The following is a 62,500-nucleotide window of genomic DNA, read 5'->3' on the forward strand; positions in this document are numbered from 1 at the left end:
GTCCGCGCGCGATCCAGCGGTTCAGCCGTCAACTGTTGAGCGGTTGTAAAGGAAAAATAGGCACTTCAGAAATTGGCTCGAAATGTGTAACTAGTTCTGAGCACACTGAAGTACACATATAATTTCTATAATTCTATAAAAATATATTTGGAGTAATATGTTCATTAATAACGTTATTTGTTTAAAAAAAAAATTAAGAAAAAAAGGAAAAAGCAGGATTGAATATAGGATCCTCAACATTCTGATCTCGCACTTAACCCGAGACCACGCTGAGTTTTTGCAGACCGCCTCTATGAATGTGGTACATAAAATACACGGAAAATCGTAAACTATATCTCGTTAACTATCACGTTTCGAAATCATTTTTGCTATTATATATTAATGAGAAAGGTATATGATTAACTCTTTCACTAATATCGTGTGAGACTCGTGGTAAAGAAATCGGGCCAAACATAAGTATGATTGATGAGAGCCGTGATATGTCTATCGGGCCAAACATAAACAATATGTTCCAGGTTGTTAATTATGGCACGCGCCATCGTAACTTAAATCGTAGGACAAAGGATTAATATAATTTAATAAAAATTATGTATTGTCTAGAATGTCTCTTTCCTCCTTATGATACACGCCAAGCGACCGAGATCGTCGAGAAAATATTTTCGGTCGCTAGAAACAAGCGACCACAGAGAGAAAGACAGAGACAGACTCATTGTTTTGCTAGCGAACCCAGTTCGGCGTGTCCGCGTGGAGACTCACCGATTACAATCGGACTTCTATCCGTTTGTTTTTTCTCTGTCTCGCTCTATCGAAATAACAGAAATTGAATGAATTTTAAATCACGAACACGGTTGCCAGTTCTCCGTTTTTTTTTTTTGACAGACTTCGGTTTCTTGGACTAATATTCAATACTCCAGCAGATGTGAAAATCTCCAATTTTTGTCGTCTGCTGGAGTATTAAATATTAATCTAAGCAACCGAAATCTGGCAAAAAAAAACGGAGAGCTGGCAACCGTATTTGTGAATTAAAATTCTTTCATTTTCTTTTTATTAAATTATATTAATCATATATCTTTCTCATTAACGTAGCAAAAATGCAAATGCAAAAATGATTTCAAAACGTAAACATTGATGAGATATACAATAGTTTACGACTTTCCGTGCACTGTATGTATCGCGTTCGTCGAGGTGATCTGCAAGAACTCAGCGTGGTCTCGGGCGTTGGGTGCAAGATCAGAATATTGGAGATCTAATGTTCGATTCTGCTTTTTCCTTTTTTCATAATTTATATTTAATAAACAACGTTATGAATAAACATATTACTCCAAATATACTTTTCATAAAATTTCAGAAATTATATACGTGTACTTCAATGTGCTCGAAATTAGTTGTGCATTTCGAGCCGATTTCTGAAATGCTGCCTACTTTCCCTTCACAACCGCTCGACGCTTGACGGTCGAACCGCTCACGCGTGGACGTATATCTCAAGAGTGTCATAGTATAAGAAACATGCTGCGACCATACCTTCCAGCAAATTGTCATGAAAATATTTTCCTTCCTACATAATATTGTATTTTCTTAATAATGGTGATTGAACATCATATTAATAACTTAATGCATTTTACTAAATGTAATGTGTACTTTTAAAATATTACTTTATTATTTTTATGATACATTCAGTTTCAAAGAGTTACTGATCACGTTTTTGTGTCACAGAATGTAATATAAAATTTTATTTTACCGCATCATACATCTGGCCATCTATTTGTATTTTTTTTTTTGTGGAATAAACCTGGAGAATACACTTAAATGACATATCAATAATAAAGGGTGTCTCAAAATGACCTGACATTTTAATGTATTAATAAAACATATTTGTTCGAGATCGGTAATTCAAAAAAAAGGTAAGAATTCCTTCGGTCGACCGACAGTAATTGTTATTGAACGCACGCACAAGGCGAGCTCGTGATTTCATCTCGAGCCTGACTTTAAGCCTCATCAAAGTCAGAGATTCATTGTTCTTTAGCCTTTTCAAAACAATTCGGTACACGCAAACAGGCACCGGCAACGGAACATCGAAAGTTCTAGAACAATTCGATTCGCGCACGCGAGCGCCGCGCTCCGACGAATACGTCACGCGCTGTCACCAATCCCGCGTATGGATTTTCTGTCGCGCATGACTGTTACGTTGAACGTCGCTAGAAAAGAATCGAAAGCGCCAATCAATTTTGTACAACCAATGCCACGTGATAATTACGATTGTGGCTAAATTTAATTGGATTTCTCCCAAGAAGAAAGCCCGGACCGGAAGTAATAAATGCTTCGATCTCGCCGGTCCTCAGGGCAGATTGCGCAGATTGCTAAAATAGTCTACACCGCTTATACCGTCTACACCGCTTAGAATTCTTAGACTTCTCAGAGTTCTTATTTCTAAAAGTTCTTCGAGTTCTTAGAATCATAGTCTCGCTACTATATCGCTTCGTTAAATCGCCGCGCTAACCGCTTAGTGAAATCGCGATAAAACGACTCTTTCCGAGAAAATCGCCGAGATTTTCTATCACCGCGATTCCAAATACAATTTTGGAAAAGGTGACCGCATTTGATATTTTGTTAATCTAATTTTAAGTAATTATATTCTTTGACTCTGTAACTGATTATATTAAAGAAAATTCTTTTGTTAAATTAAAAGAAACGGAGTTCTCTTCACTGTCGTGCATCACATCACCTTGTGCCGTTCTCTCACTCAAATCTTTCCGCGCGGTGCGCTCTCGCACAATATTATTTATTTGAAAAGTACACATGTTTTTAGTTTAATATGCACAACAGTACAAACATGGAGGTTATATGTGGAACACAATATCCGATATATAATGGCCGCCTCGACTCTGTTTGCAAACGTTCATTCTTTTGACAAAATTTTCAATGACATTTTGGCATAATTGCGGACTAATTTCATTAATGGTACGTCTAATTTCTTCCTTCAACTCCGGAATGGTCTGTGGATCATTGGCATACACTTTTCCTTTCAGAAAACCCAAAGAAAGAAGTCCAGTGGCGTCAAATCGCACGATCTTGGTGGCCAATTCACATCGCCGCGGCGCGAAATAATACGACCATGAAACTTCGTCTGAAGAAATTTCACAATTTCTATGCGTTGTTCGATCGTGTAATTCTCCATGACTAAACCTCAATACTTCCTGATGCCAGTTGTTAAAGGGTAGTACTTTACGTTCGCTGCAAAAAAAATGGCGCGCAATTTAAAATGTCAGATCATTTTGAGACACCCTTTAGAACTTCAAAGATAATAGAGAGTTTTTTTACAATAACGTGGATTTAGATACGGTGAACGCCTTTTCTTAATTAGTCGCTAAGGAAAAGATAATGTGATCATGATATCGATTATATATCTTTTTTCTTAGAGTGATAAATAAAATTTTTTTGTATGTATGTGTGTATATATATATATATATATATATATATATATATACATACATATATCATTTTGCGTGACGCTGTATGTGTAGAAAACAACGGCGTTATACGAGTCAATCAGCTGTAACCAGTATGATCCGCTTTCACAGTATCATTGCCGCACAACAGTACTGTCAATGTAGTATAGTAGTGTTCTACACACAACCATATATGTGTGTGTGTGTGTGTGTGTGTGTGTGTATATGTGTGTATATGTGTGTGTGTATGTATATATATATATATATATATATATATATATATATATATATGGTATATACTACATGGGCTGAAAAGTCCCGGGATTTTTAATGAAAACAAGCGCTTTTTGTGCAAAGTTATATTTATTCCTCAACATAATTGCCCTTCGAGGGCGATACACTTGGTATAGCGATTTTCCAACATTTCGATGCCCTTTCTGTAGTACGATACGTCCAAGCCTTCGAAATACGCCTCGGTTTCCGCGATGACTTCCTCATTTGATGTGAATCTCTTTCCCTGGAGTCACCGCTTGAGGTTTGAGAACAGATAATGGTCACTGGGGGTCAAGTCTGGAGAATACGGTGGGTGAGCAATTTGAATCGTAATTGGTCCAATTTGACCATCGCTTTCAAGGACGTGTGTAACGGTGCGTTATCGTGATGGTACAGAACTTTTTTCTTCGCCATATGGAGCCGTTTTTTCTTTATTTCGTCGTTCAGTTTGTCCAATAACGCTGCATAATACTCTCCCGTAATTGTTCTTCCCTTCTGCAAGTAATCGATGAAGATTATGCCATGCGCATAAAATGGAGGCCATAACCTTCCCAGCCGAGCGTTGGTCTTTTGGTCGCTTTGGTCGGCTTTCGTGGCTTTTCAGCCACTTTGCAAACTGCCTATTGGGCTCAGGCATATGGTAATGGACCTACGTTTCATCCATCGTCACAAAACGTCGAAAAAAGTCCACTCGATTACGCTGCAACAACGCCAAACCGACCGTTGAATCATCAACGCGCTGCTGTTTTTGATCGATGGTCAGCAAACGCGGCACCCATCGTGCCGATAGCTTTTTCATCTCCAAAACATCGTGCAAAATGTATCCCGCCCGTTTTTTTGAGATGCCCACGGTCTCAGTTAACTCGCGCAACTTCACTTGACGATCACTCAAAACGATTCGATGCACTTGCTTTGTGATTTCCGCATTCGTAGCCTCTTTTGGCCTTCCAGAGCGAGGTGCGTCTTCGGTGCTTGTACGACCCATTTTAAATTCAGTAAACCACCGATAAACTGTTGTTCTCGAAGGAGCAGATGTGGGATAACATTTCTGCAACCATTTCAATGATTGTTCAGAAGTTTTTCCCATCAAAAAACAATGTTTGATCAAGATGTGATATTCCTGTTTTTCAATTTTTTTTACGAAGGCGAAAGTAACGCTACTTAAACGACTGTAGCTTGTAAACGAATGAACGAAATGTCATGAAACTTCATACATAAACTAGTGACAGATGAATCTCTCGAAATAAATAGTGTTCATTTTCTAGTGGCACCACCTATTGAAAAATCCCGGGACTTTTCAGCCCATGTAGTATATATATATATATATATATATATATTTATATATACATGTATTTATATAGTGTTTTTTGTCCACAAAATAGAAAAAATGTAGTAGCAAAATATTGTCTGCCTTTGATAAGAGAAAGTTATGGGTGCTTTATAACAAGCGACTCAGTACAATACAGTACAATATCTCATCCTTATATTATCGAACAAGATTGTAATGATGCACCGTGTCGCACTGTGTCTCTTGTTGGAAGGCACTCTAGAAGGCCAAAATTGGTTATTGTGATGTGTGTTTCTTGTTGGCACCCTATAAAGTCAGAATGAGAAAGGTTAGCATCTTTATATTATTCGTGAAAATATCACTTTTATTTATCATACAAGTGATATAATTAAATTTATTGTTATAACAATAAATTGCGCTTTGCCTAATTATGATCCAATGTCAGAGGCGTTCATCGGTTGACTATATTTAATTCACTGCCAGAGGCGTTAATTGTGAGCTGGCTAGCTATAATATATAACAAAATGCCACAGCCGTAAATCGTGCTTTGGCTAGTTACAGATAAATGTCAGAGGCGTTTATCGTGGACTGACTATTTTTAATTTATTGGCAGAAGCATTTCGATTATTAAATTTGGTGAAATACAATTACGGAACCAATTTATAGAATTTTGCGTCTGCAATTAAAGAAATGCAAATAGATGCATTGTCATGATGGAATCAAAAGCTAATTGCTTGACATAACCGAAACAAAGAAACTAATGAAGAAAAAAAACTGAATATCAGTAAATAGCTTCTTTGAAATCTTACAACTTTTGTCTGAAGCGTTTTTTCTATTATAAAAACGTTATAATAGCCTTAGCACAAGGATGGTCGTAATTGAATCGTAAAACGTGAATCATAGGGCAACGCATTATATTTTGGCGTACTATGCATGCCGATACAAGTTCACATTCCTTTACGATTAGTTATAGTCACCTTTATATTCAGCTCCTAAATCCAGAGTCTTTTTGGACACCCTATATAATATATATGTTATACATATATGTATATATATATGTATATATATATGTGTGTATATATATATATATATATATATATATACAACATACATTACACAGTCAATACTCACATGCATAATTTTTGTATGATGCTGTACGTTTATGAAATGTATGTAAGTATATCATATTCAAAGTGTTTTAGCAAATATATACACTTACAGGTCAATGTACGTTGACTAACAGCAAGTTACAATAAGTATATTTTTACTAAATGAACATTGTGACTGTGACTTAGATATATTTTCGGATGCAACCATGTATTTGAAATACATGTATACACGTGTAATGTAATAGCACTTTTTCCTTTATTCCCAATGTCATTTTAACTTAGAATGTAACATGTATTGTCAGTACGTAAATACATTGCACATATATATGTAGCTATTCCATCTCTTTTTATTATGTTTAATGGGCCTTTTACAATTATAAGCCATAAATCAGCCATAAATAAGAAGTCAAAAATCGCTAAAAATTGGCTGTGATTGATCAATTTTTAGCTTCTGACTTCTGATTTGTAACTAATGTGTTATTATAGAAGGCCCATAATAAAAAGAGATAGAAGTTACTCATACTTAGCTTTTCATGCAGATATAATATAGACACATTAGTAAATATTAGAATTATATTTTATGTGCATTATGATGTGTACATTATAAAATATATTTCTAATTCATATCCACATACGTGTGTAGCTACTTCATCTCTTTTTGTTATGTGTAACAAAAAGATGTACTGATTTAATAAAAAGAGATATGTTTTTTTATGATATATAGTACGCATTATATCTATATATATATTTTTTATATTTGTATATAATTTTAATATTGCACATTTAAACACAGGGAATGCATAAACAGCTTAACATTGATAACTTCTATCTGCAACGTATGTACATTTGTTTGAGATCGTTAATTCGGGAAAAGCCAGAATTCTTTCAGTCGACCGATAGTAATTGTCATTGAACGCACGCATAAAGTGAGCTCGTGATTTCATCTCGAGCATGATCTTAATCTTCGTTAAAATCATCGATTTGGCATTCTTTGTTCTTTTAAACCAATTCGGTACACGCAAACAAGCTCCGGCAACGGACAATCGAAAGTTCTAGAACAATTCAATTCGCGCACGCGAGCACCGCGCTCCGACGAATACGTCACACGCTGTCACCAATCCCACGTACGGATTTTCTGTCGCGCATGACTGTTACGTTGAACGTCGTTAGAAAAGAATCCAAAGCACCAATCAATTTTGTACAACTAATGCCACGTAATAATTACGATTGTGGCAAAATTTTATTGGATTTTTCCCAAGAAGAAAGCCCAAGCCGAAAGCAATAAATGCTTCGATCTCGCCGTCCTCTTTCTTAGAGTTTTAGACTTCTTAGAGTTCTTAGAGTCATAGTCTCGCTACTATATCGCTTCGTAAAACCGCCGTGCTAACCGCTTAGTGAAAACCACTATAAAACGAATCTTTTCGAGAAGTGCCGAGAAAATTGCCGAGATTTTCCATCACCGCGATTCCAACTACAATTTAGAAAAGGTGACCGCATTTAATATTCTGTTAATCTAATATTTAATTAATTATATTTTCTGAATTGTGCAAACCAAAAAATGTGCGAGAGCGAACCAGAGCGAGAGCGCTGACGTGAAATTTTTAAAGTGATGCGGCGTTTGTCTAACAATATTTCTCGCTAGTTCAAATCCGGCTCGAAGGACCAGAAAATGTGCGAGAGCGCACCGCGCGGAAAGATTCGAGTGAGAAAACGGCACAAGGTTGGATCTTATCGGGAGGTTGCGACCAAGTAACCAACTCAGCACAGCGCCACTCGCTTCAGTGCACCGCAGATCATGAGCCAGCCGACCTTGTGCACCGCTCAACCGCCGATCACGCCGATGGTCAACTCGCCGATGACGACGGACCGCGTTTCCCTCGAGGCGCAGATCCGTTACGACACGACTGCTACGTCGACGATATCGTAACCGGAGCGCATGAAAGGGACGACGCTATCGCTCTCCAAGTAGAGCTCCGCAACCTCTGCATGGCGGGCGGGTTCTCTCTCCGAGAGTGGGCCGCCAACTGCCAGGAGCGTCTTCGCGAGAGATGTTACGGCGTTTGTTTGCTTGTGAACAGCTGCTTGAAAGGCAAAGACGGAAGGGATTTCTGCATCGCATTGTGACTGGGGATGAAAAATGGGTTCATTACGATAACCCCAAGCGCAGAAAATGAGGAGTTCCCGGCCATGCTTCCACGTCGACGGCCAAACCGAATATTCACAGCTCCAAAGTCATGCTCTGTATTTGGTGGGACCAGCTCAGTGTAGTGTATTATGAGCTGTTAAAACCGACTGAAACAATCACAGGCGATTAATATCGAACGCAATTGATGCGTTTGAACCGAGCATTAAAAGACAAACGGCCGAAATACAACGAGAGACACGATAAAGTGATTTTGCAGCATGACAATGCTCGACCCCATGTTGCGAAAGTGGTCAAGACATACTTGGACACGTTGAAATGGGAAGTCCTACCCTACCCGCCGTATTCTCCCTCGACGTTGCTCCCTCTGACTATCACTTGTTTCGATCAATGGCACACGGCCTGGCTGACCAGCACTTCCGGTCTCATGAAGAAGTAAAATTGGATCGATTCATGGATCATCTCAAAAGATGACCAATTTTTTCGACGCGGAATTCGTATGCTGCCCGAAAGATGGGAAAAAGTAGTGGCCAGCGATGGACAATACTTTGAATCATAAATGTATAACCAGTTTTTTACAATAAAGCCTCGAATTTCGGAAAAAAACCGCATGAGCAAAGTCATACGCCTTATATATAAAATGTAATTGTAATTCGTATTCATGAATGTCTTTTTATATACAACTAGAATTACATTTTATATATCATTATACACATTATAATATAAAATTTTAATATTGCATAAAAATGGACATAGAGAATATCTGCATGAATATCCATATGTATATATATTATGATATTATAATATATTATCGTAACCTAAAATGGCATTGGATGTAAGAAAAAAGTGCTATTACGGCTTCGTATCGATATATCTATTAATTAAAAATCTTTATTTTATATTACAGACTTTTAGTACTGGTGATATATATTAGAACACGATCTATTGCATGTGTATATAATACAACTAAATATGTACAGGGTTGGCCATATTCGACGGAAAAATCTGGCAACACTGTAACTTTTGACGGAGATGTTAGATCGAGTAACGACGTTTCCCATGATTGACAAAAAAACATCTTTCCGTCGAATATGGCCAACCCTGTATATAATGCAACTAAATTTCTGAGATCCGATTCTACAAATATAAGATTAACTTCAATTATGTTTATTTTTTTTTCAATTCTAAAATTGGAAAATTTTCCAAAATAAATCTTACATTGTGGAATCGGCCCTAATACACGTCCCTGTTAAGATGGTAATGTAGGAAACGGAATAAAAATATCGATAATTAATCGATCGAATTTCCTTCATGATCATATTAACTCAGAGGGCATAAGCAGCTTATACATTGGAAATGAAAACCTGTAATATCGACCTTGATCAACTTCGGCCTTCGCTCCAGCATCCCCTTAAACTAACTGTTTCAGCGACAAAAAGGATCACGTGATCAAATTGAACACTTGGTATTCGTCAATTTTTTTCACGTAATCATTTTTATCGTTGAAACAGTTGATTTGAACAGCCCATGAAAATTTACTTTAAGATTCTGCGCACAATAGAAGGAATAAAGAATTAGGAATAAAGAATAAACGATTTTAACCTATCAAAAATCGGATATATCGAAATACATGGTCGCGATAGATTGAAATCGTTAATTTTTTATTCCTAATTCCTTATTCTTTTTATTGTGCGCAGAGCTTAAGGCCTCGTCTACAATCAAGTCAGCTGATACTTGTCGGATGACGTTAGTTGTAAAAGATGGGACCTGACCAATCTAAATGCCCGGCAGCCGACATTGACAGCCGACACAAAAAATCAAGGTTATGCGCATGCGCACGATATATATTATAACATCGTCTCCCGACTGATTATAGATTAGGCCTAATATTTAAAAATCTATTGTAGATCTGGGCTAACAGGTATAAATCGAACATTATGGATGCATTCAGTACCGCTCACTGAGCGCTCAGTGAATTCTTGTATTAAAGTCACTAGATCTATAAAGTAGCGCAATTGTTTTCAGAAATGTTGCGTCAAAATAGCCGAAGTGCACATAGTACACGATTTCAAGCATAGTGGTTGGTGGTTCATATTTTAAACTGTACTTACATGTTCCTTCATGTACTTTTATGCATTAAACTTCTACAGCAAACAAAGTATTAAACTAAAGAAACATAAATTAAGCATTCGTACATATTCTTTTGATCATAAGTAAACTAATTACAATTCAAAAATATTGATTTACATACTGGTTTTATTTTCACAAATGTATTGGTATATACCAGTGCTCGAAATTAGTTGCCCATTTCGGGCAGATTTCTGAGGCGACCCCCACTACCACTCGAGACTCGGCGGCCGAGCCCATGTGATGCTGTATCTCAGGAGCGTCGCGATACAAAAAGTATGTTGGGAGCATATCTTCCGACAAATATCATTAAAATATTTTCTTTCCTACATGATTAATAATTACTTACTATATTATTGCTTACTATATTATTGCTTATTATATTATTGTAGAATATACACATAATATTAGATCATCTAAAAAGTATCCGCGGTTTTTTGTCACTAGATGTATGTTGATGGTCATATATCTAGTGACAAAGTACCGCGGATACTTTTTAGATGACCCAATATGTTAATAATAAAAAATTTAAATATTAAAATTTAAATAATTATGTAGAATCATGAAAGAAAATATTGGGTCATCTAAAAAGTATCCGCGGTTTTTAGATGACCCAATATTTTAATGATATTTGCCGGAAGATATGCTCCCAATATACTTTTTATATCGCGACGCTCCTGGGGTACAGCGTCACGGGGGCTCGGCCGCCGAGTCTCGAGTGGTAGTGGGGTCGCCTTAGGAATCTGCCCGAAATGGACAACTAATTCCGAGCATGGTATATACAAATGCAAAAATTTGAAATGGCCGCGTTTTGCGTCAAAATGGTTGCGAGTTTGCGATACTTTATAGATCTAGTGACTTTATCTTGTATCTGTTTGGTCTGTATTTTTAGTTCTAATGGAATATGCTAATCAGATGCAAAAGCTCACTGAGCGCTCAGTGAATAGTTGTACTGGATGCATAACCGTTATATATAGCATCTTTTGATCTGTTATCAGCACTGATCGGCGTTGTTAAAGGATAATAAAATTTGAATCATTTGAATTTGGAAGAGTACTGAGGAGTATATAGCGCATATTCATATCGCTCGATGTTTTTCACCTGTGCTTGCTTTTTCATGTGACAGTTATGTCCACATTTTCTTTCACGATGGTAAAGAAATAAAAAATAATAAGATAAAATTTTGTCCTCACCATCAGTTTTGATTTTAAAAAAACTAAGGCGTATTCGATGGGATATTGCATGCGATGTACGAATATGACAAAAAAGAGCATCATTTTGCCCAAATTTAAAGCACATTATCCAGACATGATATTTTCCGTATATACTAAATTTATACGGAATTTTTTATAGATATACGCAACATTTTGAAAATATACTGATATCGCAAATTGTATGTAATGGGTTGGCAATATTTTGTACATTCTGAGTATATCGCGTACAGGATATTATATATTAGACTTCTTCATATATACGAAATTTGTCCTGATCATCTCATGTATATACTCAATATTATAAGATTATTTTGAACATATCGCTAACAGAATATTATTTTTAATAGATATTTTTTACACACTTAAGGAAAATTTTCGAAATTCATCTCGCCTATATGTATATGTAATATTCTGAGAATTTTTCTACGGTTATATATCATTTTTCTTCTTGAATATGTATATATATATATATATTTATATATAATATATATATATATATATAATATATATATATATATAATATATTCTAAAGATATTCTGAGAATATCACATATGAAATCATGTAAAAGACAAACGACCAATCACAGTCATCTTGTATATGGAACAACTGTTGAAATATTTCTGCATAAAGAAAATTTTATTAGAAAATGTATTGTTACTGTTCTACCAGAAATTCGACTATCCAGTAAAATGCATTTTTAATCACTAGATGAGTATTGCATTCATAGACATATTTAAAAGTATTAAAAATGGTGTCGTTTGTAAAATGAATTATAAAATCTACTAAGCATGTATTAAGCAGCTATTTGTAATACAAAGAAATCAGTCCATAATTGGCTGCTGCTGATCACAATGTAATTGCAATGATGGTTGATGTCATATCGATGCGGTAGCGAAATAAATTCAATCAATTACAAAGTACTTTTATATTTTCTGCACGATATCTGTTTCTATTAGTACATAAACCGCTCAATGTGACATCAGCCTTAGAATGAGATCATCGGTAAAGCTATACGCACATTGGATATCACATATCGCGCGCGACAAACATCGTCTGCAGCCGGCATAAGGATGCATTTTCCATTGAGCGTGTCATGCGTCGTTATGAATTAACCAATCAAAACGCATGTGTACATAAGCATAATCTCTCTCTCTCTCTCTCTCTCTCTCTCTCTCTCTCTCTCTCTCTCTCTCTCTCTGTCTGTCTATCTGTCTGTCTGTCTGTCTGTCTGTCTGTCTCTTTCGCGACGCAACTTAAGCCCAATATTTTACGTATCGTATAAGGCTTTTCAAGCCTGTTGATTGGCTGTAGGACAGAGAGATTCTCGGAGTTAACAGGTTTAAAAAGCTTTTTTTTGTTGTACGACACACGAAATATTAGGTGCATCCAGAAGCACGATTGCTCACTGAGCACTCAGTGAGCTCTTAGGTTTATTCGCGTCGCAAGCTTGAACATGCTCAAATATGCTTTTACTCACTCTAGCTACCAAGTGCGTTGGAGTAAGAGCTATGATAGGAGCATATATTGGAACACGTTGCATGCGACGCGAACAAATCTTCTAGCATGCTACCACGGCACGCGCAGACGCACAAATAGGTTTGTTCGCATTGCATGAAATCCACAAATATTGGGTCATCTAAAAAGTATCCACGGTACTTTGTCACTACATATATGACACACATCTAGTGACAAAAAACCGCTGATACTTTTTAGATGACCCAATATTTTTGCACTTAAAATGAAATATTGTATATTTGACCATGAAAAAAGAGAAAGCGGAAGTGCAGAGTGCCAAAAGTGCAAGCAAAGCGAACAGACCTATCGTAACATTTGTTGCTATTGGTGTATTCTTTTAGATACAAAATTTTGATTGGAGTTAAAAGAATACACTAATAAGTGAGTGCTCACTCAATTGTTGAGTCCGCTGAATGCGCCCAATGTTGGCGGCTTGGCGCGTCGCGCGACGAGTTTGTCTATTGTTTTCCCGTCTCTCGGTGCTTTATTGCTTAATCCTATGGCACATATGGGTCATTTTTCTCTGGATTTTCGTGGAATACTCAAAAAATTTTGGCGAGAGTTTATATCGTGGTCAATATAATTTATCTGCGAAGCGGAATAATATATTTTATTAGAAATAATGTCACACAGAGTAAGTATGATAAGTCCTCTATTTGCATAATCTTTAGTATTATAGCAATGTGTATATGTATGTGAATGAAATTATTTATTAATTCGACTAATGGGAAGAAGTAAACAATAAAGTCGAATTTTGTCAATCTTAAGAAGATCGATAATGTTTAGTCGTGCAACTTGACACACTGTTGGCGTGATGGAAGAAACCAACATTTCTTTCATCACGATTGTTGGCTAACTTCACCGATTCATCGTTAAGACTATACATCGACTTATTGAAATTAGTTTAATTTATCGCTGAATTAGTGAAGCTGGCCAACAGCCAACTTATATGACACTAAAGACTACCATTTATAATATAAATGTATAATATAAAATAAAAGAAACGAGTAAAAGCACAAACATGTACTTGTAGCAATCGAAGCTATAATCGCTATTTTATCGTCTTCATCAGAAACAATTTCTATTTCATTCTTATTTGTTTTTTTTTTATAATTATTTTAAAGTAGTTACATTTTATATGTTTAATATTATGTACAATGTTAGCATTACCTAAATTACTAATTTACTTATAATTTTTATTTTAATAAAATATTTTTATTTAAAAATTATTTAATTTTGTTAAGTAATTATATTTACATTTATGATATTAATGATACAATATTTTTAATAAATTCAGTATTTATAATTAAGTTTCCAATATTTATTTTTCACATTTCAAAGAATATAAATGATTTATAAAAAAATAAATAAGTATTTGAGTTGCGTCCTGAATTAAATTTAAATTAGGGAGATTATTTATTCAGAATTATTTATTTAAAATTAATATTAATATTAATATTAAAGTTAATATTAATATTTATTTTTAGAGAGTTAATTATAATTATTTTGTTATTATAATTATTATGTTATGAGAAATTTTTTAAATAAAAATAGTGTATATATTCAATTTAAAATGATTTTAAAAGAATTAGTTGCATATTCAGTTCATGTATCAATAATATGAATAAGATTAGTATCATTACATGGAGATGTAAAGGAAAAAATTTAATATCGGGTCATGGATTAATCAACAATATTTAATATAACATTACTTTAAATACGAAGCGCCACTATGGTCTGAGTGTTGAGATGAACTAATATATATATTCATATAAATGAATTAATTTCAGAAATGATAATTACATGTCGATATGGTTGTCGGACTTTCAACGCAATCAATCTAAATAAATATTAATAATCCCCCCAAATTTCCCAAATTAATCTTAAAGAAATATTTAATATATTTTACTTGTAAATGAATTAGAAAAATTCAAAATTTTTATTTAATGATAAAGAAATACATAATGTATTAGGTGTTGGAATTAATTCGTAGCGTTTTTTTAATGAAAGAATGTTATTTATTTCACATGAGCATTAAAAAATACATTAATGAAAGTACTTCCCATCACTTCCCATCTCTTGTAAAACGCTACGAATTAATTCCAACACCTAATAATATGGCTCCAATTAAAAATTAAATAAGAAAATGTTGAGAAGGGTTCCGAGCCAAATAAATAACTTTAATAAATAATTTACATTAATAAACAAACGTTTCGACTCTTATCGAGTCATTATCAATGTTACAAATGCTGAATCTCTTACAAATAGTCGTTCAATTTTTTAATGTTAATTAATTTTATCACTGAATTTTATATACAATCTGTTAATTTGTCATTGTATTGAACCGCAATTTTTGATATTTATATATTATATGATATGATTTTTGATATTTATAACATTGATAATGACTCGATAAGAGTCGAAACGTTTATTAATGTAAGTTATTTATGAAAGTTCTTTATTTGGCTCGTAGCCCTTCTCAACGTTTTCTTATTTAATAAAGAGATATTAATATTTATACGAAGGATAAAAATATCATGAATTAATATATCTACACCATCTAATTTTCTAAAATAAATGATAATTTGTTTAATAAAATAAAGAAATGCAATGTCATATTGACTTTAATTTTTATTATTCTTGCAAGTGCACTTTATATAGCCAATTATTATATAAAAAAATTGACAAGATAGAAAGGCCTATGTGATCCAATTTATGCGTGGTGCTTAAATTATTTAACTTTGCATAAATTATTAAGTACACTTATTATGATCAATAATTAGAATAAAATGAATTCTTCCACATCTAAAATGTTGATTGGATAATCTAAAAGAATATACCAATAACAATGAACGTTCACTCAAAGGAGTCCGCTGAACGCAGCCATTTAATAAATTTATTAAATTCACCCTTTCTTTCTGTTAATTTGAAAGTTTTTTAAAATTTTTTATATATTTATATAAAAAAACTCAACATGGAAGTTTTTTTAATTATAAAAATTAGTCAAATTGTATTAATGAATGTTATTTAATAATTTGACATTGAATTAATTTCCATTAATTTCAGAATCAAATACTTCAATTTAATTTAATTAGTTAAATTTGAAGGAAATGTAATGTGTAATATCAAAAACATATTAATTTTAATTTTAAATTATATTATATTTTTATAAAATTATTTTTATTGTATAGAATTACTTTACTTTTTACAGTACAATATTTATATTATTTAATATAAATTTATGTTTTGAATGGAAAATTGTTTTCATTAAATTAAATTACAATAATATATTAATATATTAATTTTGATTACATAGGGCATCATGACTTTTCGTATGCGATGTTTATCTCAATATTTAAAAACCATGTTCTGTATGTATTTGTTCAATTTCTACACATACTTCATAACAGAAGATTTCACCGATAATCAGTTAGGTATCATCAACCGATAATTGTGGATCTTATTTGATAATTATACAGGTTATAAGGTCGTGCTAAAAATATCATATTACTCTAATTAAGAACACATTAAGATAAATATCGCATACGACATGTAGAAGCTAAAGTCATTCATGATGCTAACATAAATAAAAACGTTTATATCTCAGAAACGTTCTTCAGTTTTCGATCTATTTTCACTAAGGTCTTTTTATTCATTATCAGTATGGTGTGTATTATCTACTATAAAAGCTGAATGGTTCTTTTGAAATACTTTGTATAATATTTATATTCGTAAGAATTGCATTTGTTATTTCAGTCAATAATTATACGTTGTAGAAGAGAATATATCTTTATAGAAAAACAGGAATCACTTCCAAAGAAAACAAAAAGATCAAAATAATGTCAATTTGACATCATATTGACGAATTTGTGTCATTTTTGGATCATGATAAAAATCTCGATCTCAGATTTAAGAATGACTTTATACTTCAAATGCGAGAGTTTCGGATCACCCTGTATACATATGAAGACATTTATATATAAAGTCATTCTTAGATCATCGAGATTTTCACTATTACCAAAAAAATGATATAAATTATTAATATAACGTCAAATTGATATTATTTTAATTTTCTTGTTGGGTTGTTCTTATAATGATGAGATATATAATTGTCATTTTTATCATTGTTATTCTAAGTAATAACTACACAGTCATTATGGTTTTATAGTCTAGCGTATTTAATGGAATTCCGATTTAATTATTGGGAGTATAAATAAGTTTCCACCGTTTGACAAAAGACAGCGCCACTAGAAAGCTATGGTTAAAATTGTCTAATATAAAACGTTATATCGTAAGGTTGGACATCTGTCAACAACATAACTTTGAAATACTAGCGATTTTGTATCAGCATGATATATTTTTTTTGTGCGAAAATGCCGAGTTTTGAGCCGAATAAGCGTCATTTGCGGGAACTTTTGATTTACTTCTTTAATTTGAAGAAATCTGCAGCTGAGGCTCATCGATTGCTTGTAGAAGCACATGGTGAGGCTGCCTTAAGTGAGAGAAGTTGTCGAGTAGTTTCAAAAGTTTAAGAACGGTGAATTTGACGTCGAAGACAAAGAACGTAGCGGAAGGCCGAAAGTGTACGAACACGCGGAATTGGAAGCATTATTGGATGAAGATTCGTGCCAAACGCAAAAAGAACTTGCACTTATTAGGAGCGACTCAACAAGCAATTTCACATCATTCGAAATCATTGGGAATGATTCAAAAGCAAGGGAATTGGGTTCCATATAAACTGAAGTCGAGAAACGTTGAACGCCGATTTTCCATATGTAAAATGCTGCTTGTCAGGCATAAACGAAAGGGTTTTTTGCATCGTATAGTCACTGGTGATGAAAAATGGATCCACTACGTAACCCAAAGAAGAAGAAATCATGAGGATCACCTGGCCATGCTTCAACATCGACAGCCGAGCCGAATATTCATGAAAAAAAACTCATGTTGTGTATTTGGTGGGATCAGCTTGGTGTCGTATATTATGAATTGCTCAAACCGAACGAAATCGTTACTGAGGCTCTCTACCGAACACAATTGATGAGATTGAGCCGAGCACTCAAGGAAAAACGCGCCCACTACTACTCCAGACAAAATTATTCTCCTGCATGATAATGCTCGATCACATGTTGCGGCGCCGGTCAAAACCTACATGGAAACATTTAATTGGGAAGTTCTACCCTACCCGCCATATTCACCAGACATTTGGAATCGAATCTATTATAAAGCGTATGTCGACTTTTCCGATAGGCGTCAAAATATCAATCAATTGACGGTCTGCCATTATCCAAATCATCGCTAAAATAGTTGTGGCCCATATTGGGATCAATAAAGCCATACAAAAACGTATTTGTAATTGGTATTGCGGAGAGAAAAAACCTACAAATATCAATTTTTTACAAGACTTCATGATCGAAGCGAAACAATGCTCGGAAGAAATACTTGTGAATATTCGTATATAATGTCATCGATTCCTTAATTTGTGCCTGCCAAATCATTGGTGCTATGCACGAAAAGACTTTCGGGGTATTCCAGCTGTCCTATTTGCACTGTCGAAGGCGATTTAATTAATAGAAGAGTTTGTTTTCCACAAGTCTATGCCCCTGCAAGAACTGACGACAAATAAAATTGATGAAGAATATCATGATCGAGAAATTACTAGTTGTTTAATAGAAATTTCTGATTTTGGTCCCATCACGAACGTTTCAACTGACCCCATGCATTTACTAGAGTATCATGCGTAGAATGCTAAATCTGTTGTTTACGGTGATTTAAAATATTGGCTTCCGCATATTGAAGTAGAGCGGATATCACGATTGATAGATGAGGTCAAACCGTATATTCCAATTGATTTTGTAAAAAAAACCAAGATCGTTGAAATTTATTAAGCTGTGGAAGGCCACTGAATGTAGACAAATTCTTCTATATACAGGGCCAGTGGTATTACGATCATTGTGCAGAAATAATCTATAATCATTTTTTGACTTTGCATGTGGCAATAAAAATAATGAGCGACATAGAATGCCACGAATTATTGGATTATGCACAAGAACTCTTGGACATTTTATTTCATCATTTGCATTACTGTACGGAGCTCATAATGTATCAGCAAATGTTCACCAAGCTATGCACTTCATTTTCTTTGTAAAGAAATATGGTCCTATTCAGCATTTTAGTACATTATGAAAACTATATGCAAACGTTCAAAAAAATGCTAAGAAAGCCAAATCGCTGCAGCAAATCATACGTAGATGTACTGAAATGGAAAAGAATACACCAGTATTGAGACAACTGGTATCGATAGTTACCGAATTTTGTACATCAAATCTGCACACCGATGGTCCGCTTATAATTGGTTATACTAATCCACAATACAAAGTAATAACATCAGCGACTATGGAATTACATGCTGGTTCCTGTGCTCATTGTTATGGTTTAAGCAATGGAGATATTGTCTTGTTGCAAAATATTGCTTACTGTCAAAAATGACAAATTTCGGTAATTATTGGTAACAAGTTTTTGAAAAAGGAAAATCTTTTTTCTGTACCATGTGATTCTTCAAATATCAGTGTCTTCTTAGTTCATGAATTGTCGGATCTGGAAGCATGGCCATTGACAAGTGTTGTAAAAAAATATGTGAAATTGCCTGTTTTAAACAAATTTGCAGTATTGCCATTATTGCATACAAATTACATTATGAAAAATATTTTGTAACAGGAGATAATGATCACTTTACAAGTATACGTCATTGTCGAGTTTGACGACGGCATACAAATAGTTCCTAAATTGTGGATCAATGATGACGTAACAAAAGTTCATTGGCCATCGTGCCCTTCACAAAAATGATTCGATAAAGTAGTCAGAAATGGAAAAGTGGCAAGAATCATGGTTTGAATATCCTCTGAAGAAAATTTTAGGAAGCACGTATAAGCTATTTTTATCCGAAGTTTAGAATATTGTAACAAAATTTTCACATTTAAGAAATACATCATTAAATATTTTAAGTGACGCAAATCATAAAATGAATAAAAATCAATAAATGAATAAGAAATAAGTTTTGGTCATATTTGATGAATAAAATACAGTAATGTACAGTATGAACTGAACAACTTAAAGAATCCAATAATTTAAAAAATCTATAAAATCTATAAAATTTGAACGTTCTAAACTTCGCAATACCTTACAACATGATTCAAATACTCGCAAGCAGAGATGATCAGTATCGATTTAGTTTCGTCAATTATCAGTTATTTTCTTAACATGTTTATGGCCGTCTAATTAAAAATTATATTTTTAATAAGTAATTGATGGAAATCAATTATATTTTAATTGAATAAATAATGTAATCAAAATTATTTTCGTTTCAATTATAAACGTTAATATTAATAGGTTGGTGATAAATTACAAAATTTTCTTGTATAAATAAATGTAAATAATAATTTTTAATACGTTGACTGCCAAACACATTAATAATCTGTCAATTACAATTTTGTCCATCTCTGCTCGCAAGACTGAGTCACATGATATCTGTATATATTTAAATATATATTATTTTAATGACTTTCAGCATCGTATGAGAAAGCTCGGCAGAAGCTGAAAGATGTTGAAATTTTCTCAGACATATCTACGGATTCTGACAGAGACAAAATTTTAAAACGTACGAGGAAAACAAGGGCCAAATATGTTGAAAGTAGCGACGAATTAGAAGACAAGGGAGTAATAAAAGTTCCGCAATTTCCTAAATGTCCGGAAAGGAGTTTTACAAAACATATAAAAACTAATAAAATAAAGAAAGATAATTGTAATAATAATGAAAGATACAAGTTGTCAGACTTGCGGTAATGAAAGTAGGTAGTATATTGTACCAAACGCGGCTGTCATAAACGACAAAAGAATTTCTTATTCAAGGAAATACTTCAGAATTTTATGTTGAATGCATTACTTTAAATAGGAAGCGCCACTACGGTCTGAATGTTAAGATGTTGAATTATTATATTATATATATTCATATAAATGAATTAATTTCAGAAATGATAATTGCGTGCCATATAATCTTAAAAATTTCCCAAATTAATCTTAAAAAACTGTAATAAACTTATTGCGAAAAATATTGCCTCGACCGGGAATCGAACTCGTGATCCGAAGGTAAGGAAAATATAGTAATGCATACATCTAGTACTAAGTTGTCTCCCAAATTCCAAAAGGACAGTAAAATGTCAAAAAGTGATAATGGAGGAAAACTTGTAGAAGTAGGTATATTTAAGTATATTTTAGGAAAAGAATCTTTATATAAATTCATTATTTGTGTATTGTGTTTGATAATTATTAGGTGTTGGAATTAATTCGTAGCGTTTTTAAATGAAAGAATGTTATTTATTTCACATGAGCATTAAAAAATACATTAATGAAAGTACTTCCCATCACTTGTAAAACGCTACGAATTAATTCCAACACCTAATAATTATTTCGAATTCCAATGGAGAAGGTTGCGAATAACACGCAAGTACATCCGATTCTGAGGTGAGCGGTTCTTTTAAATCTTTTTAGAAGATGAGGAAATTTATTGAATTATTGAATCGGAAGAAATTTAGTACCGCACAGAGAAAAGTTAGTATATCAAATTATAAAGGTTGTTAAGGATATATTGACAGTATAGCCCGCACAAGTAAATTGAAATTGAAAATATATAAATAGTTACATATTAAATAAATTATTAGGTGTACAACTTTGCTTCCATCATTTTCCTATAGATGGCTTTAGCCAAGTAAGTGGTAGTCTAAAATAAATCATAGACATCATACAATACACTTGGGCATCTGTCAACATAACTCCATAGAAACATTAGTCGATTTGTGTCTGCATCATAAAGTTATTCTCGATTGAAAATGTCAGTTTACGAGCCAAATTCTCGTCATTTGCGGGAGGTTTTAATTTTCTGCTTCAATATGAAGAAATCTGCGGCTGAGGCCCATCAAATGCTCTCAAATACTTATGGTGAGGCCACTATTAGTGAAAGAACGTGTCGTGAGTGGTTTCAACGCTTCAAGAACGGTGATTTTAACGTCGAAGACCGGCACAGCGATGGAAGAGAGAAGGTTTTCGAAGATGCAGAATTGGAGGCATTACTTGATCAAGACTCGTGTCAAAATCAAGAAGAATTGGCACGATCATTGGAAGTGACTCAACAAGCCATTTCAAAACGCCTCCAAGTCGTGGGAATGATTCAGAAGCAAGGAAATTGGGTGCCGTACGAGTTGAAGTCGAGAGATGTTACGGCGTTTGTTTGCTTGTGAACAGCTGCTTGAAAGGCAAAGACGGAAGGGATTTCTGCATCGCATTGTGACTGGGGATGAAAAATGGGTTCATTACGATAACCCCAAGCGCAGAAAATGAGGAGTTCCCGGCCATGCTTCCACGTCGACGGCCAAACCGAATATTCACAGCTCCAAAGTCATGCTCTGTATTTGGTGGGACCAGCTCAGTGTAGTGTATTATGAGCTGTTAAAACCGACTGAAACAATCACAGGCGATTAATATCGAACGCAATTGATGCGTTTGAACCGAGCATTAAAAGACAAACGGCCGCAATACAACGAGAGACACGATAAAGTGATTTTGCAGCATGACAATGCTCGACCCCATGTTGCGAAAGTGGTCAAGACATACTTGGACACGTTGAAATGGGAAGTCCTACCCTACCCGCCGTATTCTCCCTCGACGTTGCTCCCTCTGACTATCACTTGTTTCGATCAATGGCACACGGCCTGGCTGACCAGCACTTCCGGTCTCATGAAGAAGTAAAATTGGATCGATTCATGGATCATCTCAAAAGATGACCAATTTTTTCGACGCAGAATTCGTACACTGCCCGAAAGATGGGAGAAAGTAATGGCCAGCGATGGGCAATACTTTGAATCATAAATGTATAATCAGTTTTTTACAATAAAGCCTCGAATTTCGGAAAAAAACGGCGGAAGCAAAGTTGTAATGTGTTCATATGAAAGTGTGTGAATAACATTACATTTCTATTTAACAACACATTTTTATAATTTATTTACTTTATTTGTTATTATAAATTACATTATTTAACAAAATTAAGAGAAAAATCTCAGTTTTTTTTATATAAGTACTTCAAATATTTAAAATGATCGCATTTGATTCATTAAAATACATATTTTTGTATTCCCAAATATTCTAAATCTTAAAATCATAAACTACGTTTTTAAGTTTCTTTTATTTTTATAACATTCATAAAGATGGAATAACTATGAAATATGTAATGAACAGTTTCTAATTTAATAACTTAACAATTTAATAGGAACAGTCTCTTTCTTTCGATCATGGTTCTTCGTGTTTGAATATCTTGTATGATTTTATATATATTTTCAAATTCTCCAAACTGCATTAAAATGATTTTTTTGTTCTTGAGACACAGCAATTAAAGATGAATAAGGATAGTAATATTTCGATATTAAATTACTATTAATCAATTTAATAGAGCATCTATATTCTTTTTCCTTCTCAATACTGTAAAGAATTTATTGCGAAAAATATCACCTCAGCCAGAGTTTGAACCTGAAACTTCAGTGGTCGAATTGAAAAGACACCCCGACGGAATGTAGGGATAATCAGGTTCAAACCTTAACTGACAAGGGAACACAATCAGTTGTATGTCGCCGATTTAAATGAGCTTTTAGTATATTGTTCTACAGACAAAAATAAGAGACACGTTTTTTTTTTATACATGCTGAGTCGCATGTTAAGAGGGTGAAATCCTCCCTTGAAGAAAATCGGTTTTTTTCTTTCGAAGCGAATATCTTCGAAATCATGAGAGATAGAAAAAAATTTCTAGAAAGGTTGCAAGAGTACTTGATAACTATAATAAAAATTTTTTTTAGTTATTTATTTATTTTAGTTATTTATTTATACCCCCACCCTCCACTCTTATTTTCAAAAATTTTTTAATTTTTTATATGACCAAAATTAAAGAGCATTTTACGCTGAAAACAATGATGTGTATTTAAATCATGTTCCGAAAAACATTTTTGAGATATGAACGAAAACGTCTCTATATACGCGCTCCATACCTACGTATTCGTCTCATACCGCGTTGGTTGCACAAGATAGCGATAAAGGCAACACAGTTATCACAGTGCAGCAGTGACTATTGAAATAAGTTTTGTAAATAATAATAATAAGAATATCAACAGCAACAGTGACTTTGTCAATCATCTAAAATCAGTCAAATACTTTTGAAGGTACATTTATAAAAGAATATACAAAATAATATACAAAATAATTAAGAACAAAGCATTAATAAAGAAATTAATACTTTAATAAAATTTTATTCATTTCATTTTCATCATAGAGCAGCTAATTCCATTTAATGTCGACATCAATATTGTATTGATAAGGCGTCATCTTGATAATGCTTTCGCACACGGAAAAAATCGCTACAGTTACCACAACCAGAAATAATGATGAGGATATGTTCATCTTACAGTTATCACAACCAAATGTATTGATGAGCGAAAATTATCATTTCCGATTGTAGTGTTTTTTCCAGGTATTTTTAAAGATATCAGAGGGTTAGTTATCGTTGGTTATTGCTTGTTTTTATCCATTGCTAATGTCGGCGTTTTTTGAACCTTTCATTTTATCAGGACGAGGTCACTGATACTGATATGATACGTCTTATTAATGCGATGTTATGCAAAAAATCGATTTGCTCCTATATGCAATAAGTCAGCACATGCAACATTGATTATGCATAGTCAGTTGATTTTGCTATGGAAATAACGTGCAAGTACGGTGCTTCATATAAATTGAAAATGGATAAAATGTGCAATTGTGAAACTTGTGAATATAAATTTGAAATAACCTGTAAATGCGGTACTTTTTACGAACTCATAACAAAAAAAAAGATACTTCTATTATTAATAATTTATATTGCATTTATCAATAATATATTGTATGTTTTTGATACATTTTCCTTTCTACTTATTAATTTATAAAACAATTATAATAACCTGTGTAAACTTGCGTATCCTATTTTACAATCAGTGTCAGAAACGTCTAGCTAATAATGAAAAAAAAAAAAATTTGTCGCAGAATGCCGATAATAATTTATGAGTACATTCTGAAACTCAATTTCGAACTCGTAATTATTAATTTAATAATTATAATTTTCTCAAATATTAGAAATTTTTAGTCGAGGAAATTCTTTTGAAATATCAAAATCTGACGATGGAATTTGCAAGGATTGAGATAGATAGGCGGAAATTTGTAAGTACCACTATTTGTGCATGTGAGAAAAACATTAAAAAATATGATACGTTAATTGTGTTACATAAATTTATTTTTATATTTACAGAGTATGAATTGAGAAGTAATGGCATTATACCTTTATAAAAATCTAATATTGACTAATATTGAAAGATAGTAATTAATTACTTATTTTAACAATAAGTATTAAAACATTGTTGTTCAGTACTCTTACAATTAGTACTTCAAATAAATAATTAATTATATATTATTGTACTTCAGCAATAAATACTAGTATATACATATATATAATTTGTTTTAATTTCTTTATTTGCAATTCTACGATACAATAATTTTAAAGTTATTGTTAGTTTTTGATATTTTTATTAATATAATATGGTATTTGTATTGATATAAAATGTTTAATCAATATTTATTTTTATTTTGTATTTACTACAATTAAAACGTGAAAAGCACACACCATGTGTCTTTTTTTAGACATTGCTTAAAATTATCTTTTTGCAATGTATACAAATCATTATAATTTATATAAATCATTACAATGTTTACGGTTCATACAGATTACAAATATGACGACCATGGAAAAAATGGGTTATACAGAGAGACTTTTTGCACAATGCGCAAGTAATTACAACTATTTCACCACAAGTATCGCATGTTGCTTTCGAATATTTTTTAAAACAAAATTGACCGGTGTGTCAAATTCTCCTATGTTCTAAATATCCACTTTTGTACCAAGCGTATTTAAACAAATTAGTAATTTTGGCAATGAAAACTGATTGTGCGTTAATGACTGTAATTTTAAAATAGCTACACGCTATTTTAAGATTCTAGAATGAAGTTTTACATCACGATCTAAAAGCATGACTACATCTGAAAAATGCTTGACGAAATTCTTCCATAAACGGAATCCAAAATCAATGGAATCTAACGGTTGTATTTTTCCTATTGTTCCAGCCGGTATAGTTAATAAAACAATATCTTGTGCAGAATCTGGTCTATTTCTTTGAATTATATTCGGACAATGACCAGTCCTTGAATCTAATAATAAAACTGAATTTGGTCCAACATTTGGATAATATACTTCTCTTACCCAAGTTTCAAAATGATTAGATGTTAGTTTACTAGATTTTGATGACAATAATTAATAAAAATATTATTTACAGTAAACATCGTTTCTTGTACCCTAGAACTTAATCCCACTAGGTTCTTTTAACACTATAAGAAATGGAGATAATAATCTACCATCGGCTAAAATAACAGGTTGTATTGTATAACTGTGTGTAAGATATTGACTATGCTACAGATTCTACTTTTTTACACCTTTCTGTGCCAATATACGACTAGCATGCAATTCTAATTAAAAACCACTTTGGTCCGAATTATATACATTTTCAATTCCGTAATGGTCAATATAATATTTGACATTTGCAATAAACCTATTGCTGTCTGCTTGTAAAGCTGCCTTTAACATTAAAGCTTTTTTAGTTATAAATTTCGTAATTTTTCTAGATACAATTTGATGCGTAAGCTTAAATCTTCTAACCCATTCGTGTAAATTTTAAAACCTAATAAGTTTACTTGTTGTTGCGCTTGCAAAGTCCATCGTGTAATATCAATATCATGGATCATTGCCCCTTTACGAATAGCTTCAATAAATTTATCTAACGTGTATACTGAAATTCGTTCCAACTTTTCAAGTCTACTACCACTTACATTCATTTGCTTTTCCCATCGTCGCAATTAGTCTGACATTACTTTCCGAAATCTTAATTTTACAGATTCAATTGTTCTCGGCTTTAACTTACCACTTCTCCAATATTCAACTGCTCCTTTTTTATATTCTGCTGAAATATCATCGATATTACAAACCATTTCTTTTACATTGCGTGCGTAATTTTCTTCATCTACAAGTTCTATTTCTTGTGCTTCTGGTATATCATATGAGTTTAAAAAATCCAACGATTCTTCTTGTTCAATTTCATAGTAGTCTTCGTACATTTCTTTTATCATCTTTTTCATTTTTCTCTGCATAACTTCTTCTATTGTTAGGACTTTCTGGAAAGTCCACGGCAGTAAATACTGCAGACAGCAGTATTATTACATTTCGTGGATTAAACCGCATTATTTTCTAAAAAATTATAAATATTATTTATATGTCCATTTCCAATATAATAATTACTAAAAGAAAAAGAGAAAAGTTTTTATTGTTTATTTCATAATAAATTTGATACCTTCTTATTTGGTTGTCCTTCAAAGGAATTCGTTGAACAAGGGAAAAAACAATTTTGTACAATGTATATATGACGTCTTCCTACAATTGTTTTAAAAATGTCAAATTATAATTATCATCAAATTATAAATATACTTTCATCAAATCCTAACAGTTGAATACTATTTTTCGCCTAGATTAATAAGATGCAATGTTTTGCAATATATTATTCATGTTAACACTGTTGAACACTGCAATTAGCTACAATAGGATCAACATATAATGCAGTTATAAAAAATAAATACTTATTAGCCAATTAGTATCATTAGCAACTAGTAGTACTTATTCGAAATCAAGCACGAAACTGAATTCATTCCAACGATTTCCTTTTTATACTTAAGTGTCAATAACATACGCAGACAAAAATTAATGTTTTATCTGTGTCAGCAAATCTACATATTTTTTACATCGCCTTATCAATACATTATTGATGTCAATATTAAATGGAATTAGCTGATCTACGATGAAAATGAAATGAATAAAATTTTATTAAAGTATTAATTTCTTTATTAATGCTTTATTCTTAATTGTTCAAAATATTTTGTATATTCTTTTATAAACATATCTTCAAAAGTATTTGACAGATTGACTGATTTTAGCAGGTTGACAAAGTCACTATTGCTGTTAATATTGTTATTATTATTATTTACAAAACTTATTTCAATAGTCACTACTGCACTGTGATAAACTGTGTTGCCTTTATCGCTATCTTGCACAATCAACGCAGTATGAGACGAATACGTTAGTACGGAGCGTGTATATAGAGATGTTTTCGTTCATATCTCAAAAATGGTTTTTCGGAATATGATTTAAATACACATCACTGTTTTCAGCGTAAAATGCTCTTTAATTTTTCATATAAAAAATTAAAAAATTTTTGAAAATAAGAGTGGAGGGTGGGGGTATACAATAAATAAATAACTAAAAAAAATTTGTTTTATTATAGTTATCAAGTACTCTTGCAACCTTTCTAGAAATTTTTTTCTATCTCTCATGATTTCGAAGATATTCGCTTCAAAAGAAAAAAACCGATTTTTTTCAAGGGAGGATTTCACCCCCTTAACATGCGACTCAGCACGTATAAAAAAGTGTTTGTTATTTTTGTCTGTAGAACAACATACTAAAAGCTCATTTAAATTGCGACATACAACTGGTTGTGTTTCCTTGTGAGACGATACTTTTCGTAATAAATTCTTCACAGTATTAAAAAAGAAAAAGAATATAGATGCTTTATTAAATTGATTAGCAATTTAATATCATGGTATTATTATTCTTATTTATCCTTAAGAGTTGTATTTCAAGACCGAAAAATCATTTTAGCACGCAGTTTGGAGAATTTGAAAATGTACATAAAATTACACAAAATATTCAAGTACGAAGATTTAGCTGTGATTAAGAAAAGGCATTGTTTCTATTAATTTGTATATTTATATTACATTCACACATTTGATCTATAGGAACTTTATTTAATGTAATAAATTTTATTTGTTTATTCGAAGAACTATTGCATCGCGGTTACAGTTAAAAAACGAAGGAACAAATTTTCACTATCTGAATGAATTTTTGGATACGCCAATCAATTTTTCAACAAATGATGAGATTAATAAAAGTTGTTAAAAAAGCAGCAACAACAATATAATAAATTTTTTCTGTATCTTTATCACATATTTAATATATAAATTTAATATTAAAATTTCACATTTTCTATACATTACAAAAAATTATTACCAATTCATTACTCGGAAATTAATTTCTTTGAATTTGCAAGTGAAAACTCTAAGAGAAGGACAAGAGAAAATTCTAAAAAAAATTGAGCCCTTTTCAAAACAAAACACTCGTTCTCAAAGCCCCGAAGAAGTCGAAATTATTGATATTTGGACAATTTTCCATTAAAAGATGAAGGGGCTCTACAAGAATTAGAAGCTTAAGAAAGATGAAAAATATAGAAAAAAACTGGTAAATATAAAGGATGAATTCACACTTTGACAGAAAAGCAAAAAGTAAAAAAGTAGAAGCCAATCAAAACTTGATCTGGTAGTATGCTTACTTGCTTTGATAGTGTTATTACTATCAGTGCGAGTTCTGATTGTCTTCTGCATTTCTGTTTTCTGTTTTTCTGTCAAGATGTGAATTTTGCCTAAATCTCCCAAAAATATATAAAATAATCTTTGGACGAAATTAGAGTTATATGCAAACATGTTAATAAATGGTTATTTAAATATATAACATTTATTATATGCAACAGATTAGAGAGTTAGCAAACCTAGAAGGCCGAGATATGAAAAATTGTGCTTTAAAAATAATGCGGCAAGCGTTTACAAATGAACTTGCCATATAGTTGGGTTGGAGGCAAAAAGAAAAATGTATTTATAGACTTAATGATATGCGAAGTTATACTTAGTAAGTTATGAAGTATAAAAATATGTAGTTGGTCTGATTTAAAACATATTAACTGCATTATTAAAATAATATTGTTTCAAGTGCGCTGAGAAAACATTTATCAGAACTTCACGGAGGAAGAACTGTCAGCACCAATAAAATGTTGGCTCGCTCACGCCAAAGAGCGATGTTCAAAAACTGTGCCAAATTCGCAGAATTATTGGGAGTACAAATAAGTTTCCGCCGTTTGACAAAAGACGGTGCCACTAGCAAGCTATGGTTAAAATTGTCTGATGTAAAATGTTATATCGTAAGGTTGGACATCTGTCAACAACATAACCTTGAAATACTAGCGATTTTGTATCAGCATCATATATTTTTTTTTGTGCGAAAATGAGTTTTGAGTCGAATAAGCATCATTTGCGGGAACTTTCGATTTACTTCTTTAATTTGAAGAAATCTGCAGCTGAGGCTCGTCGATTGCTTGTAGTGAGGCATATAATGAGGCTGCCTTAAGTGAGAGAAGTTGTCGTGAGTGGTTTCAAAAGTTTAAGAACGGTGAATTTGACGTCGAAGACAAAGAACGTAGCGGAAGGCCGAAAGTGTATGAAGACGCGGAATTGGAAGCATTATTGGATGAAGATTCGTGCCAAACGCAAAAAGAACTTGCACTTACATTAGGAGCGACTCAACAAGCAATTTCACATCGTTTGAAATCATTGGGAATGATTCAAAAGCAAGGGAATTGGGTTCCATATGAACTGAAGCCGAGAAACGTTGAACGCCGATTTTCCATATATGAAATGCTGCTTGTCATAAACGAAAGGGTTTTTTGCATATAATCATTGGTGATGAAAAATGGATCCACTACTCCGATAATCCGAAGAAGAGGAAATCATGGGGATCACCTGGCCATGCTTCAACATCGACAGCCGAGCCGAATATTCATGGAAAAAAACTCATGTTGTGTATTTGGTGGGATCAGCTTGGTATCGTGTATTATGAGTTGCTCAAACCGAACGAAACCGTTACTGGGGCTCTCTACCGAACACAATTGATGAGATTGAGCCGAGCACTCAAGGAAAAACGCGCCCACTACTACTCCAGGCATGACAAAATTATTCTCCTGCATGATAATGCTCGACCATATTGCGGCGTCGATCAAAACCTACATGGAAACACTCAATTGGGAAGTTCTACCCCACCCGTATTCACCAGACATTGCCCCTTTCGATTACCATCTATTTCGATCGATGACGCATGGCCTGTCTGAGCAGCACTTCACATCATGTGAAGATACCAAAAATTGATATGAAGAAGCATAATATGATATTTAATTATTATATTAAGAGATTATTTGTAATAAAATATCAGGCAGATTCATACATAAGTTTAATATCTATAATATTTTAAACGCTGAAGTTTTGAGCAGTATTCGTATTTTTTTTTGTATTCATTTATTCATTACTTTTTCGTTGTCCTTGGTACAAAATTCGTTTGAAAGAATGCAGTAATATGTGATGTTCAATTATTACTTGTAATGAAATGTCAGATTGAAATATTACTTGTAATAAAATATCATATTGGAATATTGATACAGTCATATTTTTGTATAAAGAATGAACTGATTCACAATAAAATAAAATAATATAAAACTTAATATAATAAAATTCATATAATAATATTTATTTGAATTTTTTAATGTTTTCAGGATGCTTAGAAAAGAATCCCATACAGCACAGAATTTGCAGCAATATCGCTGCAAAATCTCTGCAATATTGCTTTAACATGTAATGTTGCTGCAATGTTGCAGCAGTGTTGCTGTAACTTTTGTGTAACTTTGTGCTGTAATAAATTGTAAGGGGATGTAATAAATTTAGAAAACTAAATAATGGCTTACAGTTTTTCTGTAAAGTTAATAGTATTTGAGTAAAAAATTATTAAAGATTTTTGACAATTTTTAGTAATTAATATCTTGTTAACTATCGCGAAAATTGTAAAATGGTAGAGGACTTTTCTTTTCAGTTTAGTCTGTTCTGCCCCTATGCGAAAGATTTTTCAATACTTTCCAAACATCCTGTATATTTAAAATTCTTACGTAAGTATATAGAAACGTTTATGATTTTATACTTTTTACATAAGAATTTTAAACACTGACTTTTTGTTACAAGCAACCTGCGTGTGGTTGTATACTCCTTTTCTTTATTGTTTATATAAACGTAATATATTTTAAGAATATTCTTAAAATGTCACGAGAATATACTCAAGATATTATGTCCATAGTAACATTTTTTTCAGTACATCCTCAATAATATTATGAGAATATTTTAAAATATTCTTAGAATATCACTAACGATATTCTGAGGATATATTGCGAACAATGTTGCATTGTTGTGGACGTAGAAATATCCTGAGTATACGAGAATATTCTGAACATATATCGTAGTGTATGTGTAGTATAGTGTACGAATATTAGATGTGATTGTTTTATTATATTCTCAGAATATTCTCAGAATATAATGTACTATCTGGGAAAATCACTGCTTTAGAAACAATTCACTACTTTAAACACACACGCATTTACTGCTAATGCAGAGGATTGTTTAAAGTAGTGATTTTGTGTGTTTAAAAGCAATGAATTTACATGATTGCAATAAATTTCCTAACCTGAATAGTAAACTTTATCAATACTAATATCACAGTCCACGGAGCAGCAATGCTTTTTTCTGTCAGATTCATTATGTCCAAAAATACGTCGAATAAGTCTGATTTCATCAAAATCGATGATGACAGAATTCTTAAGTATTACTAATGATAATTATTTACGTTTTATTAGAGAAATAAATAGACGAATGTTATTATCTATTTTCTTCTATAGAATAGATAGATGCAAGTCTGCTTGAAAAGAGAGCCATTATCTCCATCGATTGAGTTGGAGTAGGATTTTCGTAATATAATTATATATATATGACAAATAAGTCGATAATATTTGATTTTTTATGGATATTTCTATCAGAAACGAAAGACAAAAAGAATGTACTGCGACTGATATATTGTATCCATGCTCTTAGCAAGAATTTTTATTTAAATATGACACTAATACCTGATTCGTATGGAAAAATAAATCTTTCAGGTATGCATTTTATTATTTACAATATTTTTTTGAAAATGTTAAATTAATGAAATTATTGTATTGTGTTAAAATGTAATTTAGATTTCTTTCTTCTTCTCTTAGTCTTGTGTCAAATATTTATATTTTTTATATTTACATTCTTTCAGAAGAAGAAATTGATACCATTACTAAAGAATTGCAAAAACATGAAATTAAATTACTTATTGTTCACTGATGACTCAGGATTTACTGTTGGGTGTGTTAAGCAGAATCGAAATGCTTTATTTTTGATCACTCGTTGCGTCCTATGCGCGCTCATATCATCGTCCTCTCTTGTGCGGCATCCTCGCGCCTAGTGCCACATTGGGACAAGACGATATGATTAATAAGGCTAGTTGTTCGAGAGTGAGTTAAAGCGAGAACGACGGCGAAAAAACTTTGAGTGAGACAGCGTTTTAGCTGAAGTTCGATTTACGCGAATTCTCGATCACAAATCGAACGCGGCGGTATCTGGCGGCGGAGCGTCTCCCAGGCGATTGCACTTGTAGCGAAGCGTTGACTCTGACCGAAGACAGCGAAGAGAGAGCATTGCTGCTCGATTTTGCCTTTTATCCTCTTTGAAGAACAAAGGCTTCCTTTTATCTTAATCGCCTATGAGATTCTCAAAATTGAAAAATTTGAGGTGACCCCCTGTTTTGGGCAGCGATTGGCAATTTTCGAGCACGATGGCCAAGCAGCCTATGCTATTGCCATGCGCGCTCGCTAAATCAGGAATCCTGATTGGGGTGTACGTATGTTACGCGTTTTGCGCGTTCACGCGAGTGTGCGTGCGGTGCGACCGATCTGTTAGCTCAACCGTTTTAGCAGTTGAAATTTGTGTACGTACGACATGCGGCTTAGCTTATGTTTTTCGACTTTATTGACGAGGTGATGGCCAAGTTTGTGTTTTGGAAACCTCTAAAAACGCTTGGAATTCTTCTAGAAGCTTCTGATCCGCATGTCGCACATATACCGAATCTGCAAAAAACTGTCTGTCTCGGCTGTATCTCGAACATTCGTCTTGTCACACAGTGACGAAATTAATGCTCATGCTCGGTAAGCGTACAGATGTCGCGAGTTCGGTTTATTGTTTGGAAGATCGCGGCGTTTCAGGTGGCGTAGACCGATGATGTTTGCGCGTGCCGCGCACGGTGTCGCGGAAGCCTGTGCGTGCACATGATCGGAGACGCTTTGGGTTTAAACTAATAAGAAAGTATTTATATATTAATAAGAAATATAATGACGCAGACGCGGTCATGTAATCTAGCTATGACATCAATTAAAAGGAATTAGCGGATAATCGTGATTACAAAGCATTGGTTGCGCAATATTTGCGAACGTAATCAGAATAATTTCGAAACTAAACGGCGAAAATGTAACAGTGTATAGTACATTGCATTAAGCGGTAAATATGTTATTATCAAGAAATTGAAAAATTCGTAAATTGCGAAAAGTAAATAAGATCAATGCGAACATTACTGCGATTACACGCGCTTTGACTGACGCGAGTACATTGAAGAAGATCGCGCGGTTTAATACAATGTGCGGTTTTATTGCGAGTCTGCGTATAGAATGGTCGAGGCAGCAGGTCCAGGCAGCATTACCAATTTGATTAGAGGTCGGATGAGCTCGGAAGAAGCTGTGCGAACAGTTGCCACTCGGTCACACCGTCCTTTCCTGAGTGCAGTTTAGTGATGTGAGCTAGAGGTCATTTACTTGGCGGTGATGTCTCTGAAAGTATGAAACACAATGAGCCAATCTGAGGCGCAGTGCTTATTTTGCACCACTTCGAGTGTGAGATCAAAGAATAGGTCAGGTACTCGCGTGACCACCTTTCCCAAAAATGATCACGCATTCTTTGAAGATGCTGCGAGAGAGAGAGAAAGAGAGGGGGGGAAGAGAGAGAGCTTGTTGCCGTCTCTGTGCGACGGTTCTGGAATGGCTAGCAGCGGAGCTCCGATGAGCAGATGTCCTGGAGTGAGCGCAGAGAGGTCATCGGGATCGTCAGATAACGCCAGCAAGGGCCGAGAATTCAGGCAGGCCTCTACCTGAGCTAAGAGAGTGCTCATCTCCTCGTAGATGAGCGTGGCGTCGCCGATTACTCTTCGAAGACAGTATTTCGTCGATTTTACTACTGCTTCCCAGAGTAAGTGCGGAAAGTGGTTGAAGTGCCACCGGATTCCTTCTGTAACAGCAGCATTCGCGATGCGGCTGCCGTTGACAGAAGATACGCGAAGAAGCTCTCGTATCTGTCGGTCGGCGTCAATAAAGTTCGTGTCACAGTCGGAATAGATATCCGAGCATAATCCTCTTCGTGATGTGAATCGACGAAGCGCGGCCAGGAATGCGTCTGTCGTGTAATCGGATATGACTTCAAGATGCGTCGCTTTAGAACAGAGACATATAAAGATTGCAATGAAGGCCTTGTGAGACCGGTGCCCACGTCCTCGACTCGTGCGAATGATCGAAATATCGGCTCGGCATAGTCGATGTCGCTTCTGAGAAATGGACGTGCAGGAGTTACGCGTTCTTAGGAAGGTTACCCATTGGCGGCTGTGGCGTGACTCCTCTCCATCTGGTACAAGTGACGCACCGATGTGATGCAACCAGTACTTTGTCATAACTCGTCCTCGAGGGATCCAATATCGCAGTCGCAACAGAATCAACTGCACTCTTCCATGGTGTGTTCAGCGGTGACATGATAATATCAAGAGGCGAGGTGTGAGTGCGGCGGAATGATCATCGGATGCCGCTCGTCCGGAGAGAGAAGGCGTGCTTCAGGCGACCTCCGACTCTCAGCATCCCTTATTTGTCGATGAAGGGACTCAAGGTCCGCAACTGGCTGCGAGATGGCATCGGGCGCTGACCCTCTGCGCTGACTCTCTGCGCTGACCCTCTGCAGTGACCTCGTGTGCATAATGCAGTGCCTGAATTGCTCGGATCCATCGTCCAAGTGCGGCGTCGAGCTCATCGGATGTCAAAGTCGACTCCGGACTTCCTTCTGTCATTGACATCCTTCTTGGGCGCAGCCAACGTAGGCACCACGCTGTGACTCTCAGGAGCCGATGAAGAAGAGAATCGGAGGAGGAGCTCCAGTTCCGTAACAACCATTGATGTTACAGTGCAAGAGTGGACACATTGTTCGAGCAATTCCTCCGGTAGAGCTTCATGTTGTGCGTTAGACCAAGTGGAGTTGTCCTTGAGCAGCTAAGAGAGGCCTGAGTGGATAATCCATAAGCTCTCCTGATGTTATCCTCCGAGAGGCGCAGTCGGCCGGGTTGTCCTTTCCGGGAACATGACGCCATTGTTCTTCTGGAAGTGCCTCTTGTATCATGTACACGCAGTTGGCCACGTAAGTCTTCCATCGAGAGGCGTAACCCTGAATCCAGTATAGAATGACCTTGGAATCGGACAGAGAGTGATTGGAGCTGTGGACAGGCTTAAAACATACGTACGTGTGTGTGCGACTAATTTTGTGAGCAAAGCGGCGCATAGTTCTAATTGTGGCAAGGACACCGGCTTGATCGAAGCGACTTTGCTCTTTGCCGCTAGTAGGAGAACGTTGATATTGTCAGTGCTGATGATACGAAGATACACCACGGCTGCATACCCTCGGACGCGTCGGCGAATCCGTGCAGTTCGATTTTCGTCCTTGGTGCCCGTGTTCAACCAGCGGTTGATTCGAAGGTGTTTAAACTTTGGGAGTTCTTCCAGGAAACGACTCCAATGGCAGACATCTGCTTGAGGGAGCGGGGCATCCCAGTCTAGCTTTCGCAACCACGCTGATTGAAGCAGGATTTTTGCGCGGATAACTACTGGTGTTAACCATCCGAGCAAATCAAATAAACGCGCGGTCTCCGAGAGAGCCTTTCTCTTGGTGAATTTTTCGGTGCGGCTTCCAATTGAAAAGGTGAATGTGTCGTTGACCGGATGCTACTGCAAATCCAGCGTTGTGTAACTCTCATGTTCCCACGACCGCGAATCCGCGAATCCGCGAGACAGTGATTCGTAGGAATGCCAACGAGAATTTCAGGATGTTTGGCGGCCCATTTTTTCAGGGAACCCGCCCAACAACTGATGGAGCTCGGATTGCTTTGCGATTGCCTCGTCTTTAGTGTGTGCTCCGGTCGACGTAGCAATCGTGTCTCAGTATGGCGGAACCTCGCGGAAATCTTGCGTTTTCGTTGTCGGCGAGCTGACGAAGTGTACGGATAGCGAGAAATGGCACGCACGACAGACCGTATGTCACCGTGCTCAATCGATACTCGCGAACCGGATCGCTGAGTGAGTGACGCAAGAGAATGCGTTGATAATCTCTGTCCTCGGGCGCCACAAGAATTTGGCGATACATTTTTTCAATGTCTGTCACGATCGCGTATCGGTACCATCGCCGGATCAGCACATCGGCGAGCGATGGCAACAAGTTAGCGCCGACTAACAGCTGAATGTTTAGTGATTTACCTTGTATTCTGAGATCCGTTGAAGACCCTGAGTTTGGTCGATGAGCTCGATTCTCGGAGCACTCCATGGTGAGGCAGGTAGCATCTTGCTTGTGACTCCAATAATCTTGGCACTAACTTCATGTGATTCAATTCTTCGTATTCTTTTGAAAGGCGTGATACAGGAGTCCGAACGTCACGTTCGCACCGTCGCTCCATGGCGGTGAGCTATGTTGCTCAACTGATTGGCGGGTGTCACCGAGTGCTGCTGGCGGCGCGGGCAAATGGCAGTCGCACAACATATCTTCCTGTAACGGTACGGCTGTAAGTTCGAGCAAAGATTTCCTCGCATCGTTACTCGTCTGGCGTGATGGACACTGAGGCGGAAGGTTCCTTTTCTTACTCCCAAAAACGTTGCACGAGCGCGGTCAACTCGTGGTTGGCGGTGCACTGGAAGGAGCGGTGTGGAGTCACTGAGAGATTCTCACTGCAGCCTCCCGAGAGAATCCATTCGAGCAGAGTGCGCTGAGCGACGGGAGTCTTCATGCGGATCGTTCTTTCGAAGGTCCTCTTGTAAAATGATAGAGCACACTTCCGCGCCGAGTAACAGCTCGATGAGATCGGCTGCGGATCAGCCAGCTGGAGACTTTCAATGTGAGGCCATGTAGTCTTACATGCGGTAGCTGCTCCTTGATACAGCGAAAGCAGTGGCAGGATGAAAGCAACAGTAACTCGAGCTCCATTGATCCTGGAGGTGAGATTGAGAGACACTTTCCCGCGACAGGAATCCGAGGGTGAGCTGCCGAGGCTGAAAATTGAGATTGCCGCGCGGGATCGCGGCAGGCGTAAGCGCTGGACTAGCGCCTCGGAGATCAAGGACACTTCCGATCCTTGATCGATTAAGACTTTAACCGGGTGGATCCCCGTGACGATTATCGACAGTAATTCTCGCGGTAGCGAGCAGAATGGCCTTGCACTCGTTGTCTTGGCGCACAGCGGTCAACACGCTTGCGTCGAATGGCTTCGTAGTGACGTACGCTTCATGTAAGAACGTGTGATGTCTCGCCTTACACGAAAAGCATGTCTTCGTTGACTGGCACTTCGCGATTGGATGCGAACCGAGACAATTGTAACATAACCGGTGTGTTTCAGCGACGGACTTTCGTTCGGGTGCGGATTTCGACTTAAAGTTCGCACATCATTACATTATGCCGATCTCTGCACAGATTGCCGGGAGCGTCGGTTACATGTTTAGCGACGTGTGATTTCGCGATTCGCGGTGGATCTCCGAAGATCTCCATCTTAGTAGCCCTTGGTTTTGCGGCCTTGAGAGTCAGAGTTCGCTTGGTAAAGTCTAGCAAGATGTCATGATCTGGCAAGTCTGTGGAATCGCTCGTGTGAAATTCTCTCTCGAGGCGAGTTTTCGGGTCGAAGAGCTCGATGACGAAGTGATTGAAAAAAAATCGAAGCCATGCAAATTAATTGGTCTTCCTATACTTTCTTGACCGTTCACGGCACTGATCGCGGCATTGTAAATGCGGCTAAGTTCATCGCTTTTCATTTTCTGCACTGCGGTGAACATGCAAAAATTGGAGCACGACAACTCCCTTTTGTTCTCGTAATGCTTGCACAACAGTGCCCATGCGTAGACGAGATACAGATTACTAAAGCCATCTATTGGAAAAATAATGGATTTCTTTTTACTACACCTAATATTTTCATATAATTTTTGAAATTATTGTTCGTATGTGTAATTTTTAAGCAGTAGTTGTAGGAAAAAACCGATTCGCTTTTCAATAAGCAAATAAAAAATTATTTAAAAATTACACAATATATGAAGGCTTTCAATTGTGCACTACAATTATATTGGTATCATCTTTATTTATGTTATTAGTAATCTCGTTTTCGAAATTTTGTTCATTAATAGAATTTGAAATGCGGATGTGATAGTTAGAAAGAAACATTTTATACAAAATATTGATCGACAAAGCGTATTTGTCAACGCAACATCATTAAACATGTTTTTTTTAACAATAGAAGTCAAAACGTGGTTAAACTTAAAACAATGTGATTGAAAAGGCATACATCATGAGCGCAAGATGTTAATAGCGAAATATTTATTATTAGGTGTTGGAATTAATTCGTAGCGTTTTTAATGAAAGAATGTTATTTATTTCACATAAGCATTAAAAAATACATTAATGAAAGTACTTCCCATCACTTGTAAAACGCTACGAATTAATTCCAACACCTAATATATATATATATATATAAATTATGATACCTGTGTTAACAATAAGTTGAGTTGTGGAATCCAAGACTTGGAAAACTATATTGAACTGTTCAAGAATCGAAAACAAAATATCTAATTCTAATCATGAAAGACGTTTATATACAATTTATGCCGGGAAAATTCTAAAATCATGTGCAAGAAGTTATGTTAACAAGGGCAAGTATGCTTCTGGTAATTTTTTCGTGTCATTTTGTTTATTTATGAAGATTATTTCTGACATTAGTCTCAGAAAGAATGATTCTATTATATATCTAATATCTGAATATTATCCCAATTAAATTTGTGACAATATTCAAATTGATGTTGTGAAACCACATTGAGTACTATTTAATTTTTTAATGTTAGTTTTATGTTCATTTATTCCAGTTTTAACTTTCCTTTTAGTTTGGCCCAAGAGAAATGTTTTTTTTATATGAATCTTTCATCGATTAAGTCGAATACATTCATGTCGAATCATTATTTTTCCTACAATTTTTTGATTTTAAGGTACACGAATAATTGCAATTGTTATACGAAAATATATTATTTGACCTTATACAGATAATTAATTAAACTACTTGTATCATGAAAGTATATTAAGGGGAAAAAAGGGAAAAACAAGATTTTCGCGTGAGACTATCAGCATACTGTTCGCGCATTTTATTTCTCAGCCACATCGATTAATTGAGTTTGACGTTTACTAGTGCAATATAGAATCCTCACGATAAATGCTCTCGTGTTCTCGTATTCTCAAGAATTTCGGATTGTCAATGCAACGATATTATTATCAAAATATCACTCTCTTTCTCTACTTTCCTATATATTTTCAATATTAATTGGAATAAAGTGAAGTATATATTAGATATTATTATAGTGCATACTTCTACGAATTACGCAACATTCAAATTTGTGAGTGTGAAAATATTCACTCTCGGCCAATATAGACGTCTTTTAATTTAAGATGTTATGTTATGTTATAATGAATTTAATTGTATCACTTTTAATTATATCATAACTTATAACACAAATTATTTTAAAAATATTGTACTGTTACTTTCATCTTATTTATTTTAAATAACGTACATATTGTTGCTCAACGGAAACCACGAGAAGGTGGTGGTCTCTTCCGTCAGGAGAAAAATGTAAAAAATTGTTATTATATAAAAATAAATATAAAATTTATAAATAAATTTACAATATATTTATATTTACAATTGTTGTGAAAAAATAAATGTTAAAAATTAATTTTTTACATTTCCCTGGGTTTTTGCGCGCGCGCGCGCGCGCGCGCGTGTGTGTGTGTGTGAATGAGTGAGAGAGAGAGAGACAATATTTTTAAGCTTTTAAGCTTTATGTCCTGAAATCTTAATACGCTGATTTTTTTCCTTCCCAATGAATAAGATGTCTAAAATCAACATAAGATCAACTTTATATAAGATACCTCTTAAAGTTCTTTATGAAATATCTTAAAGGTGCTTTTGAAAGAACTTTTAAAGAAATCTTAATGTTGCTGTATGTGTCGACTTTAGACGTTTCGCTCATTGGGTTTATAAACGTCATATCAATATGGACAATATTTTTGAGCTCTTCAGTTTTATGTTCGGAAATTTTAATACGCTGATTTTTTCCTTCTCAATAAGTAAGATGTCTAAAATCGATGCAAGATCAACTTTATATAAGATACCTCTCAAAGTTCTTTATGAAATATCTTGAAGATGCTTCTTAAAGAACCTCTAAAAAAATCTTAATATTGTTGTATGTGTCAACTTTAGACTTTAGTTTCGCTCATTGGGTTCATAAGCGTCCCTCGCGGACAATATTTTTAATACGCTTTTAAATGTTATATCCTTACGGATATTTAAGGAAGTTTACAAAGATTTAAATTTTACATTTAATATTTTTAATCCGTTCTCGAGGGACCAGTAATATCATTTATATCAGCAGCACGTAATCTTAAAGTACTGCGTTTTTTTTTTTACAGTAATACTACTGTATAATATGTTCGTCGACATACGAGACAAATGTTTTTCTTCGATAGTCATACTTAAAAAAGTTTCTCCTCTCGCTTTTAATGCTGATTTCACATGCAAGCGGCATTAACACAGAAGCTGACGACAATTTGTTGCATTTTTTTGTTTTCAAATCAGTTAAGAAGGAAAACATTCTCTCCGCGTCGGCATTTGAATTTGGAAGAGATCGTACAGCATTTAAAAGTTTTGTTAAATTTGGATATTTATCGATGTTCTTTGGATGTTGAGATCGCAAAATTTGTTTCCACATATCATAGAATCTTAATTTAGCGAGACTGATTTTCTTCTGTAATGCAAAATCTAATGGCAATGCAAATCATTCTTTCTTTAAAGCGTCTTCATCGAAATCACCGATAGTTTGAGCTACGAATAAAACATTGCTGAATGATGTTTCTCTATCAGTATCTTGTAAACATACTGAAGGCCCAAAAACATTTAATTTTGATTTAAAAAATATCGTTTACAGGCAATTTTTTACGAATTCAGCAGCAGTTACGTAAAACATCAAGCAACTTCGAATTATTGTAACTACGTTTTCGTATCCTTGCATCATTAATTCGTTAAGATATTCTTGACATTCTGATCCTAAGTTAATTTCATTAAGATTTCTTTGATTTTCTTTTAAAGAAAACAGTATATGTACAGAAAAACATTGTATATGCTCATTCTTTAAAAAATTTTGGCATATTTTATAAAATAATGTTAAAGATTTTAGATTTTGTCATTCATGAATTCCTGTTTCTAATGATTAAAAATGTGCATTAAATTTGTTAAAAAAATCTAAAATATACTGTAGAAAAGAAAAGAAAATAAACTTTTGTCTCTACATTATCCATTATAGACAATAAATCTTTGGCAGGACCTGCTTTTTCGCTTACAACTATTTCATAAAGGAAGTAGTTTCTTATTGTATCCCAATATTCTAGAAGTCTTTCAACAAAAAATAGCGAGAAAGCCAGCGCGTATATCACATAATTTGAATATTTTAAGACTTTTCTTGAAAACATTCACAAAATTCAGTGAATAGAAACAGCTGATTTTGGACTGCTTAATATATCTATAGCAAACTTTTTAATAAAGTCCTCGCAAAAATCGGATATTTTATTACACGCAGCATTCGCTACTAACGCGGAGCAATGGGCAACGATGGCAAGGGCACGAGAATGTTAGTAAATGCGGACATACTTGTTTCAATTTTTTTTTAAACGTAAATGTTTCCCTGTCATGACAGACGCATTATCGCATGACAATATTTGTAAATGATATCTGTAATGTCCACATTTCATTTCTAAATGCTTCATATAACTTTTCTGCAATCTCTAGCATCAATATCAATTAATTTGATTAATGCGTTCGATTATCTAATGTTTTTATATCGAACAAGAAAAATCATCCATTTGTCATTACAAATATCAGATGTTTCATCGACAAATATTGTAAATTTTGTGTTCTGAATGTTGTTCACAACACGTTCCGTTTCAACTGGACTCAAAACAAAATTTGTAATAATATTTGTACATTTTTTACGACTCATTTTCATGCTTTGTAATACATTAGGATCCTTTCCAATATATATTGGAACTAAGAATCTCATTTGCAATTGTATGAGCAATATTTTTTTCCGTGATTAATGTGGGAAATCTTATTTCTGCTTCTTTTATACGCTCCTCGAATAACAAAAGCGATTCATTATTTTGTACATTTAAATTTTCATTCGATTCACTTGTTTCATTAAACTTTTACATTTGTTTACATGTGTTTCGGATTCTGCGTGACGATAGATGTGAGATAAATGAGCAGTAAGATATTTGTCACAGATTAAACAATAAAATAAATTTTCATCATGTGGCGCTTCACGTAATCAACATTTGAACTGCTCAAAATATAACCATTTCTTTTTAAATGTTGATGTATTGTTACATTTTTTAATTGAAGTATCGTTAATAGATGATGAATGAATTGAAGTATCGTCATTAATGAACAATGTATTCTTTTCAAGATTATTTTTGACACGTAGAATTCGCGTGTCGCGAAACATGTATTGAATCACATGAATAATTTTTATTGCACACATTGCAATAATACATACTGCTATTCGATATTTCGCGTATCCAAAATTTGTATCTTTCGTCTGTAAGCCAAGCTTCTGAAAAACTTCGCTTTTTTAGTTAATTCGTCACACATGTCTCTATATTGCTATGCTAACTAAATATTATATATAAACTAAATATTTAAATATGCAATGTATATTTATGTGTGTATATGTATATTGTGTGAAATTCACCTTACCTTCAATATTATAGCTAATATTGAAAATAATGTGGCGATACTGCTTGCAACCATGCGAGCAAAAATCAACAATAATATATAACGCATCGTAGCATCGTTTTGCGGCAAAACTTGGATTATTTATTAATTTGCGAACGCGACTCACATATACATGCATACACCCCGTGGAGGAGCTGCACGAAGTAAATGAAAGAAGACGATGACGCGATGAAAGGTTAATGCAAACAATTTATTATTTTAACGTAAGATTGAATATCGAAATTACTTTGATAATAAGTACAAAATATCCGGTATCCGGTTTTATCCGACACTTTTACTATACGATCGGATAGTCGGATATCATTAGTATCCGAGAATGTATCCGGTTGAAATTAGATATCATTAAATTGTTGATTTTTTCTTATAGAAATGTTCTAGAAACAAGTATGCATATTGCATATTCATGATGCTATAATATCTTATACATTGTTGTAAAATTAGAATTTTTTTCTCTATAGTCTTTTTCTTAGAAAACACTTTCTCGATTCACACTTTCTCGATCGGTCGGATATCCGAAAAATATAGGATATCCGACTCGAAGAAATTGCCTTCTCAGATATCCGATATCCAGTTTCCGGTAATTTAAAGATGTCATCTCTAATAATAAGTCTGTACTGTTCATATTTATTATAAATATTAATATAAATTAAAATTGGTATACTATAATTAGGGTTGCTAGATGGCTGGGATTTCCTGTAATTTATAGATATATATAATTTTAACGAAATCTTACGTTTCATCTCACATTTTTAACTCACTTTTTACGATCACAACCGTCGGCACTTACATTTAAGATTTACAGACAATTATTCATACTCAACTTTGTGCGTTGTGGCATCACCGAGTTTTCTTAAAAGATTTTTTTGTATTATAAATAATTATAAAAATTTTTTAAAATAATATATAAGTCCTATAATTTTCGACTTGCCTTTCTATTTAAAAAAAAAAAAGTTATTTTACTTAAAATGCCATAAAAAATTATCGATATTATAATTTATGTGAACATGTTAATACAAGAGGGAGGCTTAACTCAAATAATTTATAAAAATCTCTTTTTCAACTATTAATTTATGTCCTGGGAATATTGGTATTAGATTTGGCAATCCTATATATATATATATTAGGTGTTGGAATTAATTCGTAGCGTTTTACAAGTGATGGGAAGTACTTTCATTAATGTATTTTTTAATGCTCATGTGAAATAAATAACATTCTTTCATTAAAAACGCTACGAATTAATTCCAACACCTAATATAATAAAAGAAGGATATAACGATACGTCATGCGTATAATATTTATCTATTTTATTAGGAAAAAAAAGATTGCAACGAGCATCGCTGCCACAGGTGATGCTGCAATTGCAGCATTACCTGCAGCAACAGCAGCAGCAGGAACTGCAACAACCGCAGCAACAGCAGCAACAGCAAATATGAGAGCAGCCAAGAATAGGTATTATTTCTTATATGTATATTATACAGTACAAGATGAATGTAAGGTATTTTATACCTTAGTGTGGCATACATTTGCACATTAAATATAAAATACCTTATAAATTATTTTAATTTTTCAACATATCTTAATAAAGTACTTTAATGCACAAAATAATGAAATAAATTAATTGATATAAAGAAGAGATAATGTTACTTTTAAAAAGATATATAGTTGCATGTTGTAAAACGCATAACTTTTTGCTATAAACAAGATATGTGTTTTTTTTATATCAATTAAGAACCCAACACAAAGATGACTATAGTCTGAGTCATGAAATTTACGTTATTAGAATTATTACAATTATTAAAAGAATCATAATTTCATTTTAAAAAATAGAGGTTTCAAATCTTTTTTAGCGCCTCCATGTAGAAATTTCATCTGAAACTTCATTATTTCGTATCTTATATTTTTTAAGATATTTACTTGAGCCAATAAAAATGAAAAATATTGTATATATATGTATAATATATATATAGAGTGTTACAAATATTTTTACGTACTTATGGGCAAATAAATCGGACTAAACTGAGTCAAGTCGTCTAACACTTTTCGTAATAATTAGAGTAATAACAAGATATTAATTTCTAAAGATAATCTAACAAAAGGGTATATAGTCTCATAAATCAACTTGTAGATATCTTTCAGAGTATTTTTAAGAAATAACTTAAGGGGATGCTGGAGCGAAGGCTGAAATTAATCAAGGTCGATATTACAGGTTTTTATTTCCAATGTATAAGATGCTTATGCCCTCTGAGTTAATATGATCATGCAGGAAATTCGATCGATTAATTATCGATATTTTTATTCCGTTTCCTACATTACCATCTTAGCAGGGACGTGTATTAGGATCGATTCCACAAATGTAAAATTTATTTTGGAAAATTTTCCAATTTTAGAATTGAGAAAAAATAAACCGTAATTGAAATTAATCTTATATTTGTAGAATCGGACCTTAGAAATACAGTTGTATTATGTACACATGCAGTGTAGGTCGTGTTCCAATATATACCACCAGTATTAAAAATCTGTAATATACATAAAGTACAAATTTTTAACTTTAATAGTTATATCGATACGAAGCCGTAGTAGCACTTTTTCCTTGCGTCCAATGCCATTTTAGGTTACGATAATATATTATCAATAAATGAATACGACATTGCACATACACATAATGTAATTCTTTTTGCTCTGTTTAATAAGAAGAGATAGATACTTAGTACTTACATTACTAACATGTCGATTTATATATCTAATATAGAAAATGTATATTATACTATGTATATTATACTATGATAATTCTAACATTGTTATAACATATAACAAAATACTATTAGTGAATATAAATTATAATTATATTTTATATGTATTATAATGTACATATACACAATAATGTACTCAAAATATTAGGTGTTGGAATTAATTCGTAGCGTTTTACAAGTGATGGGAAGTACTTTCATTAATGTATTTTTTAATGCTCATGTGAAATAAATAACATTCTTTCATTAAAAAACGCTACGAATTAATTCCAACACCTAATATAATTTTAATATTGCATATATCATTAATTCACTAACATGTTTATATGTCTTCACTAATATGTCAATAATAGAATAATATTTTTTGTGTCATTATGTGTGTACACATACATTATAATACATAAAATGTAATTGTAATTCGTATTCATGAATGTCTTTTTATATACAACGTTAGAATTAAATTTTATATATCATTATACACATTATATATTATGATATAAAATTTTAATATTGCATAAAAATGGACATAGAGAATATCTGCAAGAATTTCCATATATATAATGAGTATATATGTACACATAAAATGAGGATTTATCAGAGAATTTGTAATTTGATTATTTTTTTAAAGATGTTACGTCTGATCATCTGCGTTTGACTCTCGTTAGCTTTGATTTATGTTAGTTGTATGTATATTTTGATATTGAAAATATAAAAGCATATATCACTAATATCTGTATATTTGAACATAAAAAAACATATCTCTTTTTATTAAAAAACGTAGAAAAAACATGTTTAATGATGTTGCAACAAATACTCTTTGTGTCGAACAATATTTTGTATAAAATGTTTCTTTCTAATTATCACATCCGTATTTAAAATTCTGTTAATGAACAAAATTTCGAAAACGAGATTACTAATAATATAAATAAATAAAGATACCAATATAATTTTGTAGTGCCCAATTGAAAGCCTTCATATGTTGTGTAATTTTAAAATAATTTTTTATTTGCTTATTGAAAAGCGAATCAGTTTTTTCCTATAACTATTGCTTAAAAATTGCTTAAAAACACATACGGACAATAATTTCAAAAGTTATATGAAAATATATTTGACCTAATATATATGTTTACTACTAATTATAGCACTTATTTCTGATCTCACACCTTACGCGCTCGACCACGTCAGTAGTCGGAAGCGATTCGCTTCTTGCAGATTGAATTTATGACCATGGTACATAACACGAATGGAAAATCATAAACAATTAATCTCCCGTCAACGTCGCGTTTTGACACGATTTATAATATTCTGAATTTATGGGAGCGGTATATTACAATTTATTACAATTTATTAAAATTTATATGTTATCTAGAATGTTCCCATGCCTCCATGCCTCTTGATACACGCCTGACGCTGAGAGCCGAGAGGCCGAAAAAGCATATTACGGTTGCTCGACGCTCGCTTGAGTGAAACAGTACGGTACTCTCTCGTTCTCAGCGCGTCGACAAGGCAAGCAATAAGAACATAGTACAAAAAGGACAGAGCGATATAGTTGGCATGCTTCTAACTAACCAAGTTACACGGACACGGGTTCATGCTTGTGTTGCTACCGGTTGCGCCAAGCCGCCGACCGGTGACGCTGATCGCGTGCTGCAAGCGACCCGAAATTCGCATCACTGCAGTAAACCAGAAATGCGCACGAAATCATCCATCCCGGCCACCTTGAAGTATAACTTCAAAATAACTAGATAAATTTAATGTGTAAAGTTACATTGTGATCATAATATTTGAAATACAGGTGTAAACATACTTTAAGTGCATAAGTAGATATACTAGGTCAGTTCTGGATTACTATGTGTTAGTGCGTATATGTATACGCGGTATGTACGTACGTGCGTGGGTGCGTGCGTGCGTGTGTGCGTGCGTGCGTGAAGGAATCCGAGGGTGGGGGAACTATGTTGCTAGACTTGACGTTCGAGGGAGGGAGTCTGACGTCAGACGAGGGAACTGAGGAAGAAGAGAGTCGACGTCATTGGGGGAGAAGACCGCAGGAAGGAAACAGGGCCCACCATGTTATTCTGTTTTTTCCACCCATTATAAGGTGCAGTTCTCTCCCTCCAACTCGTTGCAGTCTTATACTTACTCATGCTATCTCTTCCTCCCGTTGCAATCCTATATGGTACCTATCAAATTATTCGCGCGTTCTCTTTCTCCCGTTGCAGTCCTATACCTACCTACCATCTTCCTCATGCTCTCTCGTTTCCTCTCGTTACAGTTCCATACCTATCAAATTTTTCGCGCTCTCTCTTCTTCCTCCCATTGTATTCTCCTCGTTGTCTTTTCTTTTCGATTTTATTAAGATGGGTATTCATTTGATGATTTTTAAATAATATGGTCTAACGTCTGAATGTAATAATTTATAGTTGTAATGAACGCCTTCTTATCAACTTTCGACATGTACAATATTAAAAACAAATATAAATTTCCTAAAATGATAAGAATAATAGACGGTATCCTTATAAAAATCGCAGCATCAAAATTACATGCTGATACTTACATAAACGGAAAAGGTTATTACTCTATACAAGTACAGATATTTTTTTAATTAAAAATATTTTTTTTGTTAAAAATATTTATAATATATTATATTGAGTGGAATTCCAGATAGCACATTATATTGTGAGATAATAAAAAGATCACATCGGATATTCATATGATATACTATACATGTACAGCGATATGTTCAGAATATATTCAAAATATTCCTAAGTCCGCAGCAACATGTTCTCAATATCATCGTTAATAATATTCTGGAAATATTTTGAAATATTCTCATAATATTATTGACGATATTGAAGACATACTGAGAACAATGTTGCTGTGGATATAATATCCTGAATACATTCTACTAAATATCCTATATGTATAATGTATGTATATATATATATATATATATATATATATATATATATATATATATAAAGAAAAGGAGCATTCAAAAAGTTGGAACAAATGATATTAAAATTAGAGTCACTCTAATTTTAACATAGTCTGCAAGAATTTTTTTTGTATTTTTTTAAAACTTATAATAACATATGGTATGAAAATAAGTGTGCGCAATAATTAAATTATAACGTAATGGAATAATTTTTGTATTCCAAATACAAAAATATCAAGATATTTTCTAAGAACGTAAAACAAATTAAATTAGTAACTCTTTAGATATAATAAGGTTCAATTTTTTTTATTACTTATTACGTAAGTTTTATCTGCTCATGTCATCTATTTCAAGACATTGAAATATGATATAATATAAGAAAGAAAAATACTGACATAATTTTTATAATATGTATAGTTAAAGTAAAAAAAGTTTCAGGTAGAAACAAATATATATAACGACGAAAATAATAAATATTTTGTTAATTTAAAAATGTAAGTAGAATAATAAAATTTTTTTTTTTAATTTACTGTTGGAGTTATTAAATCGTCGAGCTGAATCAACAAGCGAGCTAGGACGAATTATGGGAAGAATAATGCGTGAAAAGAAAGAATAATCGAAAGTTGAAAGAAGATTGAAAGTACTGGGACGTAACTTAAGAAGGATATAAGAATATATTTTTCGAGTACTTCTCTGTTTTAATAAATCGCGGTCGTACCAGCATAGCGCGACAATTGCCTGGAGATGGGATAAACATGAAGCAAGAAATGGCAGACAGAGAGAGAATTGTCGTATCCTGCCAAAGATTAGAAAGTTGCGGTGAAGCGAAGTGTATAAAACTGCAACGACGGATTTCCTTTCTTTAGTTTAACAAATTGAATTCCTGTCTACTTTCAGTCCATCACAAGGATAATGAATAATTTGGTAAATAGCAAATTTATTGTATAATAATCATTTTATTTACTCCTCCTTATATCGAATTAAATTGCATTCAAATAAATAGATTGCTTTGTTTTTTAATAATAAAAAAAAATTAATAAATATATTTCACAAATTAGTTTCATTTTCGTTTTCGTTTGTGTTTTTTTCTTATATTAAAAAAATTTAATTATTATTAAAAAATCAATAAATCAATAATTAAGGCGATCCTTTAGTAAATTGAACTATAAAATTTTATTAAATTAATAAATGAAAGTTTATAGTTCTTAGTAATAATATCTTTATTAATTTATATGTATATGATGAAACTTAAGTAATACGTGTTTTTGTATATTTGCCAAGTTAAAATCCCTAATAAAAATGTCTAATTTCTTTATATAATGGAGTGGAAGTATAACTGAACTTAACGTGTGCAAAATTCTAGGGTATAAGGTTAAGGGTCGACACGAGACTATGGAGATCTTAGTTGAAGACGAATTTCTTTATGCTAAAAGTTCAGCTGAAAAATTCTGTTGAAGCTATGGCTGTTAATTGCGATATTTCTAATTAGAAAAGTTATCTGAAGGTTCGCACGTATAAAGTGATTCGGAAAAAAATGTGTAAATTGATTAATTCATATACTGTTCATAAAAAGTCGTTTATAAGAAGTTGTAAACATTACAAAATGAGATATCAGTATAAATTTATCTTTTTAAAAAAAGGTAAAAAAGTGTTGTGAATACATGCTTTGCAAAAAAAATTTTATTAAATTAATAAATGAAATCTAAGTTCGTAATCTTTATTAATTTATATATGATGAAACTTAAGTGATACGTGTTTTTGTATATTTGCTACAAAATTAAAATCCCATAAATAAAAATTCTACTTTTGAACGATACGTATCAGGCATATAAAAGATTTGATATCAATAATAGACACTAAATTATAATATTTAAAAATTGTTGCCTCACTCAATCCAAATAAACCTTGAACAAAACTCTATACAAAATTAAAAAATGAAATCCAAATTCCAAGTGAATTATCTTCATTAATTTATATATAGTGAAAACTAAGTGATTAGTATCATTTATATAAAAGATTTCATATCAACAACTGGCACCAAGTTAAATTTCATAAAATTTTATTGATTATTTATATATAATAAAAGATTTGATATCAACAAAGTAAAATCTCATAAAGGCGTAAAGTCTTTAAATCTCATACCAAATTAAATAAAAAATATTGTTTCGGTAGTCTAAAGGCTCAGGACGCTCGCACGGAATGCAAGAGGGTTCGACTCCCGGTCGAGGCAATATTTTTTCGCAATAAGTTTATGATTAATTTGGAGAATTTTGGGGGGATTATTAACATTTCAGATCAATTGCGTTAATGTCGACAACCATAGCGACACGTAATTATTATTTCTGAAATTAATTCATTCGTTTGAAAAATATATATATTAGTTCAACATCTTAATACTTAGACCGTAGTGGCGCTTCGGATTGTAATGTTATTTAATAAAAAATATAATCCAAGCGACAAATCTTTAATTTTTATACAATAAAACCTTTTATACAATAAAATATACAAGATATTTGATAAGTAATGATAAAACTCTCACATACGGATAGAGCGGAGTAAACCTACTTTTCTGTCACTCGCCGAATTTAATGAAATTTGGTACATTTGTAGAGCAAATAAAAATAATAGGCATGTATTTTTTTATATCGACAATGGTGCATTTGATAATGGGAATTACTCTTATAGTGATAAGCACAAGCACCTAATTTTTTGCAGTTTAGTTTACTCTATTAAAGCTACTGCTAAATTTTAGAGATGATAAGAGGCTATCATGTTTTCTGAAAACAAATTCAGTGCAAAAAATATAGAATTCAAAATGGCAGACTCAATATGGCGACCTGCTGAAAAAAAAATCTTAATATAAATTAATTTCTAAAAACTCCTTAATGATACAAAATGATTATAACAAGGCAATAGGAGTCAAGCACGGTAATTCTTGTGCAAACCAATACGGTTAACAAAACAACTTTATAATATAAAGTTATTATATAATTAATCCGCTTACATGTTTTGGCTCATTTTTGAGCCATCCTCAGAGACAATATGATGTAATTACAAAAAGTTTTTTTATAAACTATTTCATTTTAGTAAGCCACCTCCTCCTATTAATGAAAACTATAATATAAAAACGAACTCTAATAACAATTTAAAATGTATTAAAATTATTAAAAGGTAAATTTGTTGGGGGGGGGGGGGAGAGAGGAGGGAAAAAACGATTTATTGTAAAATAATAGAAGGTAGCTCACTAAAACAAAAATTCACCAAATATCGCAAACATTTAAATTCTATCGGTTTAATAAAAAACCAATCTTTGACCATTCAGCGAATCAGTGTCAATTATGTTGAAATTAATGAATAACTTAACAATCTTATCTCACTTTTTGCTGAACCCAGGAATAACTGACGAGAAGATGATGAGAAGACAGTCTATCCTCATTTCATCTTTTTCTTTTTGCTTTTATTCTTTATTATTATTTTTTATTTTTTTATTTCTATATTTTTTATATTTTTATAATTTTTGTAACATTTGTTACAAAATTTATTATTTGTTATAATTTTGTAGCGGGATTTTCATTTTTATTTCTATGTATTCTTTACAAAAAAAAATATTTAAAAAAACTCTTGTATGCATAAAGATTTTATATATCAAGCGCATTTTATAACTGCTTCATTATCACACATCAAGGTAGAAACTTTCACAGTTTTTAAAATAATAATCTACTCCATCTTTTTCTTGTAAAATAATTAACAACAGTGACAAAAGAGAACTACTCGCTGATATGATGTGCTGAATTGTATAACTATGTTCAACGAATTCTATGATTCATAGCTATACAATTCAGTCCGTCATATCAGCAAGTAGTTCTCTTTTGTCACTGCTGTTAATTATTTTACAAGAAAAAGATGGAAAATTTGGACCTCGAGCAAATCTTTTTAAATGTGATAATGTTGTTGTATTACTTTCAAATTCAGGTAAAATGTTCGACGAATCTTGTAAAAATATGGTTCACAAATGTTTATCTCCCTAATTGCAACGATAATAGTGTTTTACTTTTAGATTCATGAGTGATCAAAATTTGAAAACATTTGAGGCAATGGATAAATTATCAAAAAATATTAAAATTTTAACAATTCCTATAGGAACAATTGGAATGATTCAATTTCTTGATTTATTCAACTTCAGAATTTGAAAAAATCTTATTAAATATTTTTCAGATACAGTTATTTTGTATAATGAATAGAGATGAAAATGAGATAATTTACTTACATGAGGTACTTTACGGTAAATTAGTCAGTAATTTATGAAGGCTGGTAAAATGGTAATTTAAAAAAATTATAAAGATAAAGTAATTTGATTTAAGAGTATTTAGTCATTAAGTTAAAAAGTTGGAAAACACTTTATTTAATTTAAATTTTCATTTCGATACTACATAATTACATATTGATAGAATAATTAAGAAATCATATAGGTACATAATAACTAGAAAAACTTCAAATAAATTTTTTATTAAAATTAAAAATTTTATACTACCACACTTTTCTTAAAATTTGTCTGTTTTAGTGTGGTAGTAGTCCTTAAAAGTTAAGAAATTAATTATATTTTTCATACCTTCTAAACTTATAGCTTACGTAGTAAATAGAAAAACTTTAAATAAATTTTTTAATTTTGAAAACAAAATGTGTGACAGATACATAATCTTATATTATATTTTTCACCTTATAAACTTATAATTTTTTTATTTGCTTTACTTTTTAGCGACTATCATGTTTTTACTAGAGTAAAAACAAAAATAATATAATCACATATATCAAACAAAAATATATTAATTATATTTATATTAATTGACAACGTTTAGTGAACTTTGTTCCAATTAAATTATACCCTACTGAAAAAGATCACGTAATTTGAAAAATCACAAGATATTAAAAATAATTTTATCTACCATATGATTTTAATTTTATAGTTATTAAATTTTAAATTTTAAGTAAATTAAATAATTAATTAATTAAATGATAGAAATAGAAGAAAATTTTAAAATTATATATCATCTAATTTTAAAATTTCAAACATAAGAACGAAAATACAGTCTATTTGTGCATAAAATTATAAGAAACAAATTTTATCAAAATTACCAATAAATTATCATTTTACCGTAATTGTAAAATTGAATTTTACGGTATTTTTGCATCTCTAATAATGAACTTATACTTACGAAACAACGTTATCAAACTTTAATCGCTTATACATAATCAGTTATCCTTCTCCTCATTTTATAAATTTATTTAAATATTCGTGGTATAAAAGTGGATATTTAAAAGACAAGCTACTTCATTTTGATAATCCCATACATTACTGTTTCAAAAATTGTGAAAGTTTCTATGCTTTAATGTGTGATAATGTAGCAGTCATAAAGTGCGCTTGGTGTACAAAATCCTTATGCCATATAAGAGTTTTTTTAAATACCATTTCTGTAAAGATATAGAATAAAAATTAAAATTGCGCTACAAAATTATTAATATTACAAAAATTATAAAAATATAAAATAATATAAAAACAAAAAAAATATTAAGAACATAATAAAGAATAAAAGCAAAAAGAAAAAGATGAAATAAAGATAGACTCTCCTTTCGTCATCTCCTCGTCGGGTTTGATAAAGAGTATGATAAGATAAGATTATTTCTCTTTCAGTAGATCGCCATATTGAACCTGCCATTTTGAATTCTACATTTTTTACACTGGATTTGCTTTCAGGAAACATGATAACTCTTATCATCTCTAAAATTTAGCAATAGCTCTAATAGAATAAAATGCAAGAAATTAGGTGCTCATGCACTATAAGAGTAATTTCCACCCTTAAACTTGCATTGCCGATATAAAAAAATATGTGCCTATTTTTGTCTGCTCTACAAATGTATTTACCAAATTTCATTAAATTCGGCGAGTGACAAAAAAATATATTTACTTATGAGTCGAAAAGTTCTCTACCATTTTACAATTTTCGTAATAATTAACAAAATATTAATTATTAAAAATCGAATATTGATTTTCAATAATTTTTTACTCGAGTACTATTAACTTTACAGAAAAACAAGAGATAAAAATTGTTTATTTTCTTCTCATAAAGAGATCTTTAAGAATTTTATCAAAATTTTTTGTCAACTTTTTAATACTACATTTTCTTTTTAGCAACTATTTTTACCAACATGAGAAAATGCGGTATTAAAAAATTCTGAAAAAATTCTCAGAATTGTATGAGAAGAAAATAAACAATTTTTGTCTCCTGCTATTTTTAACCCTTTTGTTTTTTCACCAGATACCAAGATTACTTATCCTTTCCCATATATCGGTCCACTAAGTTCCGTGCCTTTCTCCTACACCTCTGTCAAATATTTTAATTCCCTTCCTGATTCAATAAAAACCTCTCCCTCTCTATCCTCCTGCCCGCTGCCTCGTATTTCATTGCATCACAATATTTAAACGAGATTGATGTAATTGGTGTGTTTGCGGGTGTACGCGCGTGTGTGTATGCGCGTGTGTGCGCGAATGAGTGTAGGTATGTATGTGTATATGTGTGTGTGATTTCAGCTATTAATTTACCTCTTATTACATTGTTGTTTTATTCTGGTTTTGTTATATTACTAGGCTTTGTAAATTTTGCTGACGCCTAACCATTTGCAAACTACTATTGTCTATTGTATTGTATTTATGTTTATATTAATTATAGTCTATTGTATCATATTTTATGTCTATTACTCTATTAATATGTAGTCTTTTTCATATAGCTTTGCAATAAACTAAATTAAATTAAATTAAATTAAAATTTTTCTATATAGTTGATAGTACTTAAGTAAAAAATTATTGAAGATCAATATATTCGGTGATTTTTAGTAATTATTAGATGTATAAATAAGTTTCCGCCGTTTTTTATCAAAAATTAAGCATTTATTGATGTGAAATTGCTTGTTGAGTCGCTCCTAATGTAAATGCAAGTTCTTTTTGCGTTTGGCACGAATCTTCATTCAATAATGCTTCCAATTCCGCATCTTCGTACATTTTCGGCCTTCCGCTACGTTCTTTGTCTTCGACATACGTCAAATTCACCGTTCTTAAATTTTTGAAACCATTCACGACAACTTCTCTCACTTAAGGCAACCTCACCATATGCTTCTACAAGTAATCGATGAGCCTCAGCTGCAGATTTTTTCAAATTAAAGAAGTAAATCAAAAGTTCAAATGACGCTTATTCGACTCAAAACTCAGCATTTTCGCACAAAAAAAATATATGATGCTGATACAAAATCGCTAGTATTTCAAGGTTATGTTGTTGACAGATGTCCAACCTTACGATATAATGTTTTACATCGTAACAGACAATTTTAACCATAGCTTGCTAGTGGTGCCGTCTTTTGTCAAACGAAAACTTATTTGTACACCTAATAATATCTTGTCAACTACTTCGAAAATTGCAAAATGGTAGAGAGCTTTTCGCGATTCAGTTTAGTCTGCTCTATCTCTGTGCGAGAGTTTTATCGTTATTTATCAAATTTCATTTACCTTTATTCTTATTGAAGGATCTTCTTATTCCAATCCAAATGGCTTTAATTTTCCTATGAAATGTTTATATCGTAATTCATTGAAAGTGATTAAAAATATGAATATAATATTTAAAAGAAGAAGAAAAGATACATTTCCATGAGAGTAAAAGTATCCAGCGTGTGTACACATGCGATTGGGTTATAGAGTCGTATAAGTTACGAAAGATGTGCGAGCTGTTAAGTTTAAGTCTAAGATGAATAAATTTGAATTTATAAGACATGCGTTATGAAGAAGAGAAAAGAAATAAATGGTAAACTTTAAATAGATTAATAATATAATATAGAGCTATGAATCACTCAAGTTATTACGTAAGTAAAAATATTTATATCAAAAGACGTTTCGTCGGTTACAAACATTATTAATTGACATTGAACATGATCTGATAGAGGTCATTTTCAATATTAAATAATAATTTCAAAAAAGTTACCGATCCGAGATCGAAACGTCTGTTACAAAATTTAAATTGTTGATATAAACATTTTTACTTACATAATAACTTGAGTAGTTCATAACCTTATATTATATTATTAATTTATTTAAAAAATTGAATCGTTATGCTTTATTAAACTTCAGTAAACTTTATTCAGTGTGATTTAATTTAAATTAAAAAATTTCATGTAGAAACACTTGGCGCTGCTGAACCGAAAAGTGAAACAATAAATACCATTCAAATATTTAATGAATTTAATTTGAAATACATTTATTAAAAAGAATTTTTTAATTTAATAAAATTTTTTTTTACAGAGCATTATTTACAGCGTTTTAATATTACCTTTTTTTAAAAAGACAAATTTATACTGATATCATGCATTTTTTTTGTAATGTTTAACGTCTTCTTATAGATAGTGTATGAATTAATCAATTTAATACACGTTTTTTTCCGAAGTCAATGTCATGACCCTGAGTGAACATGGAATGGTTCTTACAGTCGCTCGTTGATCATTAAGAAATTATTGACATGAATGTTTGAAAAACCAACTAATTAAAAAAACAGACAACAATTTGAAACAAGGATTCAACACTGACATTCAATTCCGAATCTGTATGTAAAATTATTCACAATTTATATTGTAGTTCTTCGAATCATGAATCAAAACTTCTCAAGAATCTTGACTCTTTATTATCGTTTGACTTCATTATATTTGTAATCATGATAAGATAAACTCTGTAACTTTATTTATATTACACACACACACCCACACCCACACACACACACACACACACACACACACACACACACACACACACACACACAGTATATACAGGGTATTCAGAAAATAATGATACATCTTTTGCATAAAGGTAGAATGGACTAAACTGAGAAGAAAAGTCCTCTGCCATTTGGCAATTTTCGCAATAATTAACAAGATATTAATTACTAAAAATTATCGAAAATTGGTTTTTAATAACTTTTTACTCAAATATTATCAACTTTACAGAAAAACTGCAAGAAACAAAAATTGTTTAAAGGTTATGCGGATTTTCTTCGTGTCCAGATCCATTCTTAGAATGCCAACATTTCGTGAACCTGTTTACAGTCTACTTCATCAGGGCGAGGAGCAGCTTGACTGAGCTGTTCCTCCGGGTCATTCCCTTTATATGTATTCCACTGTTTGTTGGAGTGATGGGGAAAAAGAGAATTTCGGGTAGGGAGGACGGAAAAAATCGATCGGTTTTCAATAACTGGGAGAATAATCTTCTATATTTTATTTATGTTGTAGTCATTATCTCTATTTAGATTGTTAGGGAATTTTTGTACCTCTATGGCTTCTCTATACTTTCTTGGAAAGTATGATGTAATGTCAACTACTGTGATCGTTTTGTCAATATTTAATGTCTTGTTTCGATGTTGTGTTCTGATAATGCCGATTGTGTAGCGTGTTTGCCTGATATCACATTGATGTTCTTTTATTTATTTTTATTCTTTTATAAGTTGACCATTTTCCCGGTTTTTCTAATGTATACTTGCCCGCAGGAACAAGGTATTTTATATACTTCTGCAGAGCTGAGTGGAGTCTTTGATTTTTAGGATTTCTTAAGATTTATTCTATCTTTTTGGGTGGTTTGAAGATAATCCGGATATGTTTGTTTAATATCCTGCCAATTCAATCTGTTGTTCCTTTGATATATGGCAGAATGGATAGGATCCTTTTGTTTGATTGTGTCAGAGGTCGTTATCTTATGTGCATGTTTATTGATTGCTTTGGTCTTTTTTGTCGTGTCCGTAAGGCTTTTTCCTGTAAGGCTAGTTTTAGGTGATTGAGTTCTGTCTGTAGATGTCTTGGTCAGAGATGGTGAAAGCTCTATGTACAAGTGAGTTGATCACACACTGTTTTTGTGCTGGGTGGTGGTGCGACTCGGCATGTATGTAGGTATTTATCTGTGTGTGTTGGTTTTCTGTACACTTGATGGCTTAAGGTACAAACACCTCGTGAAACAATTTTATGTAAAAATGAAAGTAAGAGAAACAATCTCTAGTAACCTTGATCTTAACATAATCCCGAACATTCAAGACGTTTTAACCGTTGGTCGGACATCTTGCGTAATGCTAATGTTAGCGATAATGTAACTTACAAGCTTTGAAATTCGAAAAGTAGGAGGGACCGGGGCTAATAGACTCATTTTTCAGTTTCGAATTTTTACAGACGAAATTAAGAGATTTATCGAAGAAATGAATTCTACATCAGTTACTACATACATTTGATTACTTAATAATATTTTAATAATAAGGAGAAACTGATAACTAATATGAAAAAAAAAATGCATTTCGTCTGATTCGACTAGCCCTAGGACCGGGATAATTCGATTAAAATTATTAAAATAAAGATTAATATATTTTAAGCTACATCTTTGGCTATTATATTAATAAAACTTTTATAAAAATATATTCTAAACACAAACATTCGCTTCGCAGGGCAAAACAATGCTCCTTTTTGCAAAATTTGTTCATTTCGTGCAAAAACATGTCGAATGAGCCTATTTTTCGAGATTAGACATGAGAGAATTAAATTTGTAACATTTACCACTGAGGAAAATCCCTTTAAAAAAATAAAATTTTAAGTACTATAAGAGTTGTCACTAAATGAGTCATACAATTCTATGCTGTGATTAGTCTACTATCCCCATCCATTCATTTTTTAAAAACATTAACAATATATGCATAAACAAAAAAATCTGTTGGACTTTATTAAATAAGAACTACACTTACTATCTAAATAAAAATCAAACATCTCAGACAATCATAAATTGTAAAACAAAAACTTTAAGAATAAAAATATTTATTTAGGTGTACGATTTTTTTAAATTGTGGCATAACTTCTATCATAGATGTGTTCACAACAAGATGTTACAGCAGACTTAGCAGCAGTCGCTGCTACGTGCTCAGATACGAGTCTCGCGTATTTTGTTTTAATGTAGCTTTGATTATTCCACTTATCCCTACTGTCTAGTGACTCTGATCTCCCGTACGTAATGAAAAATAACTTTATTAGTGTTTTGAAATGTTCTTGATACACCAGTTATTAGATTCTCAAAAGTAGGGTGTTCTATTTAAAAAAATCTGACCTTGACCTGACCTTGGCGACGCCACCCAAGGTCAAATCAATGATATCTTCTTATGTCTCCCTCCGAACTATACAACTTTTATTTGAAATATAAATCAATAGAATAGCTCAATTGAAATAAATCAATATAGGTACTATGGGAGGATCCAGATTGGACACCGCTCGATTGAACACGCACAATTGGACACCGCGCGATTGGACACGATACGATTGGAGACGTGCACGACTGGACACAGCACGATTGGACACGCGCACGATTGGAAACAACATGATTCGGCGCGTGCACGATTCGACGCGCGTACGATTGGATACGGCACGATTCGACGCGCGTACGATTGGACACGGCACGATTAGATACGGCATGATTGGACGTGGCAAGATTGGACTCGTGCACGTTTAGACACGTGCACATTGGATGTCTTACGTAATAATTATAAATAGCGTAGAATCATTATACAGGATCTGGAATTTAAATGTCAATATGTAGGGGATCGATAAAGAAAAAAAGTTTTTTTAGAAATATGCTCGTTTTTACTTCTTTTTGGAGAAAATCGCAGATGGCAAAGAAATTAAAAAAACTTGAATATAAACTATAATATCTAAAAAAATATTTTTTATTTTACAATTATTAAAAACTAAAATTAACTTATTTTAATTATTTATTCTCTAAAATTCCACAATTAAATATAAAAATGTTTTTTATTTTTATGCTACTATTGTTTTTTAGTTTATTTATAAAATATTAATTTTGTAATTTAAAGACATAAAAATAACTAATTTTTATTAAAACAATTATAACTTAACCTTAATAAATTAAATTTATATCAAAAAAATAATTTAATCATTCCTCTAATCTCCAAAATTAACATTTCATCTATTAGGTGTATAACTTTGTTTCCGCCGTTTTCCTATAGATGGTTTTAGCGGTAAGTGATCGAAATAAATAGATCATAGACGTCATACAATAAACTTGGGCATCTGTCAACATAACCCCATAGAAACATTAGTCGATTTGTGTCTGCATCATAAAGTTATTCTCGATTGAAAATGTCAGTTTTCACGAGCCAAATTCTTGTTTGCGGGAGGTTTTAATTTTCTGCTTCAATATGAAGAAATCTGCGGCTGAGGCTCATCGAACGCTCTCACATACTTATGGTGAGGCCGCTATTAGTGAAAGAACGTGTCATGAGTGTCATGAGTTCAACGCTTCAAGAACGGTGATTTTGACGTCGAAGACCGGCATAGCGGTGGAAGAGAGAAGGTTTCCGAAGATGCAGAATTGGAGGCATTACTTGATCAAGACTCGTGTCAAAATCAAGAAGAATTGGCACGATCATTGGGAGTGACTCAACAAGCCATTTCAAAACGCCTCAAAGTCATGGGAATGAT

At 32.8% G+C, this 62,500-nt stretch overlaps 2 protein-coding genes and 2 pseudogenes across 3 annotated transcripts; 2 read left to right on the top strand and 2 right to left on the bottom strand.

The window, feature by feature from the left end:
* Positions 1–16,215: 16,215 nt before the first annotated feature.
* LOC147908403 (uncharacterized) lies at positions 16,216–19,730 on the top strand (annotated as a pseudogene).
* Positions 19,731–19,829: 99 nt separating this feature from the next.
* On the top strand, positions 19,830–20,955 carry LOC147908404 (uncharacterized). Its single transcript, XM_087410109.1, is given in 3 exon segments — positions 19,830–19,979; positions 19,981–20,037; positions 20,676–20,955. Coding segments are annotated over 3 exon segments (480 nt in total). The 5' UTR covers positions 19,830–19,836.
* Positions 20,956–25,676: 4,721 nt separating this feature from the next.
* Positions 25,677–28,077, bottom strand: LOC105152039 (uncharacterized; annotated as a pseudogene). The gene is made up of 2 exons (XR_846890.2): positions 27,633–28,077; positions 25,677–27,529 (listed from the first exon to the last, which is right to left on the bottom strand). The product of XR_846890.2 is annotated as an uncharacterized LOC105152039 (transcript).
* A 6,831-nt stretch (positions 28,078–34,908) lies between these two features.
* LOC147908405 (uncharacterized) lies at positions 34,909–35,900 on the bottom strand. The gene is made up of 3 exons (XM_087410110.1): positions 35,744–35,900; positions 35,116–35,586; positions 34,909–34,931 (listed from the first exon to the last, which is right to left on the bottom strand). Exons 1-3 carry the CDS (start codon positions 35,898–35,900, stop codon positions 34,909–34,911), a joined length of 651 nt encoding a protein of 216 aa, XP_087266236.1.
* Positions 35,901–62,500: the final 26,600 nt, after the last annotated feature.

Source organism: Acromyrmex echinatior, chromosome 10 (genome assembly GCF_024713525.1).
Source record: "Acromyrmex echinatior isolate Ae372 chromosome 10, ASM2471352v2, whole genome shotgun sequence".
Lineage (NCBI taxonomy): Eukaryota > Metazoa > Arthropoda > Insecta > Hymenoptera > Formicidae > Acromyrmex > Acromyrmex echinatior.

Coding starts and splice junctions, on each gene's coding strand:
- LOC147908405 (XM_087410110.1), bottom strand. CDS start 35,900: ATGTCACCGCTGAACACACCATGGAAGAGTGCAGTTGATTCTGTTGCG. Junction 35,587..35,743: donor CACGCCACAGCCGCCAATGG/GTAACCTTCCTA, acceptor TCTGTTCTAAAG/CGACGCATCTTGAAGTCATA. Junction 34,932..35,115: donor AGAACCGTCGCACAGAGACG/GCAACAAGCTCT, acceptor TCATACTTTCAG/AGACATCACCGCCAAGTAAA.